Below are 72,089 nucleotides of genomic sequence, written 5' to 3' on the forward strand. Positions count from 1 at the left end.
CTGCATTCCTTAATGGTCATCTTAAAAAAGAGGTTTATATGATGCAACCACTAGGATTTGAATTGCCAAATTCAAACAACAAAGTGTGTAGTTTGAAGAAATCCTTGTATGGACTGAAACAAGCCCCCAGAGCTTGGTACCAGAGGATTGATTCTTTCTTCACTAACTATGGATTTTGTAGAAGTACTTTTGATGCAAATTTATATGAACTAAAGGAGAATGAGATGTATGTAATAATTGTACTATATGTAGATGATCTTGTGCTTACAGGTGACCACGAGGAGAAGATCAACAACATTTGTGAAGGCCAATGCTCAGAATTTGAGATGATAGACTTGGGGCTACTCTACTTCTTCTTAGGCATTGAAGTGTGGCAGCATCCAGGAGAAATCTTTATTTCTCAGCAATGATATGCTTAAGAGTTATTGAAGGCATTTGGGATGGAAAAATGCACTCCAGTGGTTACTCCAATGGAAGTAAACATTAAGCTCTCCATTGAAGATCCCTCTCCACTTGTTGATACTAAAAGGTACAGAAGCCTAATTGGGAGTTTGGTGTACCTGTGCAACACAAGGCCAATATCAGTTTTGTAGTCGGTATTCTAGATAGATATGAAAATAAGCCACGATAAATTCACTGGAAGGCTGGAATGAGGGTCCTCAAGTATATAAAAGGGACTCCTCATTTTGGCATCTTTTATACACCAGGGAACTCCCTAATTGGATATTGTGACTCCGATTGGGCAGGAGATATTGATTTCAGAAAGTCAGTTTTTGGATATTGTTTTCTCTTTGGGAATAGAATCATCTCGTGGACAAGCAAAAAGTAGCCAATAGTGTCGATATCATCCACAAAAACCGAGTACAAGTTAGCTTGTCTCACCTTATGTGAAGTTGTCTAGATAAGAAGACCTCTTACTGATGTTGGGATAACAATAAATGCCGCAACTCTGATTCACTGTGACAATCAAAGTTGCATAGCTATCAGTAAGAACTCAAAGTTCCATGCAAGAACCAAGCACATTGAGATTCAGTATGACTACATACGATAACTCATTGAGGATGAGGTTGTTGAGATGGAGTATTGCCCAACAAAAGATAATCATGTAGATATTTTCACCAAAGCATTAGGTAGTTCCGACTTCCATAAGCATCATGATGCTCTTGGTATTGGTCCAAGAGCGTAGATGGACATTAAGGGGGGGGGGGTGTTGGTGTATATGTGTGCAATGCCCACCTCCCACGAGTTAATTGGCACACTAACCTGATGTATGGTTCAGATGAGGTCGAAGTGGTAGACTGCAATGGTATTATGAAGATGTTCTCCTATAAGACACAGGGGTTCGGGGGCAGCGCCCTCTGTGGGGGGTGCCCCCCGAGACGATAGGGCTTATCTAGTGTAAATAGTGGGAATGGTATGTCAAAACAACCACTAATGTCAAAGACGGCCACTAATGTTAAAGACGGCCACTAATGTCAAAGTCGGTCACTAATATCAAAGACGGCCACTAATGTCAAAGTTGGCCACTAATGTCAAAGTCGGCTATGGTAGTTGAGCTACCACCACCTACCATGGTAGGTGAGCCACCCATGTGCTTTTTCCACGTACTAGAGGCTATAAATAAGACCACCACCCCCCCCCCCCACCAGAGCACTACACACATCTAATTGTTATCCTTTTGCCATTGAAGCTCATTTAGTGAGTGCATGGTTGGACAAATTGTTGTAATAAAACTTCATGTTATCTCTTCAATCATTTCTTCAAAATAGATCTTGGTGTTGTTATTCCACAAGAAGCTGTCTCACAACTTGCCTCTACAATGGGGTGTGGAACATGAGATCGAGTTGTTGTCAGGAGTGAAACCACTTGCTAAAGGGCCATAACGGATGGTGTCCCCAAAGCTAGAAAAGTTGAGAAAACAACTTAATGATTTGTTTGAAGCAGATGTGTGCAGATTACCACACGCTCTACAAGGTGATAGTGCGCAATAAGTATCCTATTCCATTTATTGTCGATCTTTTTGATCAGTTGAGTCCTGCCAAGTACTTCACTAAACTCGACTTGAGGTCGGGCTACTATCAGGCGAGAATTGCTGATGGGGATAAGCCAAGGATAACTTGTGTGACACGATATGGGGTATATGAATTCTTGGTGATGCCACTCAAGTTTATGAATGCACCTGCGACATTCTATACCTTGATGAACTAGGTATTTCATAAGTACCTTGAAAAGTTTTTCATAGTGTACTTGGATGATATTGTTGTCAACAATTCCACCCTGGAGGAACATAAAGAGCATCTACGAAAGGTGTTTGACAGGTTGAAGGAGAAAAGTTTGCATGTGAAGAAAAAGAAGTGCTCTTTCGCTCAACAGAGCATCAAATTCCTCAGTTATATGATTGAGCGAGGTCATATCAGGATGGATATGGAGAAGGTGAGAGGGATTCAAGAATGGAAGATCCCAACAACAGTGAAGGAGTTGCGTTCCTTTCTTGGTTTTGCCAACTATTATAGGAAGTTTGTGTTGACTTTTTGAGTCCTATCCCATTTTGATAATAACAAATCACAGCATCTTATTTATGCATTGAGTATATGAATAGGTCTAAGTTCCAAAAAGCACAAATGGTCAATGTAAAATGGAAGCCATGAAGCACTCAATCGCGCACATCATTTGGAAAGTTCCATGGTAAATTGAAGAGGGAAGCTTGAAGACATGTATTTTTCAGTTGTAATATTTGTAGGTTTCAATTGTGAATGCATATTTCATTTGATTTGATGTGAAGCTCTCAACCATGACCTTAGTTGGACCCTTAACACTCTATATTTCATGGAAAATTATTTTACAAATGTGCAAAAATTATTTCAAGTGTAAAAATCATTTTTGGAATGAAAAACTCCAAAACAAAATTTTTAAAATCCCTTTCAGGTTTTCGTCGTCTTATTGATGAGTGATTTTTTTTTTATCAACTATTTCTCATCTTAAAATATGTTCAACATGAAAATTGTGGGATTTTCTCTTAGCTTTCTTTTGATATCAGTAACGTACCATTTGGAGTTTCCTAGAAAGCGTAATGCCTAAAATACTAAAAGGTATCCACGGTAAAAAATTCCCTTCATGTCTATACCATCGCATTGATGAGCAATTTTCTCAATCAATCACTTCTCATCTTAAAACGTGTTCAACATGAAAGTTGTGAAAATTTCTTGTAACTTTCTTTTGGTACCAAGAACATCTAATTTGGAGTTGTATAGAAAAAGTTATGCCTAAAATACTGAAAGGTAACTGTGCAAAAACCCAGAATCTAGCCGATCGGATCTTCACTCTGAACAACCGAAACTCGTGGATTTGACACCGGGTTGACCAAGTCTATGCCCCAGTTGACCAAACCTCTTGGGAAAAGCAACAAAATGGCCAAAAATGGCTAGTATTCAAAATAAACTATTATTTTAAATCCCCAACAGTCATATAACGACCATATTTGAGTTTTGCCTATATATACCAAACTTAAACACTTGGAGAATGCCATTTTTGTTGACTTTATGAGTCCAATCCTATTTTGATAATGACAAATCACTTGATATTTTACTTGTGCAATGAGATTTTGAATAGGATCATAACTTAGCATGCACGGATGGTAAGTACGCTATGGAAGTCACGAGGAACACGAAATACATACCACTTGGCTAAATCCATGGAAGCCGAAGAGCAGAAGGATAAAGGAAATCAAGATTTTCAGTTGTAATTTGCATTAGGTTTGACTGTATTTGCATAACTCATAAGATATGATGCGAAGCTCAAAATGACATATAGATTGACCTTAGGATGCATGTTTTTCATGACATATTCATGTGCATTGACCTAGGTTGGATCGAGATGAATGACAGGCAGCTCGTTGGCGATTCCTTTGATCTTGTCAACGAATGATTGAAGGTCACTCGTTGTCGAACGCTCTTCTCTCGTCTTTGAGAAAATACCGAGATCATAAAAATCTCATATAGCCCAATCGTCGACGAATCCCCTGTTCTCATCGACGAGCAACTGAAGAAAATTCGTCGACTAGTACAGACATTTATCGATGAATTCATGACGCAGAACGACGCTTCAGTGTAAAAATGGACGGAGATTTTTTTAATTAAATGATCCAACAGTTGAAAATTGATCAAAGGTCGAGAATACTTATATATACCAACTCTAAACCCTAGGCTAACATTTTAGCACAACTTTTGTACGACATTTGCACAACCTTTGCACACCTTTTTCTAAACTTTGCCTACTTTCAACCTATTCACATCAAGTTTTGGCATTCATCAATATCATCTTCAAGATCTAAGTGCTTACACTCATATCATCTTACGAAAAAATGGTTTGATCTTGAGGTTTGGCTAAGTTTTTTATTTAGCATTCAATCTTAATTTTATAAGTTCATATACTCCATTATTCTTTCATGTAAAATATTTATTGGGAGCAAGAACTTGAACTTCACATATATGTTTATTTGAAAAATCTTTTGTAATATTCAAAGACATTTTTTTTATTCAAAAGATTTAATATTATTTTTGCAAAAGGTATTTGAAAACAAGAGATTACATCCTTGTGATATTCAAATTATATTTTGATTCAAATATTTTATATTTTATTATTCTTCCAAAAGTTATTTGAAAGCAAACCCTAGGATCTCCAAAGAATATTTTTAAAATATCATTTTTGGGAGATATTAAATAAAGTTTAAACCTTTGAAGCATCTCATACATCTATATCTTTCATATAAAGATCATAACTTTTCATATGCATTGTTGAGAAAAATATATTCTCTCTTGAGTTTCATATTATACCTTATGAGAGTGCTTAGAACTGATTGTACTCATTAGTTTATTGAGAAGTTGTTGAGTATTCAGGAATATTAAATTGTTAATTGTATTGACAGTTTGGTTTGTGAATCGTGAGAAGGAAGTTACACCTCTTGTAAGCAGCAGATTAGGAGATAGCTACGTCTCATGTAAGCAGCGGATTGTAACGGGAAGTTTCGTCCCAAGTTAAGGAGCAGTATAGTGAAATTATGCGAGGACATAGGCTAGGGTTGGCCGAACCTCCTAAAAATCATGTTTGCTTCTTTCTTCCCTTAACTCTTTTAATTTCCTCTTGCACTTAATTATTTATTTGTTATGTATGTTAATTAATTGGGTAATATAGTTTGCTTGATAAAGTCACACACTTAATTGATAATTTGAGAAATAATGAACTACTTGTCGTCTAGTTTGTGCGTGTGCGGTTGTAAGTTTTTACAAAATTGGAATCTAAAGACTAAGATTTTTAAAATACCAAATTCAGCCCCCTTCTTGGGATTACACATAAATTCACATTTTTGATGAATCATTAAACACTCTTGATCATTCTTGAATATCTTTTGATTCTTAAGCTTCGTTTTCACATCATTCTCAAGTTCTCCTACTCTTGTTTTTGAAAATACATTTGGAGAAAGCTTTTGATCTATTTTAAATATCCTTGAATCTTTGAGCAAAACTCATATTCATCTTTTTCACATCATTCTCAAGTTCTCCTACTCTTGTTTTTGAACATACATTTGGAGAAAGCTTTTGATCTATTTTTAAAATCCTTGAATCTTTGAGCAAAACTCATATTCATATTTTTCACATCATTCTCAAGTTCTCCTACTCTTGTTTTTGAAAATACATTTGGAGAAAGCTTTTAATCTATTTTAAATATCCTTGAATCTTTGAGCAAAACTCATATTCATCTTTTATACATCATCTTGATTTTGAAAACACATTTGAGAACACCACCATACTCTATTGAGCTTCATATTTCAAATCATTTGAGAATGCATTATTTTCATTGTACTAATCAGCTCTTGAAAGAGCATTCTTTGTACACCAAATTTACTTCCATTCATTTCTTTGCGGTTCGATTTTGAACCGTGCCAAGTGAGGGTATATCACTTGGAGAGGTATCTCCGCCTATAAGGAGGGATTATGAGTTTGAACCGTACTGAGTAAGGGTATATCGCTTAGAGAGGCTTCTTTGCCTATAAGAAGGGATTGTAGTGGTAGCTCCGCCTTGGTTTAAAGGAGCAAGATAGTGGAAATCCTCAACTATTTTTCTTGGAGCAAGGACGTAGGCGGGTATAGACGAACCTTGTATATCACAGTGTCATTCTCTCTATCCCTACTCTCTTTAAATTTCCACAAGTGTATGTTTATGTGGTGATTGCGGTATATACTTTAAATTTGATTTTGATATTGATTGTGAATCGATAAAATAGTCGATTAAAGTTTTTAAAATTCCAATTCACCCCCCTCTTGGGATAACATCAGTCCTAACAGTTTGTAGATGGGTACTTAAGGAGAACTGCTCCTTTGACAGAATTACTAAAGAAGGGTCAGGGGTAGAACTAAATAAAGAAGTGTCAGGGAGCCTTTGATGACTTGAAGGATGCCATGATGAGAGATTTGGTACTTGCTCTTCCGGACATCATGAAACCCTTCGAGGTGTAAACAAATGCATCAAACTACGCCCTTGGAGGAGTCTTATTACAAAAGAGACATCCTGTTGCGTATGAGAGTCGCAAGCTTAGTGAAGTTGAATGAGAGTACATGGATCATGAGAAAGAGATGCTAGCGGTGATACATTGTTTCCACATGTGGCAACATTACTTACTTGGGTCAAGGTTTGGGGTGAAAATAGATAACTCAGGTGTTAGCCACTTCTTCACACAGCCGAACTTAACACCCAAGCAAGGTCGGAAGCAAGAATTCTTAACAGAATTTGATTTCTTATTTGAGCACAAGGTAGGGCGCCTGAACCAAGTTGCTGATGCATTGAGTAGGAAGGCCAAGATGACGACCTTGCGGTGCATCAAAGATAAATTAGCCAAAGATCTAGTTGCGCAGAACCTCATAAAGGTGACCAAAGAGGGGAAAGCACATCAGTTATGGATGGAAGGCGGATTGCTGATGACCCATGGTAGTCGGCTCTTTGTGCCATAAGCTAAAGATATAAGGAAGACACTGTTGAAAGAGTGTCATGATACCATGTAGGCCAAACATCTAGGATGGTAGCATACTTTGGCATTACTGAAGCATAGGTATTCTTGGTTGCATATGCATGATGGTGTGGTTGATTATGCCCAGACTTGTCTCACCTACCAACAAGACAAGGTGGAGCGGAAGAAGATTGCAGGGTATTGGAGCCCCTGCTAGTACCATCCAGACAATGGGAAAGTATCTCACTAGACATCATCCCCAGCCTACCAAGCGTGGGAATTGCAAGATCTATACTTATGGTTTTAGATAGATTTTTGAAGTGCGATGCATTTATACCCGCACCAAAATACTGTTTGGCAGAGGAAATGACACAACTATTCTTAAGAATATTTTAAAGTATTGAGGTGTCTCCCAAGATATTGTTAGTTTCGAGACTCAAGATTCATCGACAAATTTTGGAAAAAAACTTTTCAGAATCCTCGGTTCACAACTTGACATCTCTTTGAGCTACCATCCACAGACAGATGGACAAACAGAGAGATTCAATAGACTACTAGAAGAGTACTTGCATCATTTCATCAATGCCAACCAGAAGAATTGGGTATAACTACTTGATGTGGCTCAATTCTGTGTCAATGCCCAAAAGAGCTCAACAACCAACCAGAGCTCTTTTTGAGCTTGTTATAGGCCAACAATTGTTATTATCTCACCTGTGGAGGAGCCTTATAGAGAAAATACTCCTAGAGTGTACATCTTCACCGAAGAATGGAGACATAATGCAGAGATTGTCCGAGCCTGCCTGGAGGAAGCTTCTAAGCGAATGAAGAAGTGGGCAGATTAAGGGAGAAGATCACAACACTTCAACGTAAGTTACTTGGTGCTTGTTAAGCTCAATCTTGAACATGTTAGGTCACTATAGGGACGAGATAGGGGACTACTTCGTAAATATAAAGGACTAGTCCCCATCTTGGCCAAATTTGGGAAGTCCTCTTACAGAATTGATCCTTTGGCTTGGATGAAAGTGTATCTTGTGTTTCACATCAGCTACCTCAAGTCATTCAATGCTGATATTGAAGATCCAAGCAAAATTTAGTCAACTATAGCAGAATTGTAGATAGTGTAACCCGACAAACAAGAAGTTGAAGACATCCTTGTAAACAGAGAGTTCACATCCTCAAGGAAGAAGTAGCGGGAGTTCTTGATGAAGTGGAAAGGCCTTGGTGATGAAGAAATCAGCTGGGTTTCTACGGAAGATATGCAACCATTCGTGGACAAAGTTGAAGTGTACCTAACTTCAAAGTCTACGAGGACGTTGATCGCATAAGCGAGGGAGCATCACGTGCCGAGCTTGTTCAGGGCATTATGCTTGCTTGTAACCGTTTGTCTCATGCATTTGGAATGTATTTCCATCATGTAAATACTAGTGTTGAGTTATTTTTCAGAGATAATTTTTTCTTAGGCTAAAAGGGGAGTATGACTCCTCAGTTATATTGATGTCTACTAGTGCCAAAGTGAGAATATCATAGAAAGCTCTTTAAGGGAGGGTGAGTGTTCATCAACTTGTAAAACTCACTAACTATTGTTAACGTGTTTAACTTACTTACCTCCTCGCTTGACACATATTATTAACGGAGGTGTTGATAATGAATTACGTTGCTTCAATGTTTGCTGCTAATTAAGTGTCATTACTTCATAAGTTGCTTATTGTGTCCGCTTATATCTGTTTGAATAACAATGAAAGTGTTGTGTTAGTAAATTATGATAAACACTAAGCTTGCTAGTTAAATAAGAGGGTTTTAGCTAACGTCGCATGGTCCATTCACAAAGATGTGAAATATTCTGTTCATGACATCGGACACCCACTGATGCCTTGTTACGTGGGCATGTATTATCACGGGCATGAGATAATATAGTATGGTCGCATCTATACTCTTAGCCACCCCACCCAACCCCAACCCCAACCCCCACAAATCTCCATGCTATAATTATGGAATGTGTAACGTAGCAAGGCTTATCTATAATCATTGTATAGTAGTCCAAGAGTGATTGTCTTTTTTTTTTTATATTATTATTACATAAGAACTTCAGCCACCAACGAGCCCTTCGGAAGCTTGCAGGCGGGCGTGGGGTTGTTCACCTAAATCAATATTTCATACAGTGTTTTTTTAGGATTGTCTGGAAGTTTAAATTTTAAAATTTGAATTTAAATTTATGTGAATTTAAATAAAATATTATATAAAAATAATATTAAATATTGTTTACATTTATGTCATTTTGAATTGTAAGGCTCATGCTCTTAAACACAATTACTTTAGGTCTTGGATTAAGATTTGTATACATTTAAATAAATTATAATAAAAAATTATATTAAAATTTAAATTCACATAAATTTAAATCTAACCTCTAAATTCTAAGCTTAAAACACAAGATCAGTTCTTTTTAATAAAAGGGAAAAATTAATAAGGGGAGGAAACAAAAAACTTCACAATTGCGACTAGCTTAAGTAAAGGATTTGAATATTTTGCTCAAAAAAATAAAGAAAAAGGAAAATAAGAAAAAAAAATTATTTATTATTGTATTTTCTCTTTATTTCAAATATCATTAAAAGTAAAAATCTACTTCGGCTAAATTTTTTAAAAAAACCAAACATCAAAGATGTCTAAAATCAATATTTTTTAAAAAAAATTGTTTCTCATTTTCCTTGATAATCAAATAAAGTCTTCTTTCTTTTGTCTAGTGTTTTTCAACTTCTAAATAGGATCTTAATGCACTCTTACCTTTATTTACTTGCATCCATTAATTTGCCAATCTTTTCTATTTAATTCATGTCAAGCAAAAAAATGCATGATAAACTTGAAAAATATTAACATTTGTATTAAGAATTTTGTTTGAAAAAAGGAAAAAAAAATTAATTTTTCATTCTACTTTCCCTCTATAAAAGTACTGAAAATACAAATTTATTTTAATATGATTGAAAAATTTAGAAAAACTAAATATTTATGCTGTGTAAAAATCATTTTTTTTTTCCATCAATTGAATATATATTTTATTTTCTCACTTCTTTTTATAACCAAAAAATAAAAAAGTGAATTCCTTTATATTTTTCACAATTTAATGTTTCTAATTTCCAAACGGACCAGAAATGAAAATATAAAAAAAATTAATTTTTTGTTGATTGTAAAGAAAAATGATAAAGAAAATAAAAATATATAGTAAATGAATGACTAAAGAATTGATTTTGTAGGCCACTAATCTTTATCTTTTCATAATTTTTAATTGAACCAAAACAAAATTCCATTCTTAGTAGTATTAGATATAGAAAGAAAATACAATGAAAAATAAATTTCCATTTCTTTTCCTTTTCTTCTCAAATAAAATTTTCATCCAAACACAGCCTGAAAGACAGAAAAATGGAAGAACTTTACCAACAGCAAACAGCTATCAGCTATTTTCCCTCTTATTTTCTTTCATTTTTTTTTTTTTTTTTTTATCAGGTGACCGCTCTTCCCACTAATCTGCCGACAAAATTCCAAACTAGCTCATCTTCAGAATTGTTGAACAGTGATATTATTATGCTTCAGCATTGGATGTGGTTTATAGCATTGTTGGCAAAATTATTTCAACAATTTAACAACAATATTTTCACATAACCAACATGATTGTCTTTCATGACCACCAGATACTATTAAGCGAGTATGCCCTGTACAATTCAACACTTTCTGCCCATCAAGTCGCTCATGTATGGTCTTCTGTAAACTATAGACATAAAATTAAAGGAGCAAAGTGCTTTTATGCACTAGGAAGCAAACTCTGCAAGTACCTCTCCACATTGTCAAGTCCACAAAGCTCCTTCACAACAGGCATGGTGGCAGGGATTCCCAATTGTAATGCCAAATCAGGGCTATCCAAGTGAAGCTGTTTTCTAGCTTCTCTAATGGCCGCCCTTGTGGCACAGTGAACTGAAACTGCCAGAAGTAATGGTGGCTCACCGGATGCTGCACAAAACATATTCAATCAGTTTGCTAATTATAAAGAGATTTTGATCTTGCAGAACTGTAGCACTATACGCCAACAACAAAAGCAAAGTACCGCTAATTATAAAGGGACTTTGGTTCTCTATGGTCATATCTATCATAAGCTATCATGGAAGCATAGCACTATATACCAAACAAAAGGCATAGTATCACTATTCAGGAGATAAGATGTAAAAGATGATCAATATTACAAGAAACTTCGGGTTTAATTATCTGCAGGTGGGAATGGCTTCCAAAAATTAAATTAAGGAGCAGTAATACTAGATACAAGGTTGGAATAATGGTGTCACATCTTAAAAACAAAGATAAACCAGGTAGAACCAGCACCTATGATGCAACACTAGTAACAAATGCAAGACAACATATGGTAAGTCAACTGGGAGACCTCAGAATGCAAGCTTGAGCAATATTTCTGGATCAACTTCAACATAAATGCAAGACATGCAAAAAGAAATGTTGCCCGATAGAGTTAAGCAACTTAAGTCGACCAGCAAAGATCCAGAATAACACAATAAGAAGGAAAGAAAGTCATGAAACAATTATGAGATTTAGTTAATCGATCAACTGATAGCACATTCAAGGGACATGAGTAAACTTAGCTTAAAGTAGTGGATTTTTCAAGGACTGAAATAAATTAGGACTACCTCTCATATGGGCGGAGGTTCCAGTATCAATAACCCAAGGTGAGAAGGATGAAGAGGCAAAAAGCCTGACTGTAGCTAATTGGGCCACAATAGGCTAGCTGTAGAATACTGAGTTTGGAGAAGTTGAACCATGCAGACAAGATTGCTACTCCTGGGACATAATAGATGATGTAGCCAACTCCCCTGCGGAGAGGCCAGGCACACTAAAACGTGTAATAGTAGAATCACCCTTGGCAAGACACTAATTGGCTAAAGTCAGTTTCCCATGGAGAAGTCAATGGTGATCAACAATATGATTGTCCTTGCCACAATGTGCGCAAATAAGAGAATTGCCACCTTGGCCTTATACACCTGCCATGACCACCTTCCAAACCTCGTCCTCGTTCTTCAAAGCTTCCCCTACCACTGTTAAAGCCAATGCTAGCCATGGGTGAACTATCATGGAAAGAAGCTTGAGAAGAAGACAAAACCATCTTTGGTGATCTGTTAGATGTTGGGGTGGCCTTCTCAACCCTAAAAGCTAGCTCATGGGGTGAGGCTTTCCCTCACATTAATAACTGACCACCAAGCCCCTTCTACAACTGATGTGGGACAACCCCAACAATCTCCCTTTCACATATCCGGCTCCAAGCTCCTCACGAATTGGGCTCCAAATTGGCAGCACCACATGCCCGGCATCCCAGGGAGAACCATGGGCTCTGATACCAATATTAGGTGGTCTTGAGTCTTTTTAACCCCAAAAGTTAGCTCATGGGGTGATACTTTCCCTCACACTTAATAACTAACCACCAAGCCACTTCCACAACCGATGTGTGAGGGAGAGATTGTTGGGTTTGTCCCACATCGGTTGTGGAAGGGGCTTGGTGGTCAGTTATTAAGTGTGAGGGAAAGCCTCATCCCATGAGCTAACTTTTGGGGTTGAGAAAGTCCAATACCACCCAACATTGGATTCTAGCATATACTTCATTAATGGATGGAGAATCTGATCACTGATGGGTTAAAGCTCAAGAGTCGACTCAAAACAAAAACTTGGGGGCCAAGAACTCTGCATGTTGCCTCTTAATTATCTCAACATCAGAATTTGAAAACCTCCTTATGCAAGTCAAAAGCATGAGTTTGATTTTTATCTTGTGAGAAGCTTTGACAAATATCATCCCATACGTCCTCGGCTGTTCTATGAAACATCTAGTTTGCGCAATTCTTGGCTCCATGCTATTCCACAACACAAGCAATATGCCATTCTCTTTTATCCCAACTTCATAATCCTTACGAGACTAGAGCTGGAGGAGAATGCAATAGATACTTGGACTTCCCTTTTTTTGTGTTCATATGAACACAAGAGGATCCAACCAATTTGATGGCTGTGATCTGTACATTAATGCAATCAGCCGAATCTCTCCCTGTAAATACCATCAGGAAACACCCCTAATACACTATGATCAACACACTAGTATTAAGAATGTTACAGCAACAATGCAGAATCAGGCAGCACACACTAGCACAGAACTTCAAAGGTCCAGAATTTCAAGAGGCAGCTAGGACCATAGAACTGAAATTAGTATACTAGGAGGAATCACAGACATAAACAGTCTCTCTCTCATCTTGTAAGAGGTGGCTTTGACCACACAGAACAGGGCATATCACAACAAAGCATTGCAGGCGATTAAACATCAGTGGACGCACTCAATAAACAATCCAGTGGCAACAGCTTAAAGCATATGCAGGCATGAAAACAGCTATCACAACATTATAACAGTATCATCACTTGACCACTGGTCAGAGGAAACATAAAACAGCAACAGCAATCCGCCAAAAATAGTAGGCTGTTGTCTTACATCAGAAAACTACCATGAGCCACACAACAACCAAAAGAGTGGCTCACAGTTGAGAGAAGAAGAATAAGAAATCCTAAACAACTCACAAAGGAAAAAAAAAAAAATCTACTTTAAGAGTTGACAAAGGAGAGAAAAGGAGAGGAAAAGAAGGGCTGAAACTATGCTAGATTAATCTGGTTCAAAGAAGTAATTGCTTTGATACCTTGTTTGTAGATCTGAAATAAATTGAAGATTCAATAAAGAAAATACAACACTTAGGGTTAGAGATGGAGAAGAGAAGAGAATAGAGAAGAAAGGGAAATCCCTGTCAGCAGTTCTGTGGAGCAATCGTACAGCTCCAGGTCTGCTCTATTATATATTAATAATAAAAAGGACATGAAGAATAAAAACACACCAACTCACACCACCTAATTACTAACTAACATATTCTCTTCTAACAACTATAAAAGTACACATGCATGGAGACTGGCCATTTGGATTTTTAACAAAGTTGAGAAACGCCCAGAAACTGTTTACCTTTAGAAGAGAGGATGCGTTTTCGGTGATGTCCACTGTTCAATATCTCAACATTGAACTGTTTGGGTATGGTATCAATTGTTGGGATCTTGTACGTCCATGTGCCGTTTGCAACTACCAGTCCATCTGAATTTGTCAAGAATTCCTCGAGCATGAAAAACCCTATTCCTTGCACAAAAGCTCCTTCAATCTGTGAGAAGCAGCAATAGAAAAATATTAGACCCTCCCTTCAAATTAGTAAGGGCTGAGGCCAGTGCACCAGCTAAATTTTTATATTAGTCAGAGGTAGTTGTCCATGAAGGGCACCAAGGACGTGCCATCCAAGTACAAAAAGAAAACTCTGTTGGGCCACACATGTGGTTGCAATGATAAAAAAAAAAAAAAACATGAAGAACATGTTTGGAGGGGGTGAACACATGTGGTTGAAATAAATGGTAAGAGAAGAAAAAAAAATGTGAAGAAATAAAAGTCAAATTCCATGTGAATCGCATGTTTTTTTTTCTGGCACCAAATCCTCCATAAATAAGGATTTGCAGCTTGCAAAATAAATGTTACGCTCCTCTCCCCCTATAAAAGGGGTTGTGTATTGTAGAGGAAAGATGAACAAGTGTAGTAGTGTAGGCAAGTGAGCTGTGTGTTGTAAACTGTGATTAAAAGGCAAAGAGGTTGAGTTGTGAGTTGAGTTTGAATGTGTTACTCCTCCTCCACTGCATTTCCTATTGATATAGTAAAACTCTCTCTCTCCCGTGGACGTAGGCTGAGTTTGGCTGAACCACGTAACTCCGGTATTCTTTGTGATTGGTTGCTTGTGTTTGTGATCTAGACCCAATCCTAACAACTAGTATCAAAACAAGATTAGGGGTTTCCGACAAAGTTGCTTGAAACTTCAATTCGATCACACCATCGCGTAGATCGTGTTGAGACGGTCACAGTGATGAAAACGGCGTCAAAAACCAACCCCGAACGAAGCCACACACACCGCCGCAATATCCCACTATGTGTTGTGCAGTTTGTGTTTTAACACAACAATTTTTTCTCAAGGTTGAAGAAGACAACACCTTGCCACATCAGCTGCCACATCAACAGCAAGTCCCACTTTGCCACATCATCAGCGGGTCCCACCTAGCCACATCAGCAGTAGGTCCCACCTTTCCACATCAGCAGTGGGTCACGTGAGCATTAATGGCGTCATAACGGCCAGAGAATATTCCGTCAGTCAAACCTATTCCTAGCTATTTTGGCCATTCTAGACGCACTGGTGTGATCAATTTTTCCAAAATCAGTCTCCGAGTTGTTTTATAATGAATAATAATTTATCCAAATTTGGCATGGAGAAATTTGATAGTCGAAACAATTTCAATTTATGGCAAAGCACAGTCAAGGATATCTTGATTTAGCGTGACTTGATCAAGCCGCTAATCGAAAACAAGCCAACTAATATCAAAGATGGTGCTTGGACAAAAATGAAAATAAAAATGGTTAGTATCATTCGTTTATGCTTGTCAAATGAAGTTAAATATTCTGTGTTAGATGAATCATCACTTGTTGAGCTATGGAAGAAACTAGAACGGAGATACATGTCAAATCACTGACAATCAAGCTATTTCTACTTCTGAAGAAAAAACTTTATCAGTTAAGAATGGAGGATGGGGTCAATATTTTTTATCACATAAATAACTACAACAAGATCATGACCCAGTTAATGAGTCTTGGTGTAAAAGTTGAAGAAGATAAAGCGCTTCTTCTCCTAGCATCTCTACTACCTTCTTATTATAGTCTTGTCACGGCATTGCTTGTTGGGAAGGAAACCTTGAAATTAGAAGAAGTGATGGCTACACTACAAGATACTGACATCCTAAGAAAGCCAATCGTTAACTCCCACGGGTGCGCCTTGGTCACACAAGGTGAGAAACAGACCAGGGGCAGAAATCAAAATAGAAATTTTCCTTACAATCATGGAAGATCGAGAAGCAGACAGTCCAAATCAAGAGCTCTAGAAAATTCCAACAACTCTCGGAGCAAAAGGCATATCAAGTGTTGGAATTGTGATAAGACTGGACACTACAGAAATCAATGTCGATCCCAGAATAAGGAGCCAAAAAATAAGACTGAAGCAAATGTCGCCTCATCTTCAGGAGAAGGAAATGTATTGCTATGTTCTTTAGAAAGGAAGGGAGAGTCTTGGGTATTAGACTCTAGAGCTTCATTTCACGCAACAGGCAATAAAGAAATGCTTGACAGGTATATATCTGATAACCTTGGCAATGTTTATCTTAGTGATGACAAACCTTGTGAAATTGTAGGAAAAGGAGAAGCAAAAATAAATTTGATAGGTACCACTTGGAGTTTGACTAATGTCAGATATATCCTAGATCTCAAGAAAAATTTAATCTCTATTGGACAACTTGCAAGTGAAGGTTACACTACAACCTTCTATGGCGACAGTTGGAAAATTTCCAAAGGCACAATGACATACTTGCACGGTAAGAAAACAAGTACTCATTATATGACCACAGATGCTTACATGTCAATTTCAATTGCTGCAAGGAAAGAAGATTCAAACTTATGGCACCAAAGACTCAGTCACATGAGTGAAAAAAGGCTTGAAAATCATGAAACCAAAGGGAAAGATACTAGGTCTCTAATCAGCTAATATCGACCAATGCGAGAGTTGCATCGTCGGAAAACAAAAAAGAGTTAGCTTTCGGACGAGTGACAGAACCCCAAAGAAAGTAAATTTGGAGTTGGTGCACACCGAAGTTTGGGGACTGAGCCCAGTCTCATCCATTGGCGGGAAATCCTATTTCGTCCCCTTCATTGACGACCATTCCAGGAAGGTATGGGTTTATTTCTTGAGACATAAATATGAAGTGTGGTACTTTCAGGAAATGGAAGGCCATGGTCAAAAATGAAATAGGCTTGAAAATCAAAAAGTTGAGATCAAACAATGGTGGTGTATATAAAGACAAAAAATTCAAGAAGTTTTGCTATGAGCATGGGATCAGACTTGAAAAAGTCATGCCAGGTACACCCGAGCACAATGGCAAGGCAGAACGAATGAACAAAACCTTGACTGAGAGAGCTAGAAGCATGCGATTACAAACAGGTTTACCAAAGCAGTTTTGGGCAGAAGCAGTCAGCACAACTGCTTATCTAATTAACCGAAGTCTATCAATACCATTGCAGTTCTAGTTACCAGAGGAGGTATGGGGCGAAAAAGAGATAAAACTTTTACATTTAAAAGTTTTCGATTGTATTACTTATGTGCATATTAGTGATCAGGCTAGGGGCAAGCTTGATCCAAAATCTCAAAAATGCACACTCATTTGTGTGTGGTGAAGATGAGTTTGATTACTGCATATGAGATGACCAAAACAAGAAAATAATCAGAAGTCGAGATGTTGTATTCAATGAAAAGGTTATGTACAAAGACGCAAGATCATCAAGTAATCTCACACAAAATGACCCCGATATTGTAGAGTTGGATGCTATCACTGATAGCAACATGGCACAACAAACAATTGATAATTCCCAGACAGAGAAATCTATCATAGAGAGGTGCACTAAAGTACTACAAACCTCAACTCCAACCCTGACTCCGATACTGAGGAGGTCTTCCCGACCTCATTTATTGAATAGGAGATATTTAGATTACTTGTTACTAACTGATGCAAGTGAACCAGAGTACTATGATGAAGCATGTTAGGTGGATGAGGCTAGCAAGTGGAAATTTGCCATGAAAGATGAGATGAAATCTCTTATGGACAATAGGACTTGGGAGCTAGCTAGTTTACCCAAGGGAAAAGAAGCTCTTCAGAACAAATGAGTGTACCGCATAAAAGAAGAGCATGATGGTTCGAGAAGATACAAAGCAAGACTCATGGTTAAAGGCTTCCAACAGATAAAAGGTATTGACTACTCATAAATCTTCTCAATAGTTGTGAAACGCACAACCTGGTCAATTTTGAGCATTGTTGCAGTAGACAATCTACACCTCGAGTAGTTAGATGTAAAAACTGCTTTCCTCCATGGTGATTTGGATGAGGAGATATACATGCACCAACCTAAAGGTTTTGCAGAGAAGGGCAAAGAAAAACTTGTTTGTAGGTTGAAAAAGAGTCTGTATGGTTTGAAACACGCTCCAAAGTAGTGGTATAAGAAATTTGACGATTTCATACAACAGAATGACTGCCGCAAGTGCAACATTGATCATTGTTGCTATTTCAAGAGGTATAAATCAAGTTACATAATTCTTTTACTTTATGTTGATGACATGCTAGTTGCAGGACTAGATATGGACGAAATCAGAAAATTGAAAAAGTAGTTGTCCACTGAAATTGAGATGAAACAGTTGTCTTAGGCAGAGTATATTAGGCAGATTCTCAGAAGGTTCAACATGTATGATGCTAAGGTAGTTAGCACACCATTAGCCGGCCATTTCAAATTATCAAAGACTCAGTCTCCAGAGTTGGAGGAAGTTAGCACACCATTAGCCGACCATTTCAAATTATCAAAGACTCTGTCTCCAAAGTCAAAGGAAGAGAAGAAAGAAATGGATAATACCCATACGCTTCAACTGTAGGAAGTTTGATGTACGCCATGGTTTGCATGAGACCAGATCTCGATCGTGCAGTAGGAACCGTCAGCAGATTCATGTCGAATTTAGCAAAAATTCATTAGGAAGCGGTCAAATGGATATTAAGATATCTCCGATGTACAATTAACAAATTTTTTTGCTTTGGCAAAAGTGATATGACATTGCATGTCACGAGTTAAGCTTGTTCAAGGCATTATGTTTGCCCGTGACCGCTTGTCTCAACTCTCATGTACTTGGGATGGGTTTCCCTCATGTAAATACTAGTGTAGGATTATTTTCTGCTAGTAATGTCTTTGTATGTCAAATAAGACAATATGACTTCTCGATCACTTTGATGTTTCCTAGTGTCAGGATGATAATAACATAAAAACCTTTTTAGGGGAGGGTGAGTGTTCATCAGTCATTGTAAAACTCACTAACTATTATCAACACGTTTAGCCTACTTGCCTCCCTTGCTAAACACACAATGTCAATGGAGGTGTTGTTAATGAATTATGTTTGCTTCAATGTTTACTACATGCTTGCCACGACTTTCATGAATTGATTACTGTTTCCGCTGCTATTTGAATGAATGTTAATGAAAGTGTTTCGTTGATAAATGTTGGTAAATGATAGGCTGGCTAGTTAAGAAAGAGTGCTTTAGCTAGCGCCGCACGGACCTTCACAAAGGTGTGAAAATAGTCGGTCTGACACTTAGTATCAAAGCTAAGGCTCAGTTGCTACGAGAATTCAATTACCTTCGTTGTGGGATTTGGAAAGCTTTGGTAAGTGACCATGGCACCAAACAATGCTGAGAGGATCAGCATGCTAGAAGCATAGGTTGAGGCAACATCCAACACTGTGGCCGCAAAGGTGGCCCTGATGAGGGAACTTGTTGATGAAGTGATGGGATCACAAAAGCATCAAGCAAGTTTGTTGTGTGAGATGTCAGAGGACTTCTGCCATACAGTGGAAACTTTGCAATCTCGGATGGTTGATCTAGATGAAAGATAAATCTGATGGTTCTTGCTATGGGGAACTCCAACACTCCCGGAGTTAGCAAAACCATGGTACCAGAACCCAGGACGTATGGGGGTGCCCGTGATGCCAAGGAGTTAGAGAACTTCTTGTTCAATGTGGAGTAGTATTTTCGCGCCGTGAGGATGGCCTCAAAATAGGTGAAAGTGAATACTGCGGCCATGTACTTGGTTGGTGATGCCAAACTATGGTGGCATACCAAGTACAAGGAAATTGAAAATGGAAGCTATGTAATCGATAGTTGGGCAAACTTGAAGAGAGATCTCAAGGCCCAATTCTTTCCTGCGAATGTTGAGTATAATGCAAGGAGAAAACTAAGAGATCTCAAGCATACAGGGTCAATCAGGGAATATGTGAAACAATTTTCTACTTTGATGTTGGATATTCGGGATATGTCGGAGAATGACAAGTTGTTCTACTTTTTGGAAGGGATGAAACAGTGGGCAAGAACTAAACTTCATAGGCAAATAGTTCAAGACTTGTCTACTACACAAGCTGTTGCGGAACTCTTGACTGACTATACTGGTGATGATACCATTTGATCCAAACGGTTTGGCGGAGAGGGAAACAGTGGAAAGTCTTTCAAAAGAGGCAAACCCAAGAGTGAGGAGCCGACTCTAAATCATCAACCTCAAAGGAAGTTTCGTCGTCTCAAGGAATCAACCATGGTTTTAAATAACGTTCGTTACGTAGCGTAACAGCCGATACATAACGAAAATCGAAGGCTCCGAATCCAATACAGGCCGATAATGCAGTTCGGAAAAAATTCACAGCCGTAACGGCCGTTACGGACCGTTACATGGCCGACAGCTTGCAAAAATTTGAATCCTTAAAGCAGGCTTTCTGCTATAGCGCTGCTTTCCCCCTCTCCCAACCAGCCATTTACCATTCAATCAAACTAAGTCTAACATTCAAAGAGCAAACTGCAAAGTAAAAAACTTACCTTGAAATTTTGTTGGTCGAAGCAATACGAAGGCTTCACCTCTTTGAAGCCTGAGAGTGAGCAAATCTACTCATCTTTGCAGCCTTGTAGGAGTTGCAGACTTGCAGCAGCTTGGTGAGTCACCGGCGACAAGTCTGCAGCAGCTCCACCACCTCTGCGAGTCGCTGATAGCCCTTCACCAGCTCCCTCCGCCAGACGTCGCCACTCGCCACCAGCCACCCCTTCGATTTCGGCTTTGGAGCTTGGAGACATCAGTCATTCGTGCTTCGCTCCTTCGAGGCTCCTCTGAGTCCCCTCCCCTCTCTCGATCTCACTCAGACTCTCAGCTCATCTCCAGCATATGAGATCAACTTTAAAAAATCAGTCAACACTCAACACCCACAGCGCCTTAAGTCTTAAACTTTTCATTATGTTTTTTTTTTTAAATTATATTTTGTTGTAAATTATGCATGTTAAATTGAATTAAAAAAAAGAGTAATTTAATAGAGTAAAAAATTAGAAATCAATAATAATTATGTAAAATAAAATTTTCTTAATTTATAAATTTTAATTATCTTATATTTTTTGAAAGGTAATTATGAAAATCTAGTTCCATCACATATTTCCTGTTTATTAATATTTTTAAAGTTTTAAAACATCATTTTAACCTTAAATTTAAAATTAGGTAAAAAAAATCTTTACATGATCTATTTTTTGTTTTTAGTTATCAAATAAAGTAAAAATTGATAACTTAATAAAAAAAATTTTAACCTAATAGTTAATACATTAATAATTCTGATTTTTACTAATTACTACTGGAATTTGTAGAAAAATTTTATTTTAATCCATATACTGAGAAAATGCTTAAAAAGTTAAATAGTCAATTTGTATTGTATGGATCTCTATTAGTGATGTTGTGATGTATATGAAAGTAGAGCAAAAGTCTTTTTCACCTTTAAAATTACAATGTTAATTTCTTATAATTATAAATGAAAATAAAATCAAGTTATAAAAAATAATGAAAAAATATTTTTAAAGATAAAAGGAATATATTTATTTTGTAATAAAATATCTAATACTCTATAATTTTGTTTATTTAAATATAAAAATAATAAACATTACTTATTATTTTTAATCAAATATTATATTTTATTTTTACGTAATAATATTTAAAATTAGAAGGACTATTTAGGACTTATTATTTAATATTTACATAATTACTAATTATATTATACCCGTCATTTTTTTAGAAAGGTTGTAACTTTGTATTTTCTCTATGTTTTGTGCAGAGATCATCAAATTAAGTCTATCAATATGTCACGTGATAGAAAAAATGAGAACTTACCTAGTGAGGATATTGGATGGCATTTTGGTACTGTGATGGACGGTAATAGACATGTTATTAAGTGTAAGTTATGTGGGAAGATAATTAAAGGGGGCATTACACACTTGAAACAACACTTGGCACATAAAAAGGGACAAATAGCTGGATGCTCAAATGTGACCACACAAGTAAGAGAACAAATGATGAAACATCTACAACAGTATGCTGAGAAGAAAAGAGATAAACAAAAAATGCAAGAAGAAGCAGAAGCCCAAATTAGAGGAGATTTTGAGAATTTAAGCAATGAAGAAGACTTGAAAGAAGAAAATATAAGATTTACTCGACAAGAAAGCATACGATCATAGCAACAATGGGAAGAGAGATAAAGATTTCGAGTAAGAACAACTGGAGGGGGAAATATTTATGAAGAGGGAGGTGGCTCTAGCAGTGGTACTACTAGTGGTTTCAATAAAGCAAGAGCTCGAACTTATAGTGGTCGAGAAGCTTGAGGTAGTGGACGACAATGGATCAATCCTGATGCCCCTGAAGCTATACTAAAGGCAATGGATCCTATTTTAGAAAGAAGTAAGAGTGCAAAACAACCAAAAATCAACACTAAGTTACTGAAAGGTTTAAGACGTAAATTAGGAAAAGCAGTTGGAAAATTCCTAATTTATAATCGGATTCCAGCGAATGTAGTTGACTCTCCATTTATGCAGTCTATGTTTGATATTGTTGCAGAGGTTGGAAAGGGGGTGAAGGGTCCATCACCTTATGAGATTTTTGAAATTTATTTGGAGCAAGAGTATCAAGAAATGAAAAATTATATAGCTTCTTTTGCTGGGATTTGGAAGGAGAGAAGTGTAACCCTTATGTGTGATGGTTGGTCAGGACCAACTAGAAAACACATTATAATTTTTTTAGTTTATCACGATAGAGGCACTGTGTTTCATAAATTAGTTGATGCCTCTGATGTGCCAAGAAAAACAGCTGAATATTATTTCAGGTAATTTTCTAATTTTAATTGTATATGCAAATAGTATTATGGACTTGCATGTTTTTAATTAAATAGTAATAATTATTGAATCTATAATTTCATTTTAGATTAATGGACGAGGTGATTGAAGAAATTGGAGAGGAGAATGTTGTCCAAGTAGTGACTAATAATGAAGTTGCAATGAAGGCAAGAGGAGAATTATTAATGCAGAAGAGGCTCAATCTTTATTGCACAGCATGTGTAGCTCATTGCGTAGACCTTATTCTTAAAGATATTGGTAAGAAAAGTAACGTGAAGAAGGTCTTAGAAGATGCAAGAACAATAACCTCATTTATTTACAACCACACATGAAAAGTGAATTTCATGAAGAAATTCACAAATAATACAGAGTTACTTCGCCCTGCCATCATTCGATTTGCCACAAACTTCAATGTTTTGGAGACTATTGTCAGGCATAAACAAGCATTAAGAAAAATGTTTATATCTGATGCTTAAAAAAACTCAAGGTTTGAGATGACAAAATCAGACCCAACATATTATTTGAAAAAAATTATCTTTAGGCAAAGAGTTTTAGCAAAAGACCTCTAATATAATTAAAGTGCAAGAACCCTTAGTGAAAGTTCTTAAATTAGTTGATGGTGATGAAAAACCAACCATGGGCTTCATATACAAGGCAATTGATAGGGCAAAGTTGGTCATTCAAAAAGATTGCCAGTTTTGCAAAAACTATTGGAAAATTATTGACAACCGATGGAGTTTTTAGTTGCACCAAGATTTGCATGTTGCTGGTAAGTGTAAATCAAATACAATTTCTTATTATTTTAACTTTTAAATTATGCATAGTTGCATTACAAAACTATTGATTAATATATTTCAAAATTTAATTGTAGGATATTTTTTGAACCCACAATTTTTTTATGGTGCCCCACCCTCTCCTGAAGTTTCTAGTGAAGTCATGGATGGGGTTAAAAGTGATAACCAAGTTGGTACCCGATATAGATACTCAAATTCGGGCTATTAATCAAGTAAGTATTGGTTCCATTAAATTGAATAATGAATTGTTCTAGTATTATGTAATACTTTCAAGAATAATTAATTAATTATATTTCACAATTATCCTTTTTTAGTTGTTGCTATATCGAGATAGGTAGGAAACTTTTAGAACCCCGTTGGCTCAAAGGGCGGTGAAACAAACAAATCTTGGTAAATATAGGTTATATAGCTAAATAATGGATGAATGACTCTATTTTCTTTCTTTATGTTCAAATTTGACTTTTGAAATATACGCTATACTAACATAAAACTCTTTTTAATTATTCATGCAGTCGAATGGTGGATTCATTATGGCTTGTGTGCTCCTGAGCTCCAAAGAATAGCAATTAGAATTCTTAGCCAGATCACATCAGCTTCGAACTGTGAGCATAATTGAAGCACCTTTAGCCTCATCCATATGAAAACAAGAAATAGATTAAAATACATGAGACTACAAAAACTTGTTTTCGTACATTACAATATGAGATTAAAGTTAAGACGAACAATGAGAATAAGCCAACGAGAAATTGAAGAGGGTTTCAATTCTATCAATTTGGACTACATTTTCGAAGAAGATAATCCTTTAAGTCAATGGTTAGAGGAGAGAGAGACACCATTACTCGACGGTTAGGACAATTCAAGTTGGTTAAATGAAGAAGTTGGTGGTACTACAGAAGAAAGTGATCAACCACCAATAAATGCGCATGATGATTCAAGTTCAAGCCCTGAACGTACACAAAGTGATGACAATCTTGGTTTGAGCCCACTAAGTGATGATGATGGTAATAGTGGTGCTGGAGCTGGGGTTGGGGGGGATGGTGGTGGTGGTGGTGGTGGAGGCGGCGGTGCAGAATATGATTATGGATATGACACAGGGACATCACTTGTAAGGGATATACATCCTTCTGATCATTATGGACTACATGACATACCTGAAAATTATGATTTGGGTATTCCTCCAAGGAACCAATCTTCACAAGCCAGGAGAAGGAGTGCTCGTGGTGACCTTGGTGATTCTGCTGAAGATTCATATGGTGTGGTTCGTAGTTTTGGCGACTTTGGTTTAAATGGTTCATCATCACAATCATATGGATCTCATCTAGCATATCCACATTATGCATCTCGTGACTCACATTTTTATCCTAGTGGATCAGGAATCTCAGGATCTAGTGAGTCTTCTTCTACACACTACCCAGAGCCAGCCCCAGCCCCAACTTGTGGACATTATTCAAGATATGGTCAAAGAGGAGATTATGCACCCCCTATATCAGTTGGATTTTCACCACCAATACATTTTCAAGGGCAACAACGAAATGACGCAAACTTTGGTTTGTTCAGTTATATATTTCCACAAGGATGGGGAGATAATTTCCAATCCCAATCTCAAGATGCAGATGCAAATTATGAAGACCCTCCACATCATTCTTTTTGGTGGTGACATGTGTTTATGTTATAAATTTGTAATATTATATTCATGTATTTTAAACTATTTATTGATATTTGATATTAATCACTTTTTAAATTTATGTATGTGTAATGTGTATATTGAGTATTGAGTCTATTGATTCATTTTTAGTAACTTTATAACTTTAATTAATTGATTCTTACATTTCTACATCTTTTTACTCATTAAAGTAATGTAAACTATAAACAAATATGCTTTTTGTTGTAAACAGCCCACTAAAATTAATATAGAAATCATAATGCCTATTAAAAATCATTTGTAGGTTGAATGAAAGCCTTCAAAATTCATTAAAAATCATGTATTAATGGATTTCATGCTTATTTTTCGATTTTGGCATGGTTGTGCATGCGTGAAAAAAATTCACGACCATTACGCTCACTTCCCATTACGTAACACCCACGTCTCCCGCAACCTGCGACCATTACGCAACGTTATCCGCGACCGCGATTTCGAACCATGGAATCAACACACCCAATGGAAAGAGGAAAAGTAAAATTTCGTGCTATTTGTGTGGAGGACCTCATAAAGTGAGTGAGTGTCAACACAAAGGATTACTCAATGCCTTACAAGCTTCCACTTCTGGGCAAGTGGTGGAAAGCGAGGAAGAAAAGGATGATGCCCCAAGGGTGGATTCAGTGCAGTTGGTGAGCGCAATGGAAAAGCAAGCGAAAGCACCGAAAGTTACACAAGCAAATGGGTTAATGTTTGTGGACTTGAGGATAAATGGGAAGAATACCCACGCTATGGTGGATATAGGGGCTACTCATAATTTTGTTTCGCAACTGGAAGCATGGAAACTCAACTTATCTTAGAGAAGGATACAGGACGCATGAAAGCAGTTAACTCTGTAACCAACCTACTATGGGAGTAGCCAAGCAAGTCACTGTGACGCTTGGACAGTGGGAAGGTCATGCGAATTTCATAACAGTGCCATTGGATGACTTTTCAGTCATTCTAGGAATGAAGTTCCTAAGGGGGACGAGGGCAATGCTGATGCCTTCAGCTGGTTCCCTATGTCTGATGGGAGATCATTCGTGCATGGTGCAAGTCGTTGCAACGAAAAGAGACAACGGGAAGTCCTTTTCAACCATACAACTCAATGAGGGATTGAGAAAGGGTGAGTGTTCATCAGTCATTGTAAAACGCATTAGCTATTGTCAACGTGTTTAGCCTACTTGCCTCCCTTGCTAAACACACAATGTCAACTGAGATGTTGTTAATGAATTACATTTGCTTCAATGTTTACTGCTTCCTTGTCATGGCTTTCATGAATTGATTACTGTTTCCACTACTATTTGAATAAATGTTAATGAATGTGTTTCTTGGATGAATGTTGGTAAACGATAGGCTAGCTAGTTAAGCAAGATTCTTTTAGCTAGCGCTACACAGGCCTTCACAAAGGTGTGAAAATAGTCGGCCCATGACACAAGGATATGTAGATGCAGACTTTGCTGGCAAGATAGATCACCGAATAAGCACTACTGGATATGTCTTCACAGTAGGTACTACTGCCGTTAGTTGGGTATCACAGACACAGAAGATCGTTGCACTATCCACTACAGAAGCAGAGTATATAACCATGACAGAAGCCAACAAAGAGATGATTTGGCTACGGGCCTTGTTGACAGAGTTGGGTTTCAAGCAGACGAAGAGTGTTTTGCATAGTGACTGTCAGAGCGTCATACACTTGGTAAAGAATTCAGCATTCCCCCTCAAAGACCAAGCATATCGGACTCCGCTATCACTTCATCATATTTCTTCTAGATGAAAGGGTGTTAGCAGTTGAGAAAATCCTTGGCAACAAAAACTCGATAGACATGTTGATAAAGACAATGACTACAAAGAAATTGGAGCTATGTTCGGATTCAGTTGGTCTCCTCCATCCACTGAAACCATTCACTGCACAAGCCCCCCAACAAGGGTGTGCGGTCACCCAGAGACTAGGGCGAGCGAGGACACAATGTTGCAGCACCATAGCAGCTGACACTTGGTGGCCCCCACATATTTGGAGGGGGTGATTTGTTGGGCCACACATGTGGTTGCAATAAATGATAAGGAAAAAAGAAAACATGAAGAACATGTTTGGAGGGGGTGAACACATGTGGTTGCAATAAATAGTAAGAGAAGGAAAAAAATGTGAAGAAATAAAAGTTAAATTCCATGTGAGTCACATTTTTTTTCCGGCACCAAATCCTCCATAAATAAGGATTTGCAGCTTACAAAATAAATGATACGCTCCTCTCCCCCTACAAAAGGGGTTGTGTATTGTAGAGGAAAGATGAACAAGTGTAGTATTGTAGGCAAGTGAGTTGTAAACTGTGATTGAGAGGTATAGAAGTTGAGCTGTGAGTTGAGTTTGGGTGTGTTACTCCACTGCATTTCCTATTGATATAGTGAAACTCCCTCTCTCCCGTGGACGTAGGCCGAGTTTGGCTGAACCACGTAACTCCGGTGTTCTTTGTGATTGATTTCTTGTGTTTGTGATCTAGACCATCCCCAATCCCTAAAAAACTCTTTATCAGGAAAAAAAAAAAAAGAAAAAAAGAGAGAGAGAACAGAGATCTGTCGCAAATTTTCCAGAACTCCAGCAAAAATTGTATGTAGCAGCATATCTTTTAAATGCTGTACATTCATCTCAACCCCCTCATAGATTCCTATTTCTTTCTATAGATAAGATTGTAGTAGGGCAACCTGTCCCAAATCCACAGCCGGATTCAGACTCTGTCCACTATCGTAAATAATATCTGCTCGCAAAATTGTAGTTTCCCCTGTAAGAAGATTAACCTCCACCTGCAAAATGCCACTCATATTTATATTAACATGTATAAGGTAATAAGGCAGAACACTAGTTCACCAAAAATGACAACTTTGAAGAACTGCAGTCTTATATCATCCTAAATAGAATGCCATAATGCAAGATTATGTGGGCAAGTGAAGCTTCTCCATGCTTACTAGACACAACCTGGATGGAGAAGATAAAATTGTTATCAAAACAAACTTACCTCACTAACTGCAGCACCATAGTTTAAGTATCGCATGGAAGAGAAGTCAGGTACATAGTAAGAACTCGCGGATAAATTCACAGCTGTCAAGTTTGCCTGCATAAGTAAAACAAAATAAAAGAGAGAAGACAATATCTTTAGATTTATGTCATATCAAAGTATAAATACTGATTTATCCTAGGCTCCAAAAAATCTCATTTACATAAACCACTCCTCCATTCTAGCATTTTATTTTATTTTTTCTCAAATTGATCCTCTAGTTTTTGCTTAAGCAAACTGTTGGTTCCTTTTCTCAAGGGAGCAAAATTCCTAAATTTAAGGAATCACTTCCCTTGTTTGGAAACAAATTCAAATTCAAATTTCTGCAGAATTTTAGGGAGCAGGCTTCTAGGTGGGGTGTGGTCTTTTAGAGTGGCCTTTGACTTATTTAGAGGTCCCTTTAGGAGGCAATCCTAGGTCCACGGATTTCTGGAATCCAGTGGCAGAAAGAATGGCCAAGAGGTTGGATAGTTGAAAGGGGGCATTTTTTCCCCGTGGACGCAGAATTACCCTTATTTCCGGCTTGTTTATCTAGCATTCCCATATATTATTTGTCAATTTTTAAAATTCCAGTTGGGATTGCAAATAAGATAAAAAAAAATAAGAAGAGATTTTTTATGGTTACAAGCTGCAGGTTTTCAATATCATTTAGTTAGGGCGGAAGGAGTTCTGCGAGTCTTAAAGGGAGGGAGGGTTGGGTCTTGAAATTTGGTGTTTAAAAACATCGCTGTCCTAGCTAAATGGTTATTGCATTTTTCCTTAGAAGATCATTGCCTTTGACATAAAGTGCTTAGAAGTAAGCATGGGTTGGATGTGAATGGGTGGGATACCACCATTAGTTTGCTTTCACATTTCAAAAATAACATTAGCAATTCTATAGTTTACCGCATTAAATAAGCCGATAAAAGTGGTAATGTTAATAACATTATCTGTGAGGCAGTAAATTTTGTTTGAAATTGTATACTAATAGGACAAGTTGGGCAGTCATTGAAACTGAAGACAATAATTTTCTTCCAAATGCTGGAAAAAAAAACTATTAGTCACGCTAAAGAAATGTTGTATCACAGAAAATTATCCTTTCAAATCATAATATTGATTTCATTATCACTCTTTCCATTACCATTTTTTATAGTCAACTGATAGGAAGGAAGGTATGTGAGAAAATTACCAAGTCCCAATAGGGTTGAATCGGTTGATGCTATATTGAAATGTAAATATTACAGGGCATATCTCTAATCTATGTACTAGGAACAATTAATTTTTATTTTGAAGCCATGTTGAAAACAGGAAGCAGCCATGTCAGCATTCGCAGTAACATCTTATTTCACTCTTCAAGAAGATGCCTTGTGTCAAATGCCCCTTGCACCTATTTACAAGTAAAAACATTTTTTTTTCTTGTACTTATCACAGGGTTATGAGTTGATGATTCACAAAAGCAAATGCCACAAACTATATTGTTTTCTTATTACCAATATTGCTGAATTGACTACCTTTATCACATACACACTAAATATTTTTACCAATTCTTGATCATGCAACAAACACATCCATGTACAGATTTGGGACTGCTAGGTTAATTGCTCCATTTCCAGGTCACGACTATATAAATTTGTATCCATGCTCATAGACCAAACATATTATTAATGCAGCAATTGGATGAACTAAGTTGGTCTGTAAAAACGAAATCATCCAATAAAGGACTGGGAAGATAAGGAATAAGGACTTCAAAGAGAATTAACTAGAAAAAAATAACCACATCTACACCATAACAAAATAGAAGATTAGAACATCGAGTATCAAGAGGCAAAACAGAAGTAATAAGAAAGAAAATTTCAAGTAGATGGCTACCTGATGGATTAGCAAGTCCCACTTAATAGAGCCCATTTGCTTCTGCATACTTTCCTTGAGAGGGGTTAATCTTTCTACTAAGATATTGCAGCAAAGTCTAACAGCTTCACAGCTTGACTCAGATGTAGTGCTCCCAGCAGTAAAGCCCCCTTGTATTAAGCTCAAGGTGTCAGATTGAATGACCCGTACCTTTTTCAAGAGGCCTTCAATTCCATCACATTGAATTGAACTGAGAGCAAACGCAGCCATCTGTTTTACTTTTGTCCACAGACCCTGACCCAGCTCAATTCCTCCAACTTCAACAACAACAGACCCATCACAAAGAATGCTTACTTTGCCTGGCGTTGGTCTCAATGACACCTCATGCAAAATGGGTACTCGAGATATACCCCTTTTCTGCCATTTATTAGAGCTATTGAACTGTTTTAGGGCTTCAACCCTCTGGTGGAAGCTTGAAGAGCTGATCAACTTATCCCAAATTGAAGGCAAACTATATTCATGTGCTTCATCTACAGCATTATCATAAAAAACACCAAGGCTATTGAGTGTGTGGAGGTTTATATCTCTGACCAAATCTGCCTCCATGAAAAGTGCAGATGCAACATGTTCAATCACAGTTTCAGCAATATATGTACCCTGTACTTCCCCAGGAGCCCGCATTGCTGATTTGCTTGAAGTATTTGTCTTGCATACCTTTACATCAAAAGATAAAGCACCCCAGTCGTACTTTTTAAGCCCATTCAAAATGTTATTAGGCATCATCGGGCTTATATCTGCATCTATCCCAGCATTGATTAATATGTCAGTGTGTAAGGCTGTGATCTTTCCATTGGATTTGAATCCTACACTGTATGTTATTTTAATGGGATGTCTTCCTCCCACTGTTATCATATCAGTCTTGCGACTGAGATATGTTCGTACAGGGCGTTGTAGTTTGTGTGCTGCAAGTGCACATGCTGTAGCAACCTAAAACATTACACTGTAACCACTTGGACCAGTGTTTTCATAATTGAACAGCAGAAACACAAGTACCAAAGAGAGAGCAATGCAGAGTAGACATTTCAATATCAAACAATGTTATGTGTGACGAGGATCAAGGATATGCAATTAAACATTAGAATGAATTAGCTCATCTTTCTCTCGTTTCATTGGGTAAAAATATTCCAAGGCTAGAATTTATGTTATGACAGAATAAACCCTAGTGATATTGTTCCACAAGGTCTCAGACATCAATGTAACTTCTAATAGTAGACTGATCAAAACCATCCATTCTACAGAACATTATCTTGTTAGTAAAAGCATTTTCCCCAGATAGTCCAACAGAATGTTATGCATTTGCCAAGGTAAAATATTGGATCGAAGTTTTTTTGGGGGGGATATTGAAACATGGGTCCAATATCTACAAGAAATTTCAAGTGAACAAGAATAAGCATTTTTGACCCCATAGGATAACTGATTGATTTAGTTGATGACAAAACTTGGTGTTTGATGTTTTTCTTTAACTTAAATGTTATACACACACGCACACACACACTGCTCGAATTGTGTGAGAACTCACTCACATTTTTATGAGCTATCTCTGATCAGGTTATTTGCTACAAGAATGCTGAACATTTTGAGAGTTAGTTTGTTGTCATATGAGCTTTGTCCTGACTCATATGCGCTGACACACAACATGTGTGAGTTCACTCAACTGATCTAGAATTTCTTATCTTCTGCTTAAATGTTTAAGCTGGCAAGATATCTCTGCTTCCTTAATATTCAAACATTTTTTTTCAGGTACTTCTACATTTTTCCGATACTTCTAACATTTTTTTCTAGTCTTCAATAAACAAAATCACTTTCAAACGCTACTCTTGCAGCTCTTTCTAATGTATCTTCTAAATGTGTCAGCAGCATTGGAACTGTGAAACTTAGATATTTATTTTTTCTGTCTTCTATTTTCCATTAACCTCATATCTATCAGTAAACTTACTAAGCATTTGCATTTCTTGGTCACTTTATTTTTTTGATTCTATTGTAATTCATGATTTGAAGGGGTTGATATTTGGTGTAAAACAGAAGAGCTAACACAGCGATTGGTCTCTCCCTCTATTTATAATATATATCAATTACAGTCTAATGACTATAATACCCTTACTAACTCTCACATATTAACATAATACTAACGCACGAAAAATGCTAAAAAGACTAAAAATAACCATTAACATTCCCCCTCAAGCTATAACATAGAAATCATACCTCTTAGCTTATTACAAATGAATTTGACACAAGCACCCCACCTCACCCCAAAGCTTTAGTAAACAAATCAACAAGCTGCATATCGAACTTTAAACAAGTGGTTGCAATGAGCTATTGCACAAGTTCTGTCTGCTCATGGAAGACCAGGTTGGAGGCAATATAAGAGCATCTTGATTATCACACATCAACTCCATAGACCGAGAATGTGGAAAACTCAATTCTTCCAACATGTTCTTCAACCAAACAAGATCACATGTAATGTGAGCCATGGCCCTATACTCTAGTCTCTAACTCAACATTTGACCTAGCCACTACAATTTGTTTCTTACTCTTCCAAAGAACCAAATTACCAATGTACCACCAACAAAGATGCAGTATTAAGTTGTGGACCTTCTCTTTGAAGGTGATTCAGACCAATCTACATCAATATATCCTTGAATATAAGTGTAACCTTGATCTCGTTATAAGAGATCCCTCTTAGATGCAACTTTTGAGATATCTCAAGACGCGAATTATTATATCCAAATGTCGTGTAGGTTTTATTCTTTGAGTAGGATAATCTCTTAGTCAAAACGAGGAGTATCATTCCTCGATCAGCTTAATCTTTTGTAGTGGGCAAAGCTTAAATACCATAGAAAGCTCTTTAGGGAAGCGTGAGTGTTGATCAATCATCAATAACTCACTAGCATTTTTAAATGTGTTTAGCCAACTTGCTTCCCTTGCTAAACACACATTCCTATGAAGGAGAGAATAATGAACGACATTACTTTATAGTTTGCCACATGACTCTTCTTTGCTTTCATGATTGCTAACTACTTCCGTTTACTTTGTATTTGATGGTTGTAAATTTGTTTGTATGGTAAAATCATGATTTACTTTTGGCCGACTAATAACACTAGTGTGCAACATAGCCCTTCAAAAAGTGTGAGATATTTGGCCTGTGATGGTATCAAGGCTTGGTTAATTGCTTCGTGGTTCAGTTGCCTTCGGATTGTAAGGTTTTATGAAGCATTGGCAAGAGAACCATATTGAGAACCATGTCGTGCACTAATACTAAGAGATTTAATGTTCTAGAATAGCAAGTAGAGAGAGGCCACAAAGATGGCCCAACTTTCAAAATGTGTTACTTTATTGAAGGGATCCCAAAAACAGGAGCAAGGTTCCATTGAGGAGTTGACGGAAGATTTTCGTGGTATGGTAGAAGCGTTACAACACCATACGGATGCATTTATTGGTCAATTGAACTTGATAGTTTATGCTATCAAGAATTTCAATTCTATAGGGTACAGTATGGAAGGACAAGGGTGCTAGAACCAGAGGTGCTGGTGATGCTAAAGGGTTGGATAACTTCTTACTTAACATGGAGCAATACTTTCATGCGGTAAAGACCGGCTCAAAGGAGGCGAAAGTATGCATGGCTACAATATACTCAAGCGGAGATGCTAAACCCTGGTGAGTACCAACCACCAAGTATGATGAGACCAATAAGTGTGCGATTGATACTCAGGCAGATCTTTAAAAAAAAAAGGATCAAGGCCCATTTTTTTCTTGAATGTTGAGTAGCTCAGAGCAAATTGCAAGATCTAAAGCACATTGGTACAGTAAAGGAGTATGTGAAATCCAAGACATGTCAAAGAAAAACAAAATACTTTACTTCCTTGAAGGTTTGAAATGGTGGGCAAGGGCTGAACTCTTTTGACAAAGAATTCAATACTTGCCTGTTGCATTGAGCAACTAAGCTAGAGAAAGTTCCACCATACCTAAGGATAGTGGCTTGTTTGGTGGAAGCAACAGAAATTTTTTCAAGAATGACAAATCCAAAAGTAAAAGAGCCGACACCAATGTTGTTTTTTTGTCCCATATTGGTAGAATACTTCCACCATAGTATAAAAGGTGGTTTGAATTTTTTATATTATTTGTCCCACATTGGAGAGAAGTATTTGTTTAGACTTGAGGTTGAAGCTATATAGAGAGCTCAACTCTTCATTTGTAAAACACACCTCAAAGTTGTACTTTGTCAAGAAGTAGTGGATTGATCATCGGTGCCCGAGGACGTAGGTAATTCTATACCGAACCTCGTAAATTTCTTGTCTTGTTCTTTTTATTGTTTTATTATTAGTTTCTGCATTACTTTAATTTCTTTTATATTCAATAGCAATAGTTGTAGTATTGGTGTTTGGCACAAGTGGGGTGCCCGGCACAACAACCAAGGCATTAACTTCGAAGGAAGTTTCTTCATCTTAGGCTTACAACACATCCGGTGGTATGGGTAAGATTGCGTGCTTCTTATGTCAAGTCTTCATAGAGTTGCCTTAACAAGTCATCACTCAATTCCTTATTAGCTTTGATTATGGAGAGGAGACAAGGACAAGATGAGGATAAGGAGGAAACCCCAAGGATGAGTGTAATGTAGCTACTTAGGATGCATGAAAGTTTTTAACTTTGCAGCTTAACCTACTCTAGGAGTAGCCAAGCAAGTGACTGTGAAGCTTGGAAAGTGGGTAGAACATGCTTTCACAATTGTTTTGATGAATGATTTTCAAGCAATACTTGGAATGGAATTTATAAAGGCGACTAAAGCAATACAGATGTCACTTGCTAGCTTTCTTTGTTTGATAGGAGACCACCCTTGCATGGTGTAAGCTATTGCTAAGAAAAGGGACAAAAAGATGTTCCTCTTAGCCATGTAACTTAAAAGGAGAGTGAAAATGAGTAAGCAAGCATATCTTGCCTCAAGGTGGTGAGTGAAAAATGTAAGACAAGAACAAGTGTCTACCACCATCCAAGATGCATTGGAGGAGTAAAAAGTCGTAATGTTCAATAACCTATTGCACGATCTAGTTCTGCAACAAGGTGTGGAGCATGAGATTGAGTTGTGACAAAGGGTCCTTTTACCAAGGGACCATACCAAATGACGCCATGATTTATAGCAAAGCTGAGAAAGCAACTTAATGAGTTTTTGATAACATGTTATATACACAACTATGTCCTTTAGAAGCACCATTCATAGCACTAGTATAATTTTAGAGGAAACATGATAGGAGCATACGAATTATCGTGCACTCAACAAAGTGATTAAGCACAAAAGTATCCCATTACATTGTTGGCTAATTTGTTAGACACTTATACTAGCTAAAAAATGTCAAGTACTTCACCAAACTTGACTTGCAATCAAACTACTATCAAGCGAGGATAGTCAATAGTGATGAGCTGCAATACAAGGCATATGAATTTTTAGTGATGCCCTTTGGGTTGACGAATGAGCCAATGAATTTTTGCACACTCATGAACCAAATGTTTCATGACTACCTCAACAAGTTTGTCAAGGTGTACCATAATGGCAAAGTTGTCTATATTTTTATTGGGAGAATATGAAGAGCATCTACACGTTTAATAGGCTAAAGGAGAGCAACCTTTACATGAATTAAACGAAGTGCTCTTTGGCTTAGAGTATTAAATTCCAAAGTCATGTGATTAAACAAGATCATATCCAAATGGATATAGAAAAGGTGAGAGCTATTCAAGATCGAAACATCCTAACGAAAATCAAGGATTTGTGTTCCTTTCTTGGACTCACCAAGTACTATACTACTATTGCAAATTTGTGGAGAGGTACTTGAGGAGGACTACCTTGTGTTAACTGCATTGCCAAGAAAAGGTCATGAGTGGAACTAGATGAAGGAGTGTTAGGGAGCCTGTCAACTTGAAGGAAGCCATGATGCGGGATCCAATACTCGTTTTTAAAAACATCATGCAGTCCTTCAAGGTAAAGACAAATGCATTAGACTATGCCCCTAGCGGAGTCATGTTATAAGAAGAGCATCCTATTGTGTACGAGAATCAAAAGCCTAATGAAGCTTAGCAAAAGCACACAAGTCCAGAGGAGGAGATGCTAGTGGGATTTATTATTTATGCATGTGGCGGCATTACCTACTTAGGTCTAAACAAATAACTCAGCTATCAATCATTTCCTTACACAGCCTAAATTATGCCCCAAGCATACCCATTAGCAAGAAGTTTTGGCACAACTTGAATTCTTTTTTGAGCACAAAGTAGGACTCATGAATCAAGTTGTAGATGCACAACATGAGAAGGCTAAGCTTGTGGCCATAAAACTTGTAACTTAACAATAGGTAAGATTACCATGACAATAGGAAATCACATTAAGAAGAACCTCATCAAGAAACTAGTTGACCAAAACCTCACCAAGTTGGTGGAAGAGGGCAAAGCACAACAATTATTGTTAGAGGATGGGTTGCCGTTGACACATGATAATGGGCTCTATGTGCCTTGAGCACGTGAGGAAGATATGGTTGGGAAAGTGTCATGATGCCATATATGCATGTCATCTAGGATGGTATTGAAATTTGGCATTATTGAAGCAGGAGTATTATTGGTCAAACATGCAGATGACGCAGCTATCTCACACACCAAATTACCATCAAGACAAGGTCGAGCAGAAAAAGAATACAAGGTCGTTAGAGCCTCTACAAGTACCAACCATACTGTAGGAGTGTCTCATTTGACTTCATTTCCAAGCTACTTAAATTCAGGGACACAAGGTCTATACTTGTGGTTGTAGACAAGTTTTTGAAGAACGATACTTTCTTGCCCAACACCGAAATACTATTTGGCAAAGGAGACAGCACACTTGTTTTTCAAACACGTGAAGTATTGGAGTTTTTCCCAAGACATCATTCTTGACCAACAAACCAAGACACAAAATTCACAAGAAACTTCTTGATAGAACTTTTTTAGAATCCTTAATTAAAAACTTGACATCTCTTTGAGCTACTACTCAGTGCAAATAGATGGACAGATAGAAAGATTCAATGGGCTATTAAAGGAGTACTTGCTATTTTGTCACCACCAACCAAAAGAATTGAATTCATCTATTCGACATGGTTCAATTCTATTATGCTTAAAAAGACTCACTAACAAGAGTCCCTTTAAGCTTGTTACAGACTAGCAACTAATGTCACCTCACACAATGGACAAGCAGTATAGAGGAAAAAGGTCAAGAGTATATATCTTCACTAAAGAATGGAAATATGACATGGAATTCACCCAAGATTAGGTTAGAAAGCTTCCAAGTGGATGAAAAATTGGCAAGACAGAAGAAGGAGATTGTTGCACTTCAATGCAGGTGACTTAGTGCTTGTTAAGCTGCATTCAAAAAAAATCAGGTTACTACAAGGTTGAGATAGGAGATTACTTTCTCAAATATAAAGGACCAATCCCCGTCTTGGCCAAAGTTATTCAGGCCTTATACAAGGTTGATCCTTTGGCTTGGATAAAAGTGCATCCTATGTTGCTTGAAGCCTTTCATTGGTGACACTGTCATCAATCAAAGCACTAGTGAAGACCTCGCAACCCGATTGACTAAAAGTTGAAAATATCCTTGAAAATAGAGGGTTCACATCATCAAGGAAGAAGCAACATAAGTTCTTAGTGAAGTGGAAGCGCTTCAAAAAATGAAGAAATTAGCTGGATGTTAGTAGAAGCCATGAAACCACTCGTGGAATAAGCTAAAGAGTACCTACTGTCAAAGGCTACAACGATGTCGACCGCATAAGTGGGGAAGAATGTCAAGAGCCAAGCTTGCTCAAGACATTATGCTTTGCCTATGACTGCTTGTCTTGTGTGCATAGGATGGGGTAAACCGTCATGTAAATAGCAATGTAGGTTTAATTCTTTGAGTGGGATAATGCCTTAGTCAAAAAGGGGAATATGACTCTTCAATCAATTTGATGTTTCTTAGTGCCAGAACTAAAATGGGGTAGAAAGCTCTTTGGTGAGTTTTCATCAATCATTGTATGAATCACTAGCTTTTGTAGACATATTTAGCCTACTTGCTTCCCTCACTAAACACGCATTACCTACAAAGGTGTGGATAATGAATTGTGTTGCTTTACAATTTACTGCGACTCTTGTTTGCTTTTATGATTACTTGTTGCTTGCATTTACTTTGTATTCAATGGTTGTAAATTTGTGCATGTGGTATAACTGTGATTTACTTTCAACTAAATAATTAATCTGCTATAGCTAGCGCCACATAGCCTTTAACAAGGTGTAAAGTGTTTAGCCCATGATCCTTAACTGTATGTGAGGGTAACATGTAAGTCAAGAGGTCATTCCCATTTCTATATGACAATTTAAGAAATAAAAAAAATGTAGACCTATTAAAAGTGTATGTTGACTCTACGAGTCCAATTCGTTTTTGATAATGACAAATAACTTGGTATTTGATCTGTGCATTGAGTTTGTGAACAGGACTTACATTAAGCATGCACGGAAAGATAACGAGTCATGGAAGCCTTCAAGTAAAGCTTACAAATCTTGGCAAGATCCATGGAACTCAAAGAGTACGAGAATTAAGATGCAAGCGAAAAAGTTCAAGAACATCTTGGGAATGGGTATTTAGAACTCATGTACTTACATTGTCATATGATTTAATTTGAGGCTCAACATAACTTAGAATGATTGTAGGATTCATGCATTTCATGTACATCATTAGGGAACCTTCATGGTCTTAGAAATGTTTTTGAAATCATAGAAAATTTGTTTTATAAAAGACCCAAGAAAAGGAGCAAAGTAGAATTTTAAACTGGAAATGAATAATTGAGAAAAAGGGGACTTCGATAGCCTGAACTTCACCTCAGTCACCTGAAGAATTTCTTCAGGAGCCTGAAGACTAAGTTTAGTAGCCTGAAAAATTAATGGGAAACACAGAACCTGACAGAGGCACTTCAATCGCCTGAACTGAGGACCTCAGGCGCCTGAATTTGCCACTTCAGGAGCCTGAACCCCACTTTGGTTGCCTGAAGTCGCGGGAAAGTTTAAAAAATCAGATTTTTATTAAAAGGACTCGCGAACTATTTTATTGATCCAACGGCTAAGATCAATCTTAAGGGTAAGATACTATATATTCTGAATATCTAAACCCTAGAACATAAGTAAGACACACAAGAAAGAAAAGAACACACCTTGTTGAAAGAACGTTGAAAATCTGCTCCTAGTGCTATACGATTGCCTATACTTCAATATCTAATCTTCGAGCTTGGGCAAATCAACTCAGATTCTCAAAGGGAACTTGTTTACTCAACTGTACTCAATCTAGTATTGAGGTTTGATCTTTCAAGTTATTATTCTTAAGAACTTCTCATCTCATCTCATTACGTGCTCTTGACTATCATTAGAAAAGTTTTGATCTTGAGTATGCATATTCATATAAAAATTGATTTTTGAAAAGATCATTACTTGAGAAAGTTTATGTAACTTGGTTGATTGATTTTTGATTCAAGAGCATATAAATATACATATATTTTTCATAGAGTTTATTATTGAAAAACATATTTGATTACAAGATTGATCTTGAAAGTACCTATACATATACATAGTTATTCTAAACAAGATCATTACTTGATTTAGATTGTGTGATTGATTGAAAGGTTTGATTTAAGTGTGTGTTTGCTAAAGGATCTATAACTTAGCTATATTAACGCTTGATTAAATATCCTTGGTACTTATAACTATATATTCTATTGAGGGATAATTTCTAAAAAACAATATACTCAATTTGTGATTGAATACTTGAAATAAAACTTTGGGATTTTGATTGAGTTAATATTCAAGACAAAGTTTTGTGAACAAGTTCACATCAAACATACTTGTGCATTTTTGCAAAGTGAACCAAGAACCCTAGTTTACTCCAAAACATTTTGAATATATCTTTACTTGAAAGTTTTGGTTAATTAGGGATTTGTATGTTGAACCATATCATACATAAAACGATTGTATCGTTTTCATACATTCATGAGCTTCAAGTTATATCATATGTTAATTGATTAGGAAATTGAATTGTACTCACAAGCTTTTGTTAGAAGCGTTGTTTTGAGTGTTATTTTTCAAATTCTATTGTATACACGGTTCGGTGTGTGAACCGGTGTGTTAGGAGAGAGTTGTATCTCTTGTAAGCAACGGAGTAGGAGGAAGTTGTGCCTCTTGTAAGCAGCAGATTGTAAGGGAAGCTCCATCCCACTTTAAGGAGCAGGGATTTAGTGAATCCTTGAGTGGTTGCCCAAGGCGATGACGTAAGCCAAGTCGGCTGAACCTCGTAAAACTATGTTTGTATTCTCTCTTCCCTTTACTTTTTATGTTTCAGCACTGCATTTAAATTGTATATATTGCATGTATAGGTTGGATAGTCTTACACATACATAATTGAGTAACAAGAAGTTGTTGGTAAATTTATAAGAAGGATTTAAGAGGTAAATAAGTGCCAAAGAATTTTTTAAATACCCAATTCACCCCCCCCTCCCCCTTTCTTGGGATTACACCTGATTCAACAGAGCAGATATCAAAATTGGCATTTGGAAGTAATTAGGAGCAAATGGCATACTACGCTTAGACTATGTTTATGAAACGATAATAAACCTAGTAGTACTCTAAAGTAGAGTGTGCAAATCCTTTGCCCACTATTGATAAGTGTTCGATGGCTTTAAGTTTGCATATTTCCAAACCATAGAATTGTAAGATTTGACAACTTCTCCAAAGAAAAAAATAATTTTAAACATTCATTTGAACATGCAAATTTTTCTTTTCCCTCCTTCCGCATAGCAAAACAAAGCAAAAGAAAGAGCTGAAATCATCTTCCAATAGCTGCATAAGTAGGGTAATATCTAGTATGGGCATTCAAGAAGTATTTTTAAGAGAAAAACATATCATTTTTTGGTGAACGAGAAAACAACATATTAGTTCTTGAAAAAAAAAATTCATCATCAAAGATCTAGACAATTTAGGAAGCTAATTTGTTCCTATATAAGTTGAAATGCCATGTTTGCGGCTATGATTTTTTGAAAATTCAATTTACCACAGAATTGTAAGATTTGACAACTCCTCCAAACGAAAAAACAATTTTAAGCATTCATTTGAACATGCAAATTTGTCTTCTCCCTCCCTCCACATAGTAGCACAAAGCAAAAGAAAGAGCATAAATTATCTTCCAATAGCTGCATAAGTAGGGTAATATCTAGTATGGGCATTTATCAAGTATGTAACAACAAAATTCACGTCTTGAAAAATAGGGCAAGAAAATTGGAACAAATATTATTTTTTCTTTATAATGAACAAAAAAATGGGTACAATCTCTGTATATTTTACAATGAAGTAAAATGCCCTCTAATTCAATCAATCTCCTTGAAAGTGGATCCACTGATTCAAAGTTTCGAGAAACATGTTCTCAAAGACAATGGGGATCTACTAAAGGATCAATTTGACAATCTACAAATGCTGGATTTGCTCAATTTTGAATTAATTTGACCAGATCTATTGATTTGACAAAGTAAGTGATGAATCTTTAGAAGGATCAATTTGGAGATCTATGAAAAGTAAATTTGTTTAATCTTTGATCTATTTAATGAAATCTGCCAATTTGAGAGCTCGAGATTGTTCTTGAACAAGTTGATGCTTGATCTTCCGGATTATCAATTTCAAAATCTACGGAATGTGAGTTTATTTGATTTTTAATTTTTAACAAAATTTGCTGATTTGAGGGCACAGTGGTGGTGCTTCCAAAGGATCAATTTGGCGATTTAATGAAGGTGAATTTGTTTAATCCATGATCTGTTTGATGAGATTTGCCAATTTGGGCGCTCAAAAGAGCATATTCTCGATCAAGGCGAAGATGGATCTCCTGAATGATGAAGCTAATGATTCATCAAAAGATGAATCCCATAACCAATTTCCATGAGCGCAGGCTTAATCACGAACAGTGGATGCTTGGAAGAAGAATCAAGCAGCCGATAATAATCAGAATTTGAGTATTCTTCAATTACCGAGGTTGCTGAAGAATGAAAGTTTGATGCTCGATCCTTGATTTTGTGTTCGCTTCTTCCTTTCTCAAAGCCAAGCCCTTTTTTTTTTTCCTATTCTTTTTGTCTTGGGGATCCCCTTTTGAGAAGCCAACGAAGGCTTTTTATAGGCCAAGACTAGGGTTGGGTTAAATCCCAAAAGCTCCTATGTCTTGCCATGTGTCTTTGTGTATGGAGCTTAGGCTAATGGGCTAGCTAACCATATTTCAATTGGTTAAGCCCACCTAATTATCTTCACAAGGCCCCAAAATTTATTACTTAGGCCCATCAAAATAATTAGTCAAAATAACTGTTATTTATTTGACTAAATTAAATTAATTTTAGGCATTACTATTAAATTTTAAGTGCCTACAAAGTACTTTTAGGAGAAACGCATATCAATTTTTGGTGAATGAGAGAACCTACATATTAGTGCTTGAAAAAAAAAATTCATCATCAAAGACCTTGACAATTTAGGAAGCTAATTTGTTCCTATATGAGTTGAAATGCCATGTTTGCGACCATGATTTTTTGAAAATTCAATTTACCACAGAATTGTATGATTCAACAACTTCTCCAAACAATTCATTTGAACATGCAAATTTGTCTTTTCCCTCCCTCCACATAGCAGTAGAAACCAAAAGAAAGAGCGGAAATCATCTTCCAGTAACTGCATAAGTAGGGTAACATCTAGTATGGCAATTCAAGAAGTATTTTTAGGAGAAACACAAATCATTTTTTGGTGAATGAAATAACAACATATTAGTGCTTGAAAAAAAAATTCATCATCAAAGACCTTAACAATTCAGGAAGCTAATTTGTTCCTGTACAAGTAGAAATGCAATCTTTGCGGCCATGGTTTTTTGAAAATTCAATTTGTACAGATCAAACTAGTACAGGGACAACAGATCATAGCTAATAAAAAGTTAAATTTCTTTTAATTGTAGTAGTATAATACTCACAGGTATAGCTTGTATTGCCTTTCCACCAAAGCCTCCTCCAACTCTTCTTGTAACCACACGGACATTGTTTCCAGGAACACCAAGGCATCTTGCAATTGTTGCATGTGCAAACTCGGGGCATTGACATGAACTATATACCACCATGCAATCATCTTCATCCGGGATAGCAAGCGCAGTTTGTGTCTCCATATAGAAATAGTACTGGGACCCAATTCTAATCTGGATATGTTTAGGTAAAAAGAAAATGACAGAGCATACATCATACAAGTAGGTAATGAATCCACAAAGATGCCGAGTCAATGTTACCTTGTCAACATTCATGTTCTGAAATCAAAACTGTAGATCCAGTAGAAGGGGAAAGCAAATGAGAAGTACCTCAGAAGATAGAATCTTGTGATCAGCCTCAGCCATTCCTTTTGAAAAATCACCAACCTGTTTTGGATAAAGAATAGAAGGAACCTCAAAAAAGCTAGATCTCTCAACAGCCTCTTCTACAGATAAAATGGGTGGTTCAAGATTTTCCATGTCATAATCAACCTCTGCAATGTTAGCTGCCATATCTGCATGCTTCTGTGAATCTGCCACCTAAAGAAGGCATTCCTTTGACAAAATTAGTCAGAAGAAACCCATAAACCCAATCACAGCTGTAATGCTAATATAAAATACATTTACAACCAATGAAAAAAGATTTCAAAAAATAGAAGACTAGAGTGATGGAAAATGATTTTACCACAAAAGCAATCCGTTGACCTGTGCATTCTGTAAGATCATCAGAAAATAATTTTCCAGTACCGAATTTGGTCTTCGACCCAATGTTCTCGCCACTTGCCGGGATGTCTTTAAAAGAAATAACAGCAGCAACTCCATCTGGTTGTGATTCCGATTTGAATTTGATATTCTTTACCCTTGCCAAAGGCTTTGTGCTATAAATGAATGCTCCGTGCAGGCAATTTATTGGAGAAGGAATGTCATCCACGAACACAGCCTCACCTTCACCATCAGTAGACAGACTAGGTGTAAGATATGCAGTTTTCCTTTTTTGCTTGAAGCACAAAGCAATAAATCAATGGATATATACAACACTATATAGGCAGTGGTGAAGAGAGGAAAGCATAAAAAAATTAGAAGTTAATTATTAATTCTCACAGGCATTAGTCACTGCAATTATAAACTAATTATACAAACCCAAAAAAATTGATCATGTGAAGTCTTATACTAAACTGAAAATGGAAAAGAAAAAAAAAACAAGGAATTTACATACGCATAATATTTTAGCTTTCATAATCTGGAGAGAAACTAGAGACAATGTATCCAAATATGATCGATCCCAATCAACTAATTTTAGAAGGTCAAATGCTTCTATGCTTTAGAACAAATGGTCATGTTTCAAGTTTCAACTTAGTTAAATTTCTCCTACTTTTCCCAATCCCATTAGCTCTGGTACTGGATGTAGCTTTTCCCCTTGGCAAGATCAATAAACAGCAGAACACTAGGGCGATCAAACTTCAAAAATAAAAACTAAAAATAAAAATGAAATGATGGATTTAGCATTATAAGATTAAATATGAAACAATGAGTAACGGACCAGAAGCCTGGTTGGCAGCTCCAGATTTTATAATTGGTTCACCAACAGGTTGATACTCTTTACTTAGTTCTAACTCCTGCTTCGCAGATGATAGCAAAGACTGTTTGCTCGTAAGATCAAACTGGCTATACTTATTTTTTATTTCGGAAAACATATCTGGCAAAATCTTGGCATCTCCATTAGAAAATTCAATGCTAGTATTAACCAAGGGGCTAAAACACTCAAAAAGAAAACCAACAGCCAAGCTTGACCTATAGGCTGAAAGTAAAGTGCCATCTTCAGGTATCACAGTGGCTTTAACCAATTTAATTGCTTCATACAGAACATCTATGCTTAGGGATTTTCCTGCTAAAAATTTCTCAATCTTCCTTGCCCTTATTGCATGATTGGTCCCATAAGCACCAAAAGCCAACTGTATATTATCCAGACAAATTTCTTTAGAATTTTTATACAAAGAAATTTCAGCCAATAAAGCAGCATTTAAGTAGGGCAGTGCATTTCCAAGGGGTCTTGGTGAAGCCCTACAAGTTTCAAACAACAACATAGGAATGTTTTCTGAAGCAATGCTCCTACTTGGTTTCCACCTTGGAATTTTAACACTTAAAAGTATACTCCTAGCATCCAAGGGGGGCCTTTCCAAGAATTCCTCCAATGTAAGCTTTTCACGTCTGAGACCTGTCATTAGCTCAACCACTGAACCCACAGAAAGAAGTACTGTAGCAATATCTGAGGGAAAATGGTTACTTTGAGCCATCACCAAATTTCCCCCTATGCTCGCAGAATTCCGAATGAACCCTGAAGCAATCTTCTCCATATGGCCAGCAATTTTTCTGAACACTGCCACCTCTTCCGAATGAAATACACCCAGTTCTGCCTCCTTTAAGGCTAAAATAGCTTTAGAGATTGTCACAGCCGCTCCAATCTCAATCCCTGAGTGATCACATTGAATCGCTGAAAGTTCAGGAATATATCTTAGATCAATGTATTTATCATAGAGTTCTACTTCCTTATAATAACCCATGCCTGTGTTTCCAACAACCAATTTCATCCGGGTCCCATTTTCAGCCTCATCATGTTCTACTAAGTTTTGAAGCTCCTCAACACTGACAGGAATAAACCAAGAACACCGTCTAGAGTCGAGAAGCATTGTGGGTTTAGTTTCCTTTTTCAAGAACTCAGGAAATGTAGAAATGCCATCCTGGATGTTATAAAAAGGCAACCTGCTGACTTTAACCTCCTTACTCTCTCCGTTTTTCCAAAAAGAATTAAACCCCAAATCCTCTATATCAACATCTACTGCAAAACTTTTACAGGCATCTGCAATGGGCCGGTACCCAGTGCAGCGACAGAGATTTCCAGCAATAGCTTTTTCAGCCTCAGAAACTGTCAGCTTGGAAAATCCTGGAAAAGGCTCCATCCGATGTGTTTTTTCAGCATTGACAAGAGCTGAGAAGAGTGAAACACACATCCCAGGAGTGCAAAAGCCACATTGAGAAGCATGGAAACCAGCAAACCTCTGGTGAATTGGGTGGAAGCCAACTTTGCTATTCCCAAGGCCTTCAGTAGTTGTAATTGAACATCCATTTACACTACAAAGAAGTGTAAGGCATGAACTCACTGAAATATCCTCAATTTGGCCAAGCACAGGGTCAAATTTTGATAGTAGAACAGCACAAGCACCACAACCACCTGAAACCATGAATAGAATAAAATCAGAATGGTATGGATCAGATGAAAAAATTTGAAGATTTTAACTATTAGTTCAAACCCATAATCTCAGGTAATAGCATTCAAAGCTTCCGATAAACCTTTGTTTTTGGGTCAAACTCCAAAATGCTTTAAGCACAGAAACCTGAGAACAACTGACAGCTTCCTGGATCCTCCACTTAGGTAACAAGAAAAATGGGGGAACAGAAGACCAAATCAAATTTTGAGCCATGTATTTTAATGTTTTTTTCGGTTCCCAAAATATAGCAACATCACGTTACCTAAAACTGCATGGTACACTAATGCTTAGTAGAGGTTATGGTTTCCTGGGTCCCAATCCTCTTTTTTTTTTTTTTTCCATTGTTTCTCGAGAAGCAAATAAAAAATTAAATTTAAAAAAAGAAAATAAATTACAAGCAACAAAAGAAAATTCCCAAAAAAAATTCACCACATATCAAGCAAAATTGAGGCATAAAAGTTTAAAACACACAAATATGAGTAAAGTCCTCAATAAGTAACACAACCCATAATCCTAGCCAAATCAGAGAGTGAAATTTAGAGGAAATCAGCCATAGATAACAAAGTCAAAACCACTAAATACACACAACATGCTAAGACAATCAACATTCGGAAGAAGAAAACTCATCTTCCCATCAAAGGAAAGGGACCCCAGATTCAAATCCAAAGGTCCTTGCATATTAAGCCTGATAAGTCGTCGGATAAATAAACGACAAGTGTTAATAACACAGGGGAGAGAGAGATAGAGAGAGAGAGACCTTCTCCACAACCGAGCTTGGCGCCCTTGAAACGGGTCTGAGAACGCAGAAATTCAAGCAGAGTAGTAGAATGATCGACGCTGGAAAGCTCAAACTTCTCGCCGTTAACGGCAAAAACCAGGGTGTTCCTTGTTTCTCTCTCCTCCATTTCGCGCAGAAGTCAGCTCCTCAGCTTGCACACATGGCCTCTGCCTCCAAGCTAGTGACACACATCCCGGAGCCGCCCCCCACCACACACAAAAGGCAAAAAGAAGAGTAAAAAAATCCAAGCCAGATAAAATACCCACAAATGATGTCACGATCAAACGTGAGACTGCCTGTTGTCTTTTCTTTCCCATAAAAATATTCCATGAATTGAGCAGAGACGAAGAGGGTTTGGACCAGAACAGCACGCTGCATACTTCCCATCACCATGATGTAGAATTGAAGTTGTCTATTTTGGAAGAAGGGGGAGAGGGGGAGTTTTTTTCCATTTTATCCCTTTCTTTTCTAAATATATTAAATAGGGAAAATATTTCTTGATGATGTAATCTACTTGGAGTAGCGAGATTTGACACGTGTCATTTTCATAAAAATATATTATTTATATATTTTTTAAAAAAAAGATAAATTGAGAAATAAATTATTTTGCATAATAAATTATTTTCCTATTTATTACGCAAAAAAATTTATTACGCAGAATAATTTTTTTAAAATATATATTTTCATATTAAATATAAAAATAAATATATAAATTTTTGAACAAATCTCAAAATTTAAAATATTTATTTTTATATTTTTCACTAAATCTCAAAAGCACTATCTTCTGTTTAAAATTTTAAATTAAAACGATTCACATATTATTTTGGATACCACAATTTAATTTTTAAAAATTGCTAACAAATGATCATAGTTTAAACGTCTTGTTGATAATTAGGCGGAATTATATTTAATAAATAACAAATTAACAAAATGTAAAGAGAATTATTTAGAGTTTGAAATGGTTTTTATTTACCGTCTCGCGATAAATCTCCAAAACTGTCACCGATTTTCTCTCCTTTCCAGAAAATGGTCGCCGATTTTTCTCCTTTTTCAGTCAAAAATCTATTTTTTTCAATTTCTTTTATTTATTATATTTTCTGGGTATTTACACCCAATTCTATACCTTTTTTATATGTATATTCAAAATATTTTTTAAAAAAAGCTAAATTTTTATAACTTTTAAAAATTTTAAATATTAGAAAATAAAAAATATCTTCCACAACTAAGCAAGTCTTTAACATTTTTTTTTCTCATCTCTTATAATAAAGATAATTCATCTTTATTTTGAATAATAAATGTGTACATAATTATCATATCTTAATCTTCTCTCATTTTTTTTTATTAATTGAACAAAACAATAAGTGGAAACACCTAAGAAATAGTCTTAGAAAGGGTATCCCACATAATTAGAATCCACAAATAAATACATTAATTACACAAATCTTTGACTTAAGAATATTTAACCTCAAAAAAGCCAACACACTTTTTTTTTTCTTTTTCTTAAAAAGAATCAACTTTTTACTTTGATTTTTTTTATTCATCGATCATAAAAAATCAGTTAATAATTAAAATAAAAAATTATATTTGGGAATTTGAATTCAAGAGTCATATTTAAATTTGGGTAAAATTATAAAAAAAATATTTATTTTTTGTACAAATACATAAAAATCATATTCATAATTTAAATTTCAAACTCTAAATATATATTATTATTTTTAAATATTTTTTAAAAATGAATAATATTTTTGAACGTTATATTTTCTGTCCCTTTAACAAACTGTCAGTGTATATATATATATATGTTGTGTCAATAATATTTGTTGTATCAAACTCTAAATAATATTTGTTGTGTCAATATATATATATATATATATATATATATTAATTTTAGGTACAATTAAAATTGGTAATTTAAAATAAAGTTCAAATTTTCAATTTATTATACAATAAATTTTTTTAATATATTTTTAAAAAAATGGATAAATCAGGAAATAAATTATTCTGCGTAATAAATTATTTCCTGATTTATAACGCAGAATAATTTATTTCCCGAATTTTTATTTTTAAAAAAATATATTAAATAATATATTTTTTATGAAAATGACACGTAGCAAATCTCGCTACTTGAAGTAGCGAGATTTGTTTAAATCTCACTACTGGAAGTAGCGAGATTTGTTTAAATCTCACTACTCCAAGTAGCGAGATTACGTCAGGGTTATTCCGGAAAATATTTTCCCAGAAAAGGTATTATTTAATATATTAAAAAAGAAAGGGATAAAATGGGAAAAAACTCAAGAGAGGGGGGCACTCATGATTAAACAGTTGAAAATGGGAAATTGGGATGCGCGGGAATTAGGAGTTTTTTCCGGTTTTATCCTTATTTTTTTTTAAATATATGAAATAATACCTTTTCTAGGAAAATATTTCCCGGAATAACTCTGACGTAATCTCGCTACTTGAAATAGCGAGATTTGCCATGTGTCATTTCCATAAAAAAAATATTATTTAATATATTTTAAAAAAAATGATAAATCGGGAAATAAATTATTCTACGTAATAACTTAGGTAATAAATTCTCTAAATATATTTTTAAAAAAATGATAATCAAAAAATAAATTCTTTTACGTAATCAATCGATTTATTATTATAATAATAATAATAAATGATAAATTTATTTTCTGATTTATTATTTTTTAAAAAATATATTAAAATAATTTATTGCATAATAAATTTGAAATTTGAACTTTATGTAAATTACCAATTTTAATTGTAACTGAAATTAATATATATATATATATATATTAACACAACAAAAAAAATACTTTAATATTTATTTTAAGAAAACATTTGCGTCTCTCCCCTTTTTATATTTATTATTTTAAGAAATAATAATAAAAAGTTATGAAGATTTATTCAAATTTTAAAATACAAAATCATTTATAAAATTATTATGTACTATATATATATATATATATATATAATTACACTATTTTAAAATTTTCTAAAATATTCATATAATTATCTGTAATTCTTTTTTGTATGCATTGCTTTGGTTCTTTCATTTTTTTTTTTTTAAATCCCAAAAATTGATAATTTAATTGAATTAAAATATCCCCTAATTTATTTTTTATTATGCATGATTTTAATATGTATGGGTCTTTTGGAACATCTCAAGTGACGCCAAACCACCTAATTAATCTCAATAATTAATATTTAAAGTATGGTATCATTTTTATTTTTTTATATTCATTTTTATATAATGAAGAAGCAGTTTATCACAAAAAAATCTGGTATTGAAGTAAATATTAAAGTAATTTTTTTTGTTGTGTCAATATATATACATACATATATATATATATATATATATATATTAATTTCAGGTACAATTAAAATTGGTAATTTAAATAAAATTCAAAATTTTAATTTATTATGCAATAAATTCTTTTAATATTTTTTAAAAAAAAATTATAAATCGGGGAATTTTAACAAAATAAGAGTTAGAAATTTTAAAAATAGTAAAAAAAATATTTGTTACCTTTTTTCTATATGAATTTAAAAAAAAAAAAAAGAACGTCATTTTTAATTATTTAAAAAATAAAAAATAAAAATAGAACTATTTCTACAAGAAAATAGTGTCAAATTTTTTGTACTGTTAATTTATTTTAGAAAAAATTTCTAAAAAATGAAAAATTAGCAATTTTTTAAATATTTTTTAAACTAAAAATAAATATTAAAAATATTTTTCATAACTAAATAGACCATTAATTTTTTTTAAAGTCTTTATGATATTTATTTTTACATTTAACTAGTGATTAGAAAGCCATATATAATGACAATTTTTATATTTTGAGGAATATAAAATTTTAAAAAATGTGACACTCTTATCTTTATGCTCACATGTGACAATGTTACAAAATATAAAAATTTTAATTTCATGCAACTCATAAGAATCTTATATAGAAATTTTATTTTTGTTATGAACCAAATAGAGAAATGAGTATCTTGTATACATTTTCTATATTTAAATCTAGTGAACAAAACAATACTTTTAAGTAAAAAAAAAAATCAAAAATATATTAAATAAAAAAATTAGATATAATTAAATAGGATTTTTTTTTTTCAAAAATTTATTGTTCCAAAAGTAATAAGAGAAAAAATTAAATTTTGTATTATTTCCCGATTTATTACGCAGGAGATTTATTTCCCGATTTATCATTTTTAAAAAATATATATATTAAAAAAATTTATTTCCCTATTTATTATGCAGGAGAATTTATTTCCTGATTTATCATTTTTTTAAAAATATATATATTAAATAATATTTTTTTGAAAAAAAAATTCCCAAAATGACTCGTGGCTTAAATCTCACTACTTCAAGTAGCAAGATTTGTTTAAATCTCGCTACTCCAAGTAGCGAGATTACGTCGAGGTTATTCCAGAAATTATTTTCCCGAGAGAGGTAATTATTAAATATATTTTTTTAAAATGACAAATGGGGAAAAAACTCCGAGAATTAGGCAATCCGGTGCAAATTCACTTTCTTTTGTTTTTACATAATTTATTGGAGATGCAGAGCACATCCGTTGTCACCAAGTGGCTGCTGCACGTGGATGTTGTTCTTTCTTTTTTTTTTTCTTTTTTTTTTTTGTTTTAGATTACGCACCGGATTTCCACGTGTCCGTTTTACGGTCTACGTGACTTGTTCTTTTTTTTTTTTTTTTTAGATTACGCACAGAGTATCCACGCGTCCGTTTTATGGTCCACGTGACTAATCATGTGCCCCTTGAAATTGACCTCACTCCTCCAAAGGGAGAGTAAATTCAAAAGTCTAGAGGCGGAAACGAGCCTGGGAGGGTTTGAATACTTGACCTCGTGAGAGGTACTTCCGCAGCCCGCACTACCACCTGAACCACACCCTGGGGGTTACGTGATTTGTTCTTTTTTTAGGTTACCTCCTGGGTGTCCACGTCCGTTTTACGATCAGTGACTAATCTCACGCCCCATGGAGTGGCCCTACAACACCATGAGGAGGTAAATTCAAGAGCTCAGGGGAAGAATTGAACCCGGGAGGCACATTGCTGACCTCGTGAGAGGTACTACCAGAATCCGATCTTACCACCTGAACCACGCCCTGGGGGCACGTGACTTGTTCTTTTTTTTTTTTGGATTACGCACCGGGTTTCCACGTATCCGTTTTACAGTCCACGTGACTAATCTCGCGCCCCTTGAAGTCACCCCATAACTCCAAAGGGAGGTAAATTTCAAGAATTCAGGGGCGGAAACGAACCCGGGAGGATTACACGTGACTTGTTCTTGTTCAGCTCATCAGTTGTACTTGTATGGTAAGCCGTTCACGAGCGTGTGGTGCCCATATTTTGCTGCCCCTCGTTTTTCTCTTTTTGAACCTATAGAAAAAAAAAAAAAAGGAGGAGAAGTTCATTAGGCCTAAAGAGACTCGTCTAGCTGAAGGTTGTGAAAAGGTGTAAATATTTTTTAGCTTAAAACGGTTGAACTCTTTCATGAAAAATTATTCACAACATGAAAAATTATTCACAAAAAGATAATAACATTTTTTGAAGTTTTAAAAAATTCCAAGAACCTCCTTCAAAAATTTTAAGAACCTCTTCTTATATTTTATAAAAAAAATAATTTTTTTTTAAAAAAAGATTTGTATCTTTTTGACAAATCTAAGAAAAGGATTTGTTAGTGATAATAATTATTTGCATTATATCAAAGTAGAATAGTATTTTTTTCTTTTTTTCTTTTTGTAGGCTATATAAGTCATATTTATCTTTTGTAGAACCCTAATGATTTAATAAAAGTTTTTTTCTTTTTCCAAATTTTTGCTCTTCTTTGATTCTATCATGGTACCAAAGCTTTACTCTATGGAATTTCGCATCTCATCCATCGATTTTGCGGATCCAATTTCACGATGAGTTGGCTAGGGGTTGTAGGGGGCAACGTGCCCCCTGCTCGGCCCCGAAAAAAAAAGTTGGTGTTCGTACAATTCGATTTTAGTTTTCTAGCGACTTCTAACTGTTGGCGAATTTGGATGTGGTTTGCTTTTGGTTCAAGTTTGACTCGTGATTTGTTGAATTCTTGTTTGGTTCGGTATTGGTAGGTTTGGTTTCGCTCTTGCCATTCTCAAATTAATTTGTTTCTTATATCTTGGGTATATTTATTGTTGTTCGTCATGGCTAGTGAACGAGATGATTCTCTACAATCTATTAGTGTGTGGTTGGATGGTAAAAAAATATTCTTATTTTAGTTATGTGATGAGAAATTTCTTAAAGGGTAAGAAGATGTGGAGTTATGTCTCGAGTCTGGCTTGTAAACCTATGAAGGAGGTTGATAAATATGAAGACTTATTGGATGCGCGGGATACTCATGACTCTAAACTTATTACTTGGATCAACAATTCTGTTGATAGTCGCATTGGGATTAAATTGGCAAAATATGAAACTGCTAAAAAGGTTTGGGACCATTTGACAAGATTGTATGTTCGGTCTAACTTTGCTATTCAGTATCAATTGGAGATGGATATTCGAACACTTGAACAAAAGGATAGGAGTGTTCAGGATTTTTATTCGGTTATGACTAATCTTTAGGATCAATTGGCTCTTACAGAACCTATGGAATTATAGAAGTTTGCTCCATATATTGTTCGTAGGGAAGAGCAGCGATTGGTCCAATTTCTAATGGCTCTACGTGATGATTTCGAGGGCATTCATAGATTGATTTTATATCGCATTCCACTACCTTCAGTTGATTCGGTGGTCAGTGAGTTCTTAGCAGAGGAGACTTGTCTCAAATCTCATACTAGAAAGGGAACATATTCCCCATCTACATTTGTTTTGGTTGTTCCTCCTAAACCACCTTCCTTCAATCAAAATCAATCTTCGCCTTGCCCCAACAATGAGTGTAACTTTTGTAAGGAGAAGGGATATTGAAAGGTTCAATATCCAAAATTGTTGAATAAGATTCAAACTACACAACCGTGGCGAAATGGAGGAAAGTCATCTATGCGTTCAAGGGGTCCAATGCCCCAACAGTGGCGACTAGGAGGGCACTAGTCTCATACAACAATTGTTGCCCCTTCATCGGATAACTCAGGAAATGATTCCTCATTTGATCCTCGCATGAGTGCCTTGTAGAACAGTTTCAGCAATTTCTTGCTTCACAACCATATGTCATGTCCACTCAATCTACAGTAAGTTTGTCATCATCTACTCCCTCAGGTATATCATCTTTTTTGTGGGTTTTAGATTCTCGTGCATCTCATCATATGTCCCCTAGCTTCTCTTCATTTGCGTCTATACATCCATCATTTTCTTCAAATTATGTGCTAACTGCTGATGACACTCCTATGGCTTTAAAGGGTGTTGGTTCCATTCATACTTATAATTTCTCACTTTCATATGTTTATTGCATTCCTAAACTAACCATGAGTCTTGTCTCTGTTGGTCAATTATGTGATGTTGGTTATTCTGTTCATTTTTCCTGTACTTCTTGTCATATACAGGATCATCGATCTAAGAAGTTGATTGAGATAGGTCGTAGAGAGGGTGGCATGTATGTTTTGGATGAGCTGCATGAACCTAATCATGTGGTAGTATCGGCAGTATCATGAGAAGAGTATCGTCCTCAGGGATTGGTGACTTACTTTTGTCGAGTATCAAAATTATACTAATCTTGACTTTATTTAGAAAATAAATTAAGATTTTTGTGAGTGCAATTGAAATAAAATCTCTTTAAAGAAACTATTCAAAGGAAAATAAAACTGGTTGCTCAAGTATCAAATTATTAATAAAGAAAACTTTTAGGAAATCGATTTCACCTAATCTCTCACTATGCTTTACTGATCTAGCTAATAGGAATTAACTTTCTCTGTTTGTTAGCAAATCTCAAATTCTTCCAAAAGCCTATTTCGATGGTCAATTGGAACTATTGTTGATTATCATTCAACACAAGATTATGAAAATTAATAAAGTAAGAATGCAATATGACCCATGATTTTAATACTACATAGGTTTATATGAGTCTCTCGATCTCTATATTTACCTATGCTGAAATATCTAAGATTTATCCTATAATTCCCTCTTTCTATAGCAAATCAAAGGATTGAAATCATTTAATTAATGGCCAGTTAATCAAAAGCAATAAGGTCAGAATAAATCAGACAAACATAAAAGAAAAGTACTTCAGATTAGCATAAAAAAGCAAGCATAGTTTGAAACCAGATTACATCATTTTCCTAGAAATAATAAAATTAGTTCATGCTGAAAATAAAATCCCGCATAAACAAATTCACCATATTTTCTTTTCTCTGGAGAATCGAAGAAAAACCAACACACAGAAGAGAAGTCGTGTGCAGCCCCCTATTCCAGTTCCCCCCTGTTACAGCTGCCCTCCACGCTGCTGTGCATGCATTTTTATTTTCTATCCTCTCCTTCGGCGCCCCTCCAAAGCCTCAAAAGCCTTCCTTTGTTCCACCTGTTGCGCACACAACCCAGCCACCAAAAAAAAGTTCAGCCGCCCCCTTTCAAACCCTGCTAAACCCCTTTTTCAAAAGAAACAAGAACGAAATCATCTCCTCAAAATGCCCACAACATTTTAATTGAAGTCCCTGCTGCCTCCTTTACCCAACGCACCCTCTCTTTGTGTTGCATGGTCGGGTCACATTAGATGGCCTGACCTCCTTTTCTTTTCTTTTCTTTTCTTTTCTTTTTTTCATTTTGCTTCAACGCTTCCTCACAAGCCCATCTCTCTTTTAATTTCCAAAGCCCACACCAACCATCTCTCACTTTGCCTTGTATAGTTTCTCGCTCGCCTGTTGAAGCCCATTCACGCATAGTCCTGCTCCAAGGGACCACACAACCACATGCATGGCTTATCTTCATGCTCTCACACAGAAAATTTTTTTTCTTCTCTATTCTTCAAATTTTTGATAAAATTAAATGACCGCAGTGAGACCAAAAATCGGCAAAAATTAAATAAAATTTGGCCAAAGTTTAAAGTTAAGAAGTGTTAATTTATTCTAATATATGTCAATCATAAATATACTTCTAAGGAACTTTCCGAGTTGCTCATCTCTGATGGCACTGTTCATCAATCTTCTTATACTGATACTCCTCAACAAAATGGTGTTACCGAAAGAAAACATCGTCATATTGTTGAAATAGCTCGCTCTCTTCTCTTATCTGCTAAGGTTCCTAGTGAATTCTAGGGGGAAACGATTCTTACAATGGTACACTTGATTAATAGAATCCCCACATCCCAAAATTCTAGTCTCTCCCCTTGGGAAAAATTATATGGGTCCCCTCTAATTACTCCTCTCTAAAATCTTTGGTTGCCTATGTTTTGTCCTTCGTCCCATTGTTGAGCGTACTAAATTATTGCCACATTTTGCCATGTGTGTCTTCCTTGGTTATGGTGAGGGACAAAATGGTTATAGATGTTTTGATCCTTGTTGACCTTATAGGTCATGCCCAGTTTTGATTATAACAAATACTCATTGTGTCTAATGGATATTTGAAGTTATGTGCAGGAACTTAAATTGGCAAATCATAATGCACAAAAAGAAAGTGAAGTTGAAGACCTAATTTCTATTTGTATTGTATTTCATATTTATTCAAAGGTCTGTAATAGTAATTAGGGTCTTTGGCTTGTAATAATCACACACCCCACATGCATGTTTTAATACATAAGCTCACAATGCTCAAAATGAAAATGACCTTAGAATGACCCTAGGGTTTACCCTTCGGTCGACCGACACCGGATATTTTCAGTGTCTTCAAAAGGACCCAAAAATGACCCTAGGACACTCACCATTGCACCTATGAATGTTAGACACTTGATTAGGGTTTGAGTGAATCATAACAGGACCAAAATGCACACATTGGGCACTTTTGGTCGACCGGCCAAGGCAGTTCATTCTGCCCTAGTTGACCGAAACCGGTCTGGGTCAACAGTTGACCAATGTCCTGATCGACCAAACCATTGTAGTTCAAATCCCAAGGTCGACTGAACCCTCATGAGGTCAACAATTTGACCACCTGGTTGACCGAGCCAAGATTGAATACCAACTACCTAGTCGACCAAGGGTCCACGGGAGAAGTCCCTACTGTCTGGTCGACCGAACCATTCAGTTCAAAATGGTCTGGTCGACCGAACCTCGATAAAATGGAAAATCGCCCTTCGGACATGCACTTTCAATCGACCAAGTCTCTAGTTCAATAGTGTTCTAGTCGACCGAACCATATGAACTTCAGTTGACCGAAATGGTTTTTGGTTGACCGGACCTCTCGGGTTGCCCTGATTTTTGACCTGGTTAAAATGCTTTAAACAGGGTTAGATTAATTAAAATGCCATTAATCTTTTCTAATAATGCCGGCTATGTCCCCAACGGTCATAAGTCATGGGGTGTTTATATATACCCATTCATTTGGGAAAATTAGCAACTTGATTAGTATACAAAATCCAAATATTTTCTCTCAAGCAAAACTCTCACTACTATTCCTACTTTCTCTTAAACCACTCATACTTACCCTCTTCTATTGCCAAAAATCTGTGTAAGTTGATTGAGTGATTGTATTGATAGGTTTGCTCTCCTTGTTTGATTGTTTGAATTGATTTTTTCAAGAGCATTACCTAAATGTTCTTAGGGGCTTTTCTCATAAGCCTATCCTAAGAAGACTTCGCTAAGCTTCTGAGTATTGCATTCGTATTGCAATATCTTAGGAAGCTTGTAGTTGTTTTTGGCTTGCAAAAATATTTTCAAATTTACTCAAATATCTTGTGGAATCTATATTGATTTATTTGTGAAAAGATACTTATGTTTGTTATATTAATCTTAATGGTAATATTTATTCAAGTATATATCATTTGTTGAATATAAAGATTGCATAGCTTTTGCAAACCAAGCATATACACTATTTTCGTGATTGAGACATCCTACTGATTGACATACTTGAAACTTACTTGATATTCTGTGTGTACACGTTTGATTGAACATTTTGAGATACATAGATTGTTGTTGACACTCTCACGTACTCACTACACTGATAGAAAATACATTTGAGAGTTGAACTATAGGATCACACTGAGCTTACATATTAAATCATTGTGGTGTATGTGATTGAACGCATTTGAGTATATATCTGCTTTACTTGAACGCACTTTTATTTATACCATTGATTGTAAAATCTGAGTGATTCCAAGCATAGCCTGAGGGGGCGATAATCCAGTCCGGTAAGGATTGTTGTAAAGGTTGAGGTCAGCTCTGTGCTAATTGACCTGGTTTGTATAGGTGTCGCTCCACCCGGTTAAGTGAGCAAATGATAGTGGTAATCCTTGTGTTTGTTAGCCAAGGCGGGGACGTAGGCAATTGGCCGAACCTCGATAACATTTCTGTGTGTCACTCTTATTCTATTATTTTTTTGGTGCATGTGTTGTTAATTAAATTGCTTCATTTAATTTCTGATATATTTATATTACTCGTACTAGATTAACCATAGGGTTGTGAACATACTGTTGTTAGGAAGAATACCTAGGGGTTAAAATTTAAAAATACCAATTCACCCCCCCTTTTGGGATCACGGTAAAACTAACAATCCTGTTGCGTAGAAACTATATATGTCTCTCATAATGTTGTCTTCCTCGAACACATTTCTTTCTTTACGGTTCCTACTAGCTCTCCTCATATGGCACAACCAAACCTTATTCGTATTGACCCTTTCTCTGATGATGAAAATGGCAGCGATGGTGGTGGTGATGATGATGCAAATGGTGGTGATGATGATGCCCCTCTTGATGTCCCCCAAGAATCTCCTATGGTTGCGGATTCTCATCAGTCTCGCTATTCCAAGCATGCTTGTAAGATCACTCAGTTACCAAATTTTGCTTATTCTTGTTATTCTGGTTCCTTCACTTTCTTTTTAGTAGCTATTCACCCACTTTGTGAGCCTACCTCATATAAGGAGGCTGCTTGTGATCCTATTTGGCAGCAAGAAATGGCTGAGGAAATTTTTGCATTGCATAAAACTCATACTTGAGACTTGGCGTCACTCCTTCCTGGTAAGAAATCGATAATTCTCATTGGGTTTACAATATCAAAATGAAGTCAGATGGTTCTATTGAGTGATACAAAGCTCGTCTAGTTGCTAAGGGTTTTACCCAAGACTATGGTATCTATTATGAGGAGACTTTTGCCCTGGTTGCCAAGATGACAACTGTTCGTGCCTTTACTGTTGTAGCTTTTGTTCGTCAGTGGGCTATTTCCCAGTTGGATGTTAAAAATGCCTTCTTGAATGGGGATCTGAAGGAGGAAGTTTACATGGTACCTCCGCTTGGTGTCTCTCATAACCCAGGTGAGGTAGGGGTGAGCATAATTCGGAGAAACCTGAATTAACCAAATTAACCGACCGAAATTGGTTAGTTCAGCTATGGTTTTACAAAATTCGATTAATCGGTTAATCGGTTCGGTTAAGAGGAATGTTAATTCGGTTAATCGAAATAACCGATTTAATAATTAATTAAAATCTAAATATAAATTAGGATATGTTAATTTGTTAATATGTTAATTAGTATATGCTAATTTGTTAATATGTTAATTAATATATGTTAATTTGTTAATATGTTAATTAGTATTTGGTAAAAAAATTTACAATTATATTATGTTTTTATTAATTAATTTCAAATTAATTTGGTTAAATTTGGTTAACCAAATTACCCGAAAAGGTAATTCGGCCGGGTTCGATTCGGTGAGGCCCCTCTATTCGGTCGGTTCGGTTAACAGTTCTCATTAATAAAAAAATTTAGTTAATTCAGTTCATTAACCGAATTTGACCGAACCGATCGTTTGCTCACCCCTAAGGTGAGGTTTGCAAACTCAAGAAGGCTCTATATGGTCTCAAACAAGCCCTTCGAGCTTGGTTTGAGAAGTTTTCGATGGTTGTCACTTCTCTTGGCTTCTCTTCTAATGCTCATGATTTAGCTTGATTTGTTAAGCGTACTTCTGCTGGTTCTTTGTATGTTGATGATATGATTATTATGGGTAATGGTGTTAATGGTACTACAGACTTGAAAAAGATGTTGGCTTAGGTATTTGACATGAAGGATTTGGGGCCACTCCGCTACTTCTTGGGAATTGAAGTAGCCTACTCCCCCAAAGGTTACTTGCTCTCCTAATCAAAGTATGTTGCAAATATTCTTGACCGCGCTCATCTCACTAATAGTCATACGGTTGATACTCCTCTTGAGGTTAATGCCCGTTACACTTCTATTGATGGTATTCCCCTACTTGAGTTTACCTTGTATCGTACTATTGTTGGCAATTTGGTCTATCTGACTATTACTCGCTCAAATATTGCTTAAGTAACAACCCTAAAAGTAGTTATACAAGATTAGTGGAGTGATCCAAAAAAAAAAAATATTAATCAATAAATTAATTAAATATTATTAAATTAAATGAATAATATGATGGATATATATATATATATAAAGAAAACTTCATTCGAGAATTCTTTCCTGAGAAAGTCTCTCTCAGCACGTCTCTCTCTTCTCTCTTTCCTCACTCTCCCTCTTTCTCTCTCCTTGATTTCCTCGACCAAACATGCGCCGATCAAAGAATGGAAAATACCACTGGGTTCCTATCTCGGCCACCAACATTTTAACCAGAGTGCATTTGTGATTAAGGCGTCGTAGGTACCACTCTTGGGATAAGGTAAACTCTCTCTCTCTCTCTCTCTCTCTCTCCTCAATTTCTCTTAAATCTTCAACCAAATTGATGATCGGACACCACCATAAGGTCCTAACTTTGATCCTCATCATTTTAATTGAATCAGATTTTTGATTTGTGGATCTTAGGCACCACTCCAAGGCTAAGGTAAGGAGTACAAGTTATGTCAGTTATTTTAGAAATTCACTCGGTTAAATCATATTATATAATTATTGGAATATTGTATATGGGTTTCTCAGTAATTTTATGGGTATGAAAATTATGGTTTATTTATTAAATTATAGTATTTGATTATATTAGATTTTTGGAGATATTCCTAAGATTAAATTAAACTGTAGGATTGGATTATATTAGATTTTTTGAAATATTCTTGGGATTAAATTAAACTGCAGGATTGGATTATATTAGATTTTTGGAAATATTCTTGGGATTAAATTAAAATGTAGGATTTGATTATATTAGATTTTTGGAAATAACTTTGGGATTAAATTAAATTACAGGATTGGATTATATTAGATTTTTGGAAATATTCCTAGGATTAAATTAAATTGTAGGATTTGATTATATTAGATTTTTGGAAATATTATTGGGATTAAATTAAATTGCAGGGATTTGATTAAATAGAATTTTTGGGGAATATTTTGGAATTAAGTTAAATTGTAGGGATTTGATTAAATTAGATTTTAGTGAATATTTTGGAATTAGATTAAATTGCGCGAATTTGATCATATTGGAGTTTTTAAATATATTAGAAATTGAATTTAAATATGAAAATTGAATCATACCCACGTTTTTAAAATTTAACCAGTTAATGGGAGTGTATGAGTGATAGTAATTATTTTGAGATTTAGCTGACTAAGTTAAAATATATGAATACAGGGATTTGTGTGAACGCTGCAGACATTGCCTTAGGATCCCTGTAGGTAATTCTCCAAGAATCAGGTAAGGGGAATACATTATGTCAGTTATTTTCAAAGATTATCCAATTAAATTAAAGAATATAATTATATGTGTGACAACCCAAATAAAAATGGAATTTGAATAATTAAGAGGGAGAGAAATAGAAACAGAAACAGAAGGAGGCCGTAGACTTCGTCGACGACATTGCATTTGGGGGATAAAAATAATTTTAAGAGATTGCCTAGATTCGTCGACAAATACAAGGGTTCGTCAACGAGTGCAGAAGAAAATTCATCAACAAATACAGGGATTCGTCGACGAGAAAATACCGAGCGAGATTTTTGGCTGCTCTGAATTTCTTCGACGAATACAGGGTCCGTCGACAAATTTAATGAAGGACTCGTTAACGAGGTGATGTGTCTCGTCGACGAATCTGGCCTTATAAATAGCTAAAAATTTTATTTTTATTCACTTTTAACGCTCCTCTCTCTCTCTCTCTCTCCTACGCCTCTCTCTCACTTCTCTCTTCGATTTTGGTCCCACCGGTCGCCGGATCGAAGATTTGAGGCTACCACGACATTCCTGGCGAAGTTTTCTACAAGTTTGCCGGAGCGGATCGTTGGGGCAACGACGTTGGAAATCATCCCTAAATTGAGGTAAGACTTTTTTAGTCAAATTTGGTCTTGCGATAGTTATAGGAAATGATATATGCATGAAAATACTGAAATTTAATATTGGGAAATCTCAATTTCAGGGTATTGATCATGAAATCCTACGGGGCTCAAGTTAGGATATTTTAAGGGCTTTCACAGTAGTCAAGTAAGGGAATAAAATAAAGCAGTTATTTTCCATACAAATTATTATTAATTATGAGTAAATCTATTTTTAGAAAAGCATATGTTATATTTGTTTATTACGAATGAAATGTACGATTGAGAAAATACTGTTATGATGATTAAAATGTATATTTATGTATGAGATGCCAGAAAACCACGATTTTAGAATATGAAGTATGACTTTTAACAGCACACGTGTGACATGAATATTATTTTACGTGAAATGTATTATGATATAAAAGATTTTATGAGCAAAACATGTTTTCAAGTATTATGAAAAAATAAGTTATGTTGTGATGATTTTGATGAATATATGTTAAATGATTTATTTTCAGAATGTATATACCTGAAACGATTTTGGCGCGAGGTCATGTATTTATGTTATCGAAACGAGACCGTATTTATGATATCGGCACGATGCCGTATTTATGATATCGGTGCGAGGCCGTATTTATGTATGATTTCAGCATAAGGCCATATTTATGATTTCGGCGTGAGACCGTATTTATGAAAATGATCGGCATGAGGCTGCTATTATATCATGTATTATATGTTATTAGAATCCGGATGTTAGTTTAGTTCAGTTTCAGGAGCTCGGTATCGTAGCTATATGTAGATTAGATATCTACGTTTAGATTAGTGCTAACCATCCCACGAGGGGATGGGAGATGGATAGTCGATGTGACTTTCAGTAGAGTGTGGATGTCCACCTGGCAGTCTGGACCAGGGTGTGGCGAGCTCATTGTACTTACAGACATATTTAATTCGGCAATGGTCAGCCAGCCATTGTCGGGTCCCGCCTTCGGGTTGCACAACCCGTCATGGGGGGTAATACATGACATTAGCTAGCTAATCATCCTGGTTATGTTTTCAGTATAACAGATATTTCATATACGATATGATTTATTAGAAAATATGAAAGTATGCTATTATTCAGTATGATATGATGAACGTTTGCGAAAATATGAAATGTAGTGTATAGGTATTGTTGCATTAAATATTCATGTTGCCACACAGCTGTATTTAGTTTATTTTCCTTTACTGACAAGTGTCTCACCCCCAAATATTAAATAATTTTTAGGAAACCCAGAGGGACCGGAGGGTCAAGACCGTCGTTGAGTTAGGGATATTACCCTGATAGGAGGGTAAGATTTTGTACTAGGGTCAAAATTATTTTGTGTCTAATCCTAGAGTTATTTTGATATTTATGAGAATGTATATAAACATAGTTATATGATGTTGTAGTAAACTCTGATATTATGCTTGATGGATGAATAATTTTAATTTTATGATTGCTGCTGCTTAGGTTTCCGCTGTGATTGACAGGTGTCCCCGTTACCCACGGGTTCGGGTTGACTTTTCCATTATTATGTTACATTTTATGTTAACAAAATTGAGGTCGCTACTGTAACGACCCAGAAAATATTGATATTCAATATTAAAGAGAGAGGAAAATGGGAACAAAAACAGAAGGAGGCATTCGCGTTCGTCGACGACATCGCATTTTGAAGATAATAATAATTTCAAGAGATTGCCATAACTCATCGACGAATACAGGGCTTCATCGACAAGTGCATAACAAAACTCGTCGACGAATACAGGGCTTTGTCAACGAGTACATAAGAAAATTCGTCGACGAATTCAGGGCATCGTCGACGAGAAAATACCGAGAGGGGGTATGAAGCAGCCTGAATTTCATCGACGAATACAGGGACTCGTCGACGAATTTAATGAAAGACTCATCGACAAGGTGACGTGTCTCGTTGACGAATCTGGTAGTATAAATGGAGGGAAACCGAGAAATTTCGTCATTTTCAGCGCCCCCCTTTCTCCCCTCTCTCTCTTTACGACTTTCTCTCACTTCTCTCTTTGTTTTCGAGCCCGTTTCTTGGCAGATCGAAGATCTGAAGCTACCACGACGCTCCTGGAAGAATTCTTTACAAGTCTGTCGAAACGGATCGTCGGGAAAACGAAGTTGGATTTCATCCCAAATTCAGGGTAAGGTCTTTTATTCAGTTTTTGACTTCTTGACAGTTATAGGAAATGATGTAGGCTAAGAAATACTGATGTTTTGTTCTGGGGGATTGTGTTTTCAAGATGTTAAGTTAGGAACCCTGCGGGTATAGAGCCAAAATTTTGTAGGAGCTATTCAGAATTAAGGTAAGGGAAATATGCTATGCTAGGAGTTTTCATAATGTTATTAGAGATTTCATCGACACATGTTTATGCCAGTTTATTATACAGTATTTACAGATTATGAGTTTAAATACTTGTGTGGCCTAAATAGACTTTTATGTGACAATGCAAATTATATAGCTTTTATAATATATATATATATATATATATATATATATATATATATATATATATATATATCATACTATACTAAATGCATGAAAGTAGATAGTATATATAGTTTACAAGTGTATGGAGTTATACATAATATGCGGATACAGATATATATTCACAGAAAATTATACCGAGAATTATACATGCATACACAACTTTTATATGAATAGTTTCATGAAATAGATATATATATATATATATATATATATATATACATGTATACAGTGTTACTCAGATCATTATTTATATTACAGCTTTATACAGAATAGTATATACAGAGTTATAGTATACCATGTTTCCTATTACCATAACGTACAGAGTATACAGACAGAGTACATAGACAGAGTATACAGATAGATATACAAAGGTAGCATCAAGATGCTATAGATACAGTATACAGAGGTTACAACATTTACAGTACAGAAAGATAGAGTTATGGTAATTTTGGAAACATGATGAAGAAAATAGTAAAAGAATATATATGTATATATGTTTATAGTATCAGATCCCTGTAGAAAGATTATAGACAGATACAGTACAGATATAGAATATAGAGCACAGTATCGTTGCTATATACAGATAGAGTGCAACCACATATCTCAGATAGTGTGTGGGTACCGTCTAACTGTGCTCGGAGAGGATGCAGCTCCCCAGTACGCTGGGTAGAGGGGGCCAGTAAGATGAGGTAGCAGTCAGTCCTGAGCCTAGGAGAGGATGCAGTTTGGCTGGGCTAAGGTAGTGTAGAGTTTATTAACTTATCTGGAGGGCCAACCAGATAGAGTCCCGCCTACGGGCCGCACAACCCTGTCATGAGGGGTCAAATCATGACGTACAGAGTCTTAGGGATAAAGTATAGATATGTAAATGTATATAGTTTTATAGAATATGATGAGTATAATATGATATTATCTGTATGAAAAGTAGAAAATACAGACAATACAGTATATTGTAAATTAAGAAAGAAAGATATGCTTTACAGAGTATTTGTTGCATTACAGTTCAGTTATCATTTTAAAAGTATCTTTAACTTAGTTGCCACACACTAGTAATAGCATATTTCCACTTACTGAGTGTCGACTCACCTCATTACTTTACCATTTTTTCAGGTGAGCCAGTTAGGCGAGCAGATCAAGCTCGCGGATAGAAAGTTGTTTGAACACCCTGGTTATAGGGTGAATTTTTGTCAGAGTTGAGTATTTTTGAGTAGATGATGCTGGAGGGGTATTTTTATGTGACTATGGTTTGTATATATATAGAATTCTGGTATTGCATTGTAAATATGTAAATGGTTGCATGATGTGTGTTTCTGTTGCTTAGGTTTGGATATGGATATATATATATATATATATATATATATATATATATATATATATAAAATGGTATGAATTTTGAGGCCGTTACAACTATATGGATATTATGTTGATTTTAATCTGAGTATATGTTGGTTTTAAATTTGAATATATGATTATATTATGAGGTATATGATTTTGCTGAGTGCTGTTAAAGTATGATTTCATTATTTAAATGTGTGGCATGAGATTATTTCAGATTATTATACAAATTAAACCTATTGAGATCACGGGGATTGTTAATAGTAATGTGGGCAGACCTTTATGAATATGGTACCATGGTATCGTACAATTGTATATTTGAGGGATATGTTTGGTGATATCAAGGTAAAGGGGGACGCGATCTTGATTATGGGATCCTAATCCTCGGGACTTAGCCGAGGGCTTGCTGGTGGGGGACGACGAGACGTAATGCCTCATAGCGAGTGCTTGGATATGTACCAGATGTGGTCTCCGAAGGATAGATAGATTGTTTGATATGTGAACATGATTCAGGGAGTGATGAGATAGATATATTGATTTATGTGATTAGTTTATGGTTTATTATACAGTATAGAATGTTATTTATATGAAACATGTATTGAATGTTATTTATATATATGATACACTAAAACTCATTGGCCACACACTGATGGTAATTTATTCCTTTATACTGAGAGGTGTCTCATCCCATCATGATTAATTATTTTTCAGATGACCTATGGAGTATGACAGTAATTAGAGTAGCGCAGTGGAAGCGTGGGTGGGACTAGATAGTGAGATTTAGAATAAATGTTAATTTTGTTATTCTAGTTTATCTTGAAAGTCCTAAGGATGTATTAAATTAATTTTGGAGATATTATTGATATTTTATTTATGTTTTGATGAGTTCAAAACCTTATTGTGATATTGGGATATTTATTGTAATAAAGGATAGGTTTAATACTCTGGTAAATTGCTATGGAGATCTTCTGCTATTATTTATGTGGTATTAGAGATTTAATTTAGAATAACCCTCCGGGCCCCACTTGGCGGGTTTTGGGGCGTTACAGCTTATGTTGTCCACATCGTGAGTCAGTTTGTTGTTTCACCTACATTTGTGCATTGGTCAATTGTTTAGCGCATCTTGCGATATCTTCGAGGGACTTTCTATCAGAGTATTTTATTCTCTTCGAACTTGTCATTGAAGCTTTGTGCCTACTCTGATGCGGATTGAGCTATTGATCCCATTGATAAAAAATCCACTATCGAATTTGCATATTTTAAGGTGACTCCCTCATTTCTTGGAAAAACAAGAAGCAAGCAGATATTTCGCACTCTTCCACCAAGGCTGAATATCGTGCAATGGCGTCTACCATGACTGAGATTGTGTGGTTGTGTTGGTTGTTGACTGATATGGGCGTTATATTTTCTGCTCCTACTCCTTTGTGTGCTGACAATAGGAGTGCTATTCAGATTGTAAGGAATTCAATGTTTCATGAATGGACCAAACACATTGAAATTGATTGTCATGTCACGAGACACCACCTTCAACAAGGGACTATCACTTTGTCCTTTGTTCCCTCCTCCATACAGGTTGTTGACTTCTTTACAAAGTCCCACACTATCCAACGCTTTCCTTTTTTGGTTGACAAACTCTCGATGCTTCTTGCTACCACATCGTGAATTTTAGGGGGAATGTTAGTGATAATAATCATTTGCATTATATCAGGGTAAAATAGTCTTTTCTCTTTTATTCTTGTAGGCTATATAAGTCATCTTTATCTCTTGTATAACCCTAATGATTCAATGAAAGTTTTTTCTTTTCCCAATCTTTTACTCCTCTTTGATTCTATCAGGTTTGTGGCATTTTTGAAACTTTAGGAGATGTCTCTGATATTTTTGAAACCTCATGAGAGGTCTTCGTCCTTCTATCAAACCTCAAGAGAGTTAAGTGTCTTTTACTCCTATTTTTAATTATCTCTTAGAATTTTCATAAAATTAGGATGTATTTTTGTTAATTTTTCAAAAAATGTTATAAATTTTTTAAAATTTTTGAAAAAGACACAAATATTTTTCTCTATTTCTAGAAAAGTGAATAAATAATGGGATATAAGTATCCTAAAAGTCAATTTTAGAGAAGGTAAAAAAAAATTTAGAACATTAAAGATAGTCTATATCTTTTGTCAAACTTTTAACTTTATGTTTGAAGAGATCTTAGATTTGCATTTGTAGATTAGGTTAGCTGAAAGACGGTTATCGGTACAAGGACACAAGGTGACTGTACTTTTTCAGGGTAAGAAGGGGTAGACAAAATGTCTCGAGCCAATGTTCGAGTACCAAGTGTTATGGGGCTGAAGTAACCCATGTCATACTCTCAGGAAAAGCTCTAATGACCTTCAACAAAAGGATACCTGTACTCGAAATTAACACAAGTGGGTATGATTTAAATAAGATGTAATATGAAATTGTATTAAAAATTATTCAAGTCCACCCAAATCCAAATTTAAGGTCCAAAATTCATGCTCCCAAACACAACAGAGAGCTTTTTAAAATTTTTAAAATTTCAAACAAGGTTTTTTTTTTTTTTTTTTGTCAAATTTTAAAAAGGGTTAATATTTTTCCCTAAATTTTATATTGTAATTACTCTTCAAAAGTAACAGTTTTTTAAGATTAAAAAAATCTCAAAGTCAAATAAGAATATCAAGATTTCTTTACTTTTTATTTTATTTTTTTTTAAAAAATTATAAAATATGATACATATTTTTTTTAATTTTTTTAAAATCATGTTGAAAAATAAACTATGAAACAATTAATAGGATGCTTTTTTTAAGGTATTGTTTGGAGTCACTTTTTTTAGTTGTCATAATATAGTGAACGAATGGGGACAATGCATTTGTTTGTGTTGGATTTTTAGTTTTTGTTTGTTGATTTTCGCCAAAAAAAATTGAGAGAATTCATTTAAAAATTGTTTTGTACGTTGTTCTTGAAGCACTAAAAAATGAGTTTTAAATTATAATATTAAATAAAATAATTATAATTAAATTTATTTGTATATGTTTTTAAATATATTATTTTATATTTTAATTATATTAATCTTGTTCTAAGCTCATTTGATTCAAGAACAAAACTAAATGAGTTAAAGTAGGTTTTAAATTTAATTTTTAGTTATAACAATATTGACCAAACATGTAGCTAGCTTTTTGGATTTAAACTTTTTTTTTTTTTTCTAGTTTTTAGTTTTCATCTGTAGTTTTTGTTTCAATATATATATATATATATATTAATAGTATACCAAATGACCTATAACTTGTTTAGTTTCTACACAAGTGTTAAAAAATTAGAAAATAAAGTGACATTTTCGTAATTATATATATGATATAACACAAAATGATCTTAATGTTGACTTGCAAAAGACTGAAAGAGAAAGAATCCGCATTGAAGGACAAGACGAGTTTAGTGGCAACAAATTTAACATCTAAATCAATTCAACCCAATAAATATCAACAAGTCAAACCATAACTCTCATAGTCCCAATAATTTCTCATTTATGAAAAATCAATAAGGGTATCCCTCAAATGCCTATAGAAGGGACTTCATAAGAAAGGTCAAGGTATGTCATTCTCACCTTTATTTTTACTATTGCAATAACTCAATCCTTTTATATTCCCTAACTTAGGCATTGAAGTGATCATTGGAGCACCCCCTCAAGTCCTATAAGCCTCATTTTTCCTGATTTTTAGTAGGTGGTCGAGGTCGTGGTCGATTCGGCTAACTCAATCAATTTTTGGTTACAACAGTTGATACTATTTGTGAGAAGATTTGAAGGATTGAATTAATAATGATCATGGTTGCTTCTCATAATCTCGATGCCTATTATCCTTTTGGAGATCACTCACCCTCATCAATTCAATCAATGCAAGTTGATGTCTATTCATGAGACAAATCATACTAATGGAGCAATTTCTAATCTTTTAGATAAGAATGGAAAAAATATTTGGAGTGCTTCTACAACCAAGAATGATTATTTAGAACATAATCTAGGAATGCTTCCTTTAGATACGTCACTATAATATATATATAATTTCTATCTGTATTATCTGTGTTTTCTATCTGAACTATCTGTAAAATCTGTATAAAATATCTATATATAATATTTAAATATTCTGTATATGATATATGTGTGCTCTGTGTATAGTATCTGTATGCTCTGTATATAATCTGTATACTTTGTATATCTGCTCTAGCATCTTGATGCTATCACTGTGTAATCTGTCTGGGTGTTATGGTTTAAAAATCATGTTTTTCTTTGAAAATACGGTAAGTCTCATTCATTTCTAATATTTTGAAATATCAGAATATCTATATATTTGAAATATTGTAAAATCTATATATGTAGTGTACTATAACAACTAATGCCACACATTTGAACAAACGTAGTCTTATGCTCAACTTCTATCATTTCTGCTATAAAATAAAATTCATGATTCTTTGGAAAATAATCTAATATACATGCTAGAAACACTCATTCATAATCTTTTGTATAAATAATAAAATTTCTAACATAGCATATTTCCCTTATTTTAATTCTGAAAAGCTCCTATTAAATTCTCGCCCTATACCCGCAGGGTTCCTAACTCAACATCCTGAAAACACAATCTCCTAGAACAAAATACCAGTATTTTCTTACATACAACATTTCTTATAACTGAGGGAAGGGCAAATACTGAATAAAATGTCTTACCTTGAGATTGAAATGAAATTCAATCCAACTTTTCCAACGATCAGCTTTGGCGAACTTGCCAAAAACTTCGCCAAGAGCATCGTGATAGCCTCAGATCTTCGATCCGCCAGAAATAGGCCCGGAAACGAAGAGAGAAGTGAGAGAGGGATGTAGAGAGAGAGAGAGCGGAGCGAGAGAGAGAGGAATCCGAAAATGAGATAAAAATTTGAGTTTTCACTATTTATAGGGCCAGATTCGTCGACAAGACACGTCACCTCGTCGACGAGTTCTTCAATAATTTCGTCGACAAACTTCCACCTTCGTCGACAAATTTTAGGTTGCCCCAAAACCTATCTTGGTATTTTCTCGTCGACGAGACGTGGCTTCGTCGACGAAATCCTTTATGCTCTCATCGACGAATCCCCTGAATTCATCGATGAGACCCTGTGCAAAATCCCAGGTTATAATCCTTAAAATGCAATGTCATCGACGAAGCCTACTGCCTTGTTCTTTTCTTGTTTCCATTTTTCTCTCTCTTTATTATTTAAATACTAATATTTTTGGGTCGTTACATAGCTTATAAGGCAACTAGAGGGTAGCACAACTCACAAAAATATGGCTCATCTAATGAGCACAACTCATGAGACAACTAGAGGCTAGCATAAGTCACCAAAATATGACTCATCTGATAAGCACATCTCATAAACCCCAAAAGTGCTCATATGATAAAGCATAACTTGTCGCAACGTCCCGAACCCTACCAGAGAACCGCTCTCTGGCAAAAATGGGGTACGCCTGCGAATTGAGAAAAATGGATGTG

At 35.5% G+C, this 72,089-nt stretch overlaps 1 protein-coding gene across 2 annotated transcripts; it reads right to left on the bottom strand.

The window, feature by feature from the left end:
- Window positions 1–10,552: 10,552 nt before the first annotated feature.
- Window positions 10,553–47,866, bottom strand: LOC131149790 (abscisic-aldehyde oxidase-like). Of its 2 annotated transcripts, XM_058100540.1 has the most exons (10): window positions 47,396–47,866; window positions 44,913–46,601; window positions 44,058–44,317; window positions 43,703–43,912; window positions 43,328–43,546; window positions 30,274–31,239; window positions 28,387–28,482; window positions 28,076–28,174; window positions 14,031–14,220; window positions 10,553–10,996 (listed from the first exon to the last, which is right to left on the bottom strand). In XM_058100540.1, exons 1-10 carry the CDS (start codon window positions 47,541–47,543, stop codon window positions 10,791–10,793), a joined length of 4,083 nt encoding a protein of 1,360 aa, XP_057956523.1. In that variant the 5' UTR covers window positions 47,544–47,866; the 3' UTR covers window positions 10,553–10,790. The 2 variants fall into 2 exon arrangements, with proteins under 2 accessions (XP_057956523.1, XP_057956524.1); XM_058100541.1 differs by lacking the exon at window positions 28,076–28,174 and having other exon boundaries at window positions 47,396–47,767.
- Window positions 47,867–72,089: the final 24,223 nt, after the last annotated feature.

The sequence above is a fragment of the Malania oleifera genome, chromosome 2 (assembly GCF_029873635.1).
Source record: "Malania oleifera isolate guangnan ecotype guangnan chromosome 2, ASM2987363v1, whole genome shotgun sequence".
NCBI classification, from domain to species: Eukaryota; Viridiplantae; Streptophyta; class Magnoliopsida; order Santalales; family Ximeniaceae; genus Malania; species Malania oleifera.

Coding starts and splice junctions, on each gene's coding strand:
- LOC131149790 (XM_058100540.1), bottom strand. CDS start 47,543: ATGGAGGAGAGAGAAACAAGGAACACCCTGGTTTTTGCCGTTAACGGC. Junction 31,240..43,327: donor AGGCAATACAAGCTATACCT/GTGAGTATTATA, acceptor GTAATGTTTTAG/GTTGCTACAGCATGTGCACT. Junction 28,483..30,273: donor GGGACTTGCTAATCCATCAG/GTAGCCATCTAC, acceptor TTACTTATGCAG/GCAAACTTGACAGCTGTGAA.